The sequence below is a fragment of the Mustela nivalis genome (assembly GCF_964662115.1).
Source record: "Mustela nivalis genome assembly, chromosome: 1".
Taxonomy (NCBI): domain Eukaryota; kingdom Metazoa; phylum Chordata; class Mammalia; order Carnivora; family Mustelidae; genus Mustela; species Mustela nivalis.
In genome coordinates, this window is record NC_139020.1 from 73,672,543 (window position 1) to 73,735,040 (window position 62,498).

The following is a 62,498-nucleotide window of genomic DNA, read 5'->3' on the forward strand; positions in this document are numbered from 1 at the left end:
CATCTACACTCTTTCCCACTGACTTTGCAGTGCCTCCCACTGTGGGCAAAGTATACATATCTCAACCTACTGCAGCTGCACTTGGCATGTGAGTTGCATGAGACAATGGAATTTTAGTAGACGTAAGTCAAGCAGAAGTTTTAAATATGTTTGTGTGGTTTAGCCTGCCTACTTACACTTCAGTTGTCTGTAATAAGAAGACCATGCCCCAGACAGCCAATGGCACTGGAGAAGCAGACAGGAACTCAACCCATAGCCTAGAGGCAAGGCCAGGTAATCTTGGAGCCCAGGTGAGCCACAGACCTATGAGGGAGAAAATGAATGTTTATTATTGTAAACCCCCAAGATTTTGGCATTGTTTATTATGCAACAAGAATTATTGCAAGGATTAAATATACATCTAAAATAGTGTTTGGTACATATTAACCATAACATTTCAGGAATCTTGAAATTATGGGCATGATGTAAGCAATATATGTAAGCAAAGTATTCAGAGTTTTTGCTTAAAGATAATAGCAGGTATGAATAGCAAGGCTTCAAAATGTAAAAAATGTAAATAATTTTCTATATCAAATTATATCTAGTTTGAGCACTAGACATCAGGGTTGGCAACAAGTCTAACAGCCCTTTTTTACACCCCTCAGCCCTTTCTTTTTTTTTTTTTTCTTTTTTTAAAGATTTTATTTATTTATTTGACAGAGAGATCACAAGTAGGCAGAGAGGCAGGCAGAGAGAGAGAGAGAGGAGGAAGCAGGCTCCCCGCTGAGCAGAGAGTCCGACGCGGGACTTGATCCCAGGACCCTGAGATCACTACCCAAGGCAGCGGCTTAACCCACTGAACCACCCAGGTGCCCCCCTCAGTCCTTTCTTGCATGACACAAAACTCCCAGGACTTAGATGGTTCCAAACAGAAGGGGAAGGCCAGACTTTCAGACAACTTGTGGAAGTAAATGGAGTTCAAAAAACATTTTGTACCTTTACACCTAAGACCTCAAACTATATAAGTAATACATGCTCTCTACATTGCTAGAATCTAAGGGAGTAAATGTCACCCATTGTCTTAATTTATATTTATATTCCTAATTACTTAAATTAGAATTAGAATTAGAATTAAGAGGACTTTAAAGGGCTATTTGGAAGTAATAGTGGTTTTAAAAAAAAAAAAAGGAGATGGTCTATCACCATTTTAATTTAATGTATCTTTAAAAAATGTAATCAGAGTAGTGTAAAAAGACAGAAGAGGATTTGTCTTAAGTGATATACAACAAGTTTGTGCATATGCAATTAAGTATACATCAGAATAAGTATATAGAAAACCATTCAAAGAATAGTATCATTCTTTGAAGGGCAATTTGGTAATTCTTATCAAGAGCCATAAAGTTTTTATATCCATGGATCCTGTAATCTCATTCTTAAAACAAATCTAAACCAATAAATCAAAAGACAAAAGATGCATTTATAAAGCTGTTATATTCACCTCTAACAGTGGAAAGTAAAAATAACCTAAACCTAAGAGAGCCTTGGTAAACTTTGTTATATCATTTTTAAGAATATTATGCAGTATGTCAAAATAACACCATAGAACCATAAAAATCAACAAGAAAAACAAAAATAAGTACACTCAAAGTAATGTATGGTTAAAGAAAACAACAACAACAAAACCCTGCAGCATAAAAAAAAGTGATTGCACATGTGGCAAAAGTTTAGAAACAACACAAAGAGTTTGAGTATAATATTGTTCATTTTACACTTTTACTTATATTCTAAACACCTTTTGTAAAAATAAAACAATAAGAAAAACCATAGGTTACTTTGTGCTGGGGCAGGGGGAATGATGGTCCCTAAAAATGGTAGCAAAGAGCAGGTGGATCAATTTCTAGATCCTACTAGGTTAGGAAGGTGAAGAGGCAATTGTTCTTAACTCTCAGTCCCAAGACCAACCAAAGATACCAAGAAAGGTATGAGAAATCCCTGAGATGAAAACAAAGGGCTATCTTGAACTGATGTAAGAGGATGAGACTGGCTTCAGGGAGAACAAGAGGCAGCTCAGTAGAGTGTAGAGGATAGAAAATATAATAAAATATAAAAGACACTGTTGGGATAAAGAGTATTTACTCTATACCTACAGCAATTCAAATGTGTTCTGAGTGATCTCAAAAACAAAGGAAAATCAATGGCAGGAGCTACTGTGACACCACGCAAAAAGTAAAGTATCAACTCCGGTTAAGTCGCTATGTTTAAGGAAGATCCCCACCTAAAGCTACTCTTTCCTGAGGGGCAAAGGGCAAAGCCCTACATTACCTTCTTTTTTTAGGATGAGGACAGATGGACTTTTTCACTGCCTGAGCCTCTGGACGCCAGGGCTCATACATATACCTCACTCCTGTTCCTTCAGCTAACTGAGGTGACAAAGGAAGGGTCTGACCTTCCCCTATACGCTCTGCTGAATAACCCCAAGAAAAACAAAGCACATAAATCAAAAGCATAAGATATTTAAGGATTATAACAATCTGGCTTTTCATATTCTATCAAAAGCAAAAATACACACACCACTAACTTTAAATAAGCTTAATGAAATGTTTTTTTATTTCTTCTTAAGATTTTATTTACCCATTTGAGAGAGAGAGAAAGAACATGAGAGGGGAGAAGGTCAGAGAGAGAAGCAGATTCCCCGTGGAGCTGGGAGCCTGATGTAGACCGATCCTGGGACTCCAGGATCATGACCTAAGTAAGCCAAAGGCAGTAGCTTAAACAACTGGGCCACCCAGGCACCTGAAATATTCTTTTTAAAGGAAAGAATTCATCAATAGGATTAAAAATTTATTAAAGAGTGAAGCAAATATTTTAAAGACAAGATTATAATAGTTGAAATAAATAACACAAAAATGATGCATTTCAAAAAGAACACTGCTCAGAAAGGAAGGGCAAAGAAATAAAAAAAAAAAAAATCAATAGACATAAGGAATAGAAAGAGAAGTGCTAAAATGCAAATCACAGAAACAGAAAAAAATTGAAGAGGAGTAAATATTTGAAGAAGCAATGCAGATAAATACTCGATTTTTTAAAAGATAACAGGCCTAAAATGGAAAGAGTCTGTACAGTGGCAAGAAAGAGAAAGAAAGAAAAATCCACACCACATTATATTAAAAATTAAGAATAAGAAAGATAAAGAAAAAATCCTAAAAGTTAACAAAAAGAAAAAAACATATTAGATTAAGGAAGTAAGAATCAAATTATTCAGAAACAACACTGTTGTAAAGACTGTGGAAGTAGGGGCGCCTGGGTGGCTCAGTGGGTTAAGCCACTGCCTTCGGCTCAGGTCATGATCTCAGGGTCCTAGGATCGAGTCCCGCATCAGGCTCTCTGCTCAGCAGGGAGCCTGCTTCCCTCTCTCTCTGCCTGCCTCTCTGCCTACTTGTGATCTCTTTCTGTCAAATAAATAAAATCATTAAAAAAAAAAAAAAAGACTATGGAAGTAGAATTCCCAAAGTACTGAAGAAAAAGAACTTAGTATTTAGAACTGTATATCCAGCCCAAATATAAATCAAATCAAGCCTTAATAAACACATTCATTCTCAGGAATATAAGGCCTCAGAAGGTATGCCATGCAAAGATCCATGATGACAACAGGGTGGGAGATGCTTAAATAAAAGGGCAAACAAGAGATGCTGCAAGTGATATGTGAATAAAAGAGATTAAGTATCTTGGTTGCTATGCTAAAGTTGGTTCCTACCTTAATGAGAGTGAAGGAAAGAAATCTATTATCAACATAAAAGAGGAAATATAATAATCCTATTTAAAAACTTAGATTTTATCGGTATGTTGAGAGTTAGTTTCTCACTAAGGGTGTAAGAACGCAACCTATAGTCCACCAAGCTAGCCGGTTTGTGAACTGTTTGTCAGTTCTTAACAACTTTCTTGCACCAAAGTGTGTATCAATCACATCACTAAAATCACTTAGCTCAGGTAATGTTATTTTTACATATAAAGACTTTCTCAATGAAGGGAGTGGTGCTTATTTAAATTCTAGCAGGAGGCCTTTATCTCATGAATCAGTAACAATTCCCAGACGAGCATTTTGAGTAAACAAAGCTATTAATTTAAAGGAGAGAAGGAGATGAAGTGGGTGAAAAGAAATAGAAATAGAGGGGGGTGAAAGGTCCCCCAATAATGGGTCCATGATTAAAGGAGCGAGACTGATACAAATTGAAGGTCAAGCAAAGCTTTATTTCGTACCAAGCATCAAGAATCAAACCGAAAGCTCGTGGCCATGCCTCTTACAGAGAGGGCGACCCCTCTCTGCTTCACAGACTAGCTTTTAAGGGCAAAGTCCATGAGTCTGTAACACACAGAGAAAGATACACAGTCATGCTAGGTCACACATAAGTGACCAACTGAATTACAATTTACCCTATAGTAGACGTTTGAACTAGCCTATCACCTTGGTCAGAATTGGCGCCCAAAAGGTGGGGGGCCCACACTCCTTGGTAGCTAGGGAGACAGTATATGCGCTCTACTGATTGGATGTCTCCATCTGACCCAACTCATCCCTGCATTCAGGCTGTTATTTCCACCTGACCTGACCTACCCTTGTATTTGGGCTTTGTTACCTGGGACTGGTTTCCCCGACTTGCTTTTAAGTAAGTTCCCCTGGAGCAGGGGGAGCAGGGTCAATTTAAGTTTTACTGCATAACAACAAAATGGCTGTTCAACTGAGGTGGAGCCGCTCTGGCTGAATAGGCCCTTACAGGGGGAAAAAAAGACAAATAAGTTGAGATATTTTGGACTGGTCCAAATATATTAATAATTGGTATAAATATTAACTGGATTTTAAAAAGATAAAGTCACAGTTTAGATTTTATAAAATCTAAAATATGCTGTTTATAAAAGATATTCCTAAAGCATAAGAACATACAAAAACTAAAAGTAAAATGATAGAAAATTAAATACAAAGCAAATACAACCAAAACTAAGTTGCTACAGCTATTACTAACAATATATTAAATAAATATCAAAGTAAAACGTATTATTAAAAAGAGAATTCAATTCCCTACTTAATGCAATTATCCAAGAAGATAAAATAGTTTTAAAGATGTGGTTACTAATAAAATGCCTAAAAAATATATAAAGTAAATTTTATGAGAACTGCAAGTGATGAGGGAAGAGAAATGTGGCTGAAGACAAAGCAGAAGCTGACACCCTGTAAACCCACCCCACACTCAATGGTGGGCCAAGTGTGACATTCCTCCTTGAATTTCCCAACTATCTCACCATTAATGCCTTGCTAGAGGGGAAAACCACCTAACTCGACAAAGGCAAGGCCTCAGGTATCTTGTAGGTCCTCTTTAGCATATGAAAGTTCCTTTGAAACCTCCCGCTTCCTTAACCTCCTCCTTCCAACTTGTAGGTAGAGAATGAGCCACTCCTCCTGACCCCTGGTGAGGCTCTTTCTGCCCACCATTTTGCACCACAGAGGTCTCAAGAATTTTTTCTTGGTCCTCGGCTCTGGACCTCACTTATATTCTAAAACTTCATCACAAGGACAGCATAATAAATCTACCATCATAGTGAGGGATTTCAGCACAGCTTTCTCAATTATTGAGAAGACAAATAGAGGAAAAAAACAACAAAGATATACAAGATCTGGATGACATAACTAAAAAACATAACCTAATGAACATCTGATACTTTGAATACAAATATTCTCAAGTACAGATGACTATAAAAATTTATAATGAATTAGGCCATAAGGCCTCAACAATTTTACCCAAAAAAGTATGCAATTTGACATTGATAATGCAAATAGAAATTTTTAATTCCCACTTATTCAAAATTTATTTTTCAAAGCCCTGATAAATGACTCATGGGTTAAAATAAGATCTTAATGGAAATTTTAAAATATCTGGAACAGATTAATTAATTTTTTTTTACTTTTTCAATTTTATTTTATTGATTTATTATTTTTTTAGCAGAATAATCTCAAACACATTTTTATTGATTGGAGTTCTTTTTTTTATTTTTTTCTTCCAAGTTTTTATTAAATTCTATTTAGGTAACATACATTGTAATATTGGTCTATAGTGCAGGATTTAGTGATTCATCACTTATATACAATACCCAGTGCTCATCACAAGCGATCTCAATCTCCATCACCTATTTAACCCATCTCCCCACCCACCTCCTTCTAATAATCATCAGTTTGTTCTCTAAAAATCTGTTTTCTGTTTTGTCTCTTTTTTCCTATTATGTTCATCACTTTGTTTCTTAAATTCCACAGATGAGTGGAATATGGTATTTGTCTTTCTCTGACTGACTTATTTCACTTAGCATAATACTCTCTAACTCCATAAGTATACTTTTTTTAATCAGCCAACATATAGTATATCATTTAATCATTTAATCAGCCAACATATAGTATATCATTAGTTTTTGATGTAGTGCTCAATGATAGAACTGATTTAAAAAATTTTTAAGTTACATATCAAAATTCATGTGATGTGAGAAAAACAGTGATCAGAGGAAAAGTTATATAGCCTCTTTAGGACTATTGACAGAAAAAAACTGAAAGCCTCAAAATTAATGAATTAATTGTCCATCTTAAGAGATCAGAAAAGGAGCAACAGGATAAAACTAAAGAAAATACAAGATAAGAGATGAATGAAAACATAGAATAGAGAACACCAACAAAGATAAAATGCTAAAATATGGCTCTTTGGAAAAACTGACTAAACTTTGCCAAACTTAATCAAGGAAAGTAGAGAATAAACACAAATAATTTTATAAATTAAAAAAAGCAATTATTACAGGAAAAATAGGAGTTTAAATGATTTTAAAAGACTTCTACTTTCAAGCAAGACAGTCTTAGGGACCAGATTAACTCATCTGCCAGAAACTTAAAAAAAAACCAAAATATTTGAAAAAGTAGTTTTTAGATATTGGTCATTACACAACAATTAGTTAAGTGATGCTAGAGAGAGAAAATTTGAAGGGAGCCCCACAGTCACCCAGAAGCTTACTGCCTGGGAGAGTTTTAAACTTCAGCTCAGTAAACATCTCTTGTATCTGTAAAACACAGCTAGGGGGAATGTAAATTAGTAAAACCACTTTGCTAAAGAATTTAACATTATATTCTATAGTTGGAAGATTTACATAACCTGTAGTCTAGCAATTCATTCCACTCCTAGGTATTTATAAAAAAAAACCTCTAGCTTCTGTAGGATAGGATACTCGTAAAACACCGTTCATACTAGAATTATTCACAATAGTGAAAACATGAAAACATCACAAATATCTATCCACAGTAACTTGGATGAATGAACCATGCTATATATACATAGCAGGCAAAACTAATTAACTACACAGGGACTTGTTGCCATAAGGAGAACTTTTTTCAATATGACATTAATTCAACATGATATTAATACCATTAATATGATATCAATGATATATGATACAACGTGATAAGATAACAGGAAAAAAAGAGACAAAACAGAAAGGTTAAACATGATACTCTTTTTGTAAAGTTAAAGATTAACAAAGGCTACATTAGAATATGTAAAAAGAGGGGTGCCTGGGTGGCTCACTGGTTTAAGCTTCCAACTCTTAGTTTCTTATCTCATGTGAGATGGAGTCCCAGTTGGCTCCTTGCTGAAGGAAATCCACTTGTGCCCCTCCCCCCATGGGTGGGAGCACACAAGAAGGTGTGCACCTCTCTCTAAAACAAATAAATACATCTTAAAAAAAAAAAAAAGTAAAACTACAATTTATCCATACAAAAAAGGAAAGCAGCTCCCACTTCCAGGGGCTTAGATGTATTTTTCCCTACTCCTCCCACTAAGTATAACTAAAAACCCCGTATATATAATATATAAGACAAACATCATGCTGAACATTACATTCTCATGACTTATTTACTCTAACTGTTAGCTTGTAATTTTGACCCCCTTCACCAATTTCACACAACCCGGGTATGCCTGGAGTATTGGTGACCCCAGCCAACAAAGCAGTACTCAGTAGCCTCCCCGTCTGCTGGTTCACAGAAGTTATCAGAATTTTCCCCTCGCAGACTCAATCATGTGTACTTACAGAACGAGTCAGCAAAAGAAGACGTGTCTTCTATGAGAGACCAAAAGAGAGTTTTGCTCGCACAGTTTCTTCAGCTCATCCAGTCGCTAAATTAACACAGAAGCCACCATTGTAACCCACTGCAGAGACAACACAGAAGTTAAGAATGAAGATCAGAGTTGGGGTCTCCCTCAGGCTTGTCAGCAGGCACGACACGATCTCCTGCTGGCTGTGAAGAGCTTAAAGACTGACAAGACAACTGAAAGGACTGATGCTATCGTTCATCACTACATCGGCAGTCATGGTGCCTCTCTCTCAACTTCTAGGCTATGGAGGTTTTTTGACGTCTGTAGCTCTGTAAACAAAGTGCCATGTCATGGTATTCCTGGCAACTGACCCCTTCAGACTGGAGATATGATCAACAGAGGTCAGGGTCTACTGCAAGAACTGTCCCGGAGACACCTCAGAAACATTTATGGTGGAAGACGTGGACCAATGTGGTAACAACTCAGCAGAGTCAGCCAGGAGGTGTAGAGATAAAGCAACTGCCCCCGTACAGAGCAGGGCTCCTTTCGCTGGAATTGCAAGCACAATCAGCCACAGAACTCATCCAAATAGTTTTTGCAAGTCTTTCCCCGTTTGGGGGCGTTGCAGGGCAGAAAGGCACTTCTTCACCTCCGCAGGATGGATGGGGCCAGGACTTTGCACGCAGTTGCCCCACGAATCCCACGGCAGCGGTGGCCAGGGGTGGCAGGGGCCACTAGAGTCACCACGTCTAAGTCCTGGTCTGGATCCCACCACACTTTTCCCAGCCCAGCCGGGTCTGCCACGACGGACGCAAACAAGCAGCTCTCTAACTTCTTCCACAGGCAGTCGCGCTCCACACACTCTAGGGGCCAGTGCGTGCGCATGTCACGCACGTCACGCACCTCATGCACCTCACTGCTGGATCGGCACTTGGCAAGCTCTTCCGGTGCAGTTTCTATGCTGCGGCTTGTTCCGGTCACGGGACCTGTGTGGCTCGCCCTTGCGGATTAAAACTCAGGGCGTCTGCCGTGGGGCCGGCCGCCTCCGGTGTGGAGAGTGCTTTTCAAGAGCACAAACAGCGTAGCCTTGCATGGTTTCTTCCTCCTGGAGTCGAGAGACGTCAAGATTTCCAGCCACCTCCAGTTCTCTGCCTGTGCGGGAAGGCCTCTACTTTCCCCTCCTGGAAGATGTGGGAGTCCCAGAGCCGCTGACCTCCATCTCAAAAAGGTTCCTATTCCAGCAGGTATGAAGTGATATCTCATTGTGGTTTTCATTTGCATTTCCTGATGATGAGTGACATTGAGCATCCTTTCCTGTGTCAGTTGGTCATTCCTATGTATTCTTTGGAGCAATGTCTGTGTCTTCTGCCCATCTTTTTACTGGATTATGTTTTCTGGGTTTGAGTTGTATAAGTTCTTCATATATTTTATCAGATATGTCATTTGCAAATATCTTCTCCCATTGAGTAGGTTGTCTTTTAGTTTTGCTGGTTGTTTACTTGGCTGTGCAGAAGCTTTTTATTTTCACATAGTCCCAGTAGTTTAATTTTGCTTTTGTTTCCCTTGCCTCGGGAGACATATCTAGAAAGACATTGCTGCAACCAATGTCTGAGAAATTACTGCTCTCTTCTAAGATTTTTAGGGTTTCAGGTCTCATATTTAGATCCTTAATCTGTTTTGAGTTTATTTTTATGTGTGGTGTAAGAAACTGGTATGTTAGCTACCCTGGAATTAAAATTTTAAAAATATATTAGATAAGTAGATAGATAGATAGTTGTTCATAGATTGAAATTAAAAAAAAAAACAAAAAAAAAACCTCTCACCATGGCGGTTCAAGTGCATGTTGCTGAGGTCAGCTTGTATAGCATGGTGTACAACATGGTGACTATAGTTAATACAGTATTGCATATTTTAAAGTTGCCAAGTGAGTAGATCTTAAAAGTCTTCACAAGAAAAAAGTGTTGCAACTATTATGATGACAGATATTAACTAGACAATTGTGATCATTTATACATATATAGAACCATTATGTTGTATGCCTGAAACTGAAAAATGTTATATGTCAACTATGCCTCTATTTAATTAATAAACAAACAAACAACAACAACAACAAAAAGACAATCATTAGAAGATCTGAAAAGTGGAGGGAAAAAAGTAGACAAGCTAGGGATGTGTTGTGACCTACGGAAGTCTGGGGAGTTTTCTGGGTTTTATTTTTGCCTTTATATATACAACACATATAGCTGAAGAATCCAGCAACATAGAAATACCAATGGACGCAGAGAACAAAAGGCCCCAACAAAGCCTATTCTCCCTGGCCAAAGAACGAGGAAAGGGACAGCCTAGCAAGACAAAAAAACCTGTAGGCAAAAACTGCTCTATTCCATCAAAACACCACAGAAAACTGTGGCCCAACCCATGCCAGCAACGACTGAGTAAACTGCCTACACTTCCACCACAATCCCACCACTCACCCACATCCCGTCAAGCAGTAACAAAGAACTCCAAACCACCAACTGCAGTAGTGTCAAAGAGTAGAGTAGGGAATCAGGACTTCCATCTGCACCATGCAAGAATAACGTCCCTTGTGGGTTTAGGGAAGACAAGATGGAGAACCTGGATTTTTTTTACTCGAACCTGAGAGTAACAGGGTGCTAGTCTTTCCTCTCCAGTGTGGTGGTGTGAGAGGAAGGCCTGGGGAAATTCAGTACCTTCGTCACTACCCAGCATAGTGACGCTGACATGGTTACAGTAGAGACCACATGAGGAGCAATAATGTGGTATTCATAACCCTCTCTGCCAGGGAAGTACCACTGAAGGCCTACTAAGGAGGCAGAACTCCCAAACCTGCCCATCAGTAATGAGGAACCACATCCTCAGGTACCAACAAAGACCAGGTAGGGAACCTGAACTTCTATACCTACCTGGTAGTAGTGAGGCAGGGCCCTCCCTTATTCTCCAGAGAGATACCAGAACAGAAGATTTACAAGAAAATCCAGAATCTCATAATGTAATACACGAAATGTCCAGGTTTTATTTGAAAAATCACTTGTCAGACTAAAAACACTAAAGATCTAAAACTGAGTTAAGATAGTTGAAAAGACAGAGATGAAAGTAATGTTAATATTATCTAATAAACATTTTAAAGTAGCCATAATATAAAATGCATGTGCACAATTATGAGCACAAAAAAAAAAAAAAAGAAACAGTGTCAATGAAAAAATAAATAGTATCAACAAAGAAGGTAAAAAGAAGAACAAATGGAAATTTTAGAACTCAAAAAAAAATTTTTAACAAAATAAAAACCTCAGTGGATGGAAGCAAAATGGATGACAAATAAAAAGTAGAATAAAATAAGCAGAAATTAACCAACCTAAACAACAGGGAAAAAGTAGGCCCCCCAAAAACAAAATTAACAGAACTTTAGATACCAGTTCTATGAAATCTCTTCTAATAAGAAGGCATGGAATAGAAAGGAAAAGGATACTTTCCAATTCAGTTATGAAGCCAGAATTAGCCTGATACCAAAACCACAGACAGTATTAAAAGAGAAATCTATAGGTCAACATCCCTGATGAACATAAATGCAAAAATCCCTAATAAAATACTAACAAATAGAATTCAACAGTATATAAAAAGGATTTTATGCCATCACCAAATGGAGCCTTACAAATTCCCAGAAGAAAAATCCCAGGATTATATCAATAGATCCAGAAAAGACATTTGACAATTCAATACTCATTCATTATAAAACCTCTCAGAAAAAAATAGAGACGAAATTCCCTCAAGCTGATAAAGAGCATTTAAAAAAAAAAAAAAAACCTTCCAAAGATAATATTATATTTAGGGTGAAAGGCTGATGCTTTCTCCTTAAATTCAGAATAAGACAAGGGTATCCACTCTCACACTCTTATTCCACATAGTACTAGAAGGTCTATCCAGTGCAATAATGTAAGAAAATGAAATAAAAGCATAAAGATCAGAAAAGAAGATATAAAAGTGTCCCTATTGCAGAGACATGATTTTCTATATAGAATATCCCAAGGAATTTCCAAAAAAAAAAAAAAAAAACCAAAAACCTCCTAGGACTAATAAGTGAATTCAAGAAGGTTGTGGGATACAAGATAAACAGAAGTATCAATTAAATTTCTATACACTAGCAATAAATACATGTGGACACTGAAATTAAAAATATGTCATTAAAAATTGTACAAAACAGGTATAAATCTAATAACACAGGTACGGGACTTGTACTATAAACTACAAAGCATAATTTAAATAAAAGATTTAAATAAAAAGAGAGTCACACCATGTTCATGGATTAGTAGATTCAACACAGTAAAGCTGTCAGTTCCCCCCAAATTGATATACAAGTTTTAACACAATTTCTACCAAAATCCTAGCAAGGTGTTTTGTAGATGTAGACAAAGTTATTCTAGAGTTTGTGTGGAAGGACAAGAGGACTATCATAGTTAAAACATGAACTTCACCAATTGCACTCCTGGGCACTTATCCTAGAGAAATGAAGATTTATGTTCCAAAAAAGAAGAAGAAGAAGAAGAAGGAGAAGGAGGAGGAGGAGGAGGAGGAGGAGGAGGAGGAGGAGGAGGAGGAGAAAGAAAAGAAGAAGAAAGAAGAAGAAGAAGAAGCTATACACAAATATTCATAGGAACTTTATTTGTGTACGGAGGAGGAGGAGGAGGAGGAGGAGAAAGAAGGAGAAGGAGAAAGAAGAAGAAAGAAGAAGAAGAAGAAGCTATACACAAATATTCATAGGAACTTTATTTGTGTACCTCAAAACTGAAAACAATTCAGTTGCCGTTAGTTGGGAAATGGCTAAACAACTGCAGTACCTCCGTACCATGGAATATACTGAGCAAATAAAGGGAATGAACTATTAATATCCACAGCAATCTGGATGAGTTTCCAGAGAATTACGCTGAGAGAAGAAAATCCCAAACCCAAAATGAAGTGGTTCTCTTTGTATAACATTCTTGAAATGACAGAATTATAAACATGGGGAACAATCTAGGAAATACCAGGGCTAAGGAGGGATTGAGGACCAGAGGGGAAATGGTGTGACTACCGAAGTGCAACATAACTGATCCTGTCCGTGATGGAAATATTTTATATCTTGAGTGTAGTAGCAATGTTAAGATCCTGGTTATAATGCTGTAGTATAATTTTTTAGGATGTTACCATTGGGGGAATCTGGATAAATGGCACAAAGGATCTCTCTCTGTTATTACTTCCACCTGTGTGTGAATCTCAAATTACCTCAAGAGAATGGTTGATTTTTTTAAAGAAAGAAAAACAACGGAACGATCAATACAGTTTCAGAATGGTGATAATCTTGTGTAGGGAGTCAGGATCAAGGTGGGGAAGAACATTTAGTTAGTTGCAGGATTTTGTCAAGGTCCTTGCTCATATTTAGGGTAGTGAGTTTGCAGGGGCTTATCACCTAATTAATGATAACTAAGTAAATAATTAAAAGTAAAAGTTAAATAAACGAAACATAATGGTTTTAAATTCTGTCACAGGGTCTTCCATCCTCAGTAAAATGTGGTGGCTGGACAATACTATAAATTCACCAAACTCATTTATTTTTCCTCTGAGGCTCAGAAAAAGGCTACAGTCCCTGGACCCCTTGTGGCTAGATAGGACTATGTGATTGAGTTCTGGCTGGTAGTGTTAGCCAACAGTGAAGTAAATCACATTCAGAACTGCCTGCTGACCGTACTTCACAATCTGTGACCATCTTTCTCTCCATCTCTTAAGAAGCCTAGGTCCATGAGTACATTGCTTGGAGAACCAGTCAGAAAAGCCCACTGACCAGGAATATCTGCATTGGATACTGCAGGAGCTAGAATGAAACATGGGCTAGTTTAAGCCACTGTGCTTTGCATTTTTATTTATTATCACAGTATATTCTAGTCTACTCTGACTAATACAGGTGCTTAAAAAGCCCCCCAGTAAGTGCTGAGAACTCACAGCAGTGAAAACTAGACCTGGCTCTTAATTGCCAAAATCTGGAGAAATGGCCTCTATTTGTAAAATCCTTAGAATTGGATCGAGAAATGTAATTGGTGATCCATGAATGTGTTGGCACTGGGTTGCAGAAAACCTGATGGCTGAAAAGAAGGTGCAAAGGTGCTTTGCCACTCCCCACTGTCTGCCCTGGCTCAGAATGAGAAAGGCACTGCCAAACAGACAATGGGGCAACCACTCTTCCAAGACCGTGAGGCTTCCAACAAGTGCTCCTTCTTCCTCTGCCGCTTCTAGCCCATCTTCACCACAATGTGTTTTAAGTAAAAGGACACTAGAGCCTTATTTAAAAACCCCTCGCATTCTCCCCAGATTCTTCATCTTTCCTTATTCGTGGGCTCCGAATATGGTCTCTGTTGTTTCTGTCCATTTTTTTATACTTGTCCTATGGGTGTATTTGTTCCAAAGTAATATATGAGTGTGGGATGTTTTAAAAGATTTACTTCAATATTACTCTAGCCTATGAATCCTTCTACAACTTGTTTTTTCATTTAGTACCATGTTTTCTGTATTTATTCAAATTGACACAGCAGTTTGTTCATGTTAACTGCTATTATATATTCAATATATCATAATTTTTATCCATTCCTCTACTAATATGTTGTATATACATTTTGACTATTAGAAGTAATACTCCAAAAAACATTTTTACGTGTCTCATTATGCATATTGTAAGCATTCTCTAGGGCATATATATATATACATAAGAGTATAGGAATCTTCAGCTATACTAGATGTAGTCAAGTAGCTGTCACTGTTACTAAATCAGCAGGGTATGGGTTTCTGTTTCCCCTCATCCTCGATAATACTTAATATTTTTAGATGTTTTTTATTAAGTTCAATTAGTCAACATATAGTACATCATTAGTTTTTGATGTAGTGTTCATTGATTGATTAGTTGCATATAACACCCAGTGCTTATCACCACACATGCCCTCCTTAATGCCCATCACCCAGTTACCCCACCCCATCCTCCTCCCTTCTATAGCCCTCATTTTGTTTCCCAGAGTCCAGAGTGTCTCATGGTTTGTCTCCCTCTCTGATTTCTTCCCATCCAGGTTTCCCTCCCTTCCACTATGGTCATCTGCACTATTCCTTATGTTTCACATATTAGTTAAACCATAGGATAACTGTCTTTCTCTGCTTGACTTATTTCACTTAGCACAATACCCTCCAGTTCCGTCCATGTCGGTAGAAATCATCCTTTCTGACAGAATATTTTCAGACTTTTAATGAGGATGAAATGTTCGTTCTGAGTAACCTCGTTTTTAAATTTTCAGTTTCCTGATTATGTGAGTTTGAGCATTTTTTCATATGCTTATTAGCTGCTGAGCTTCTAATTCTGTTAATCTCTTGCTTACATCTCCTGTCCATTTTCCAACTAAGCTTTCTTTTTTTCTTACTGATTTACAGAAATTTTCTGCATATTCTAAGTATTAATTCTTCAGTTACATGCTTTGAAAATAATTTCTCTTGGTCAGTTGTTTTTCTTTTCACCTTGCTTATGAAATCTTTTGCAATTTATCAGGCAAAAATATTTTCCTTTATGATTTGAGCTTTGTGGGTCTACCCCTCTGCTTTATAATGCTGCTTTATAATGTGAGCTCTTTCATTTACCATACATCTATATATATACATGACAATATTTCTGGCTCTCCATTCTGTTACATTGTCTGTTGGTTTATTCCTATGTCAATTACCATACCACATTAATTACTGCAGCTTTGTAAAAAGATCTTGATATATGCTAAAGATACTCCCAAGTCCATATTCTTAAATTGTTTCAGCTACTCCTCTCCTATTACTCTTTAAAGTTTAGGATTGACTTGCAAATTTCCTTTAAGAAAGAATTTTTAATATTTAGAGAACAAACAAAATACTCTTTTATATAATTATCTTTTCAGAATTAGTATTACAGAGGATACTGAAAATTAATGCATGTCAAAAAATCTTTAAATAATTATGTTATTAAATGCCTGAAGTTATCAGAAAAACATGTATTTTTTCTATATGAAGTTCTTGGTAGAGGGCGTGGGGGACTGCTGGGTAGGAAGAGTAGATGTGACTTCACTTTTGTGAATCCCGGAGATTAGCAACCTATGAAGATCTCATAATAATTAAAGTTGTCAATCCAGTGTGTTTCATTTAAGAAATTTTTAATGGAGGAAAGAGGTAAGATATTTACATTGCTGTAGACAACAGTTTGATATTGTACTCTATTGATCAGAACTGATATTTTTTCTGAGCCAAGTACATTTTATATTGCAAAAAATAAATAAATAAATTTCTTCAATTCTCTGCCATTCACAGAATTTGGATATTGTATTAGCCAGGGTTCTCCAGAGGAACAGAACAAGTAGAATGTGTGCCTATATGGAGAGATTTATTTTAAGGAATTGGTTCATGTAAGGCTGGCAAGTCTAAAATCTCTAGAGTAGACAGGCAGGCTGAATACCCAGGGGAGAATTAATGTTGTAGTTTGGGTTCAAAGGCTGTCTGCTAGCAAAATTACATCTTCTTCATAGAGGTCAGTCTTTTTTCCTAAGACCTTCCAACTCATTGGATAAGCCTACCAACATCATGGAGAGCCATCCGCTTTACTCAAAGTCTACTAATTTAAACATTTATCTTGTCTAAAAAATACCTTTATAGCAACATCCATAGATGTTTGGCCAAATACCTGAGTACCATGATCTAGCCAAACTGACACACAGAAAGTTAACTATCACAGGTATTCCAAGTAAATTTCATAAAATTAATGAAGCAATAGTTAAGATATTTCAGGAAACACTTTAAGCAAGAAAAAAATACTTACACTGAATGTAATGGTAAATTTGGTAGTATAGGCAAGTAAAGAAAAATAGCTTTTATGAATGAACATGTTTTGTCAGCATTCTAGATTACATACAAAAAGGGAGAAACTGATGAAATTTCATATTTCATATTGTTCTAGAGTCTCAACGTCAAGTTGGGTTTTTGTCTCCTGTTTTCAGGGATATGAGAATTGACTTTTCACTATTTCTAATTTTGCTAAGAGGTGAACAAGGTCATTCATACCAATATTTTTCCCAACAAATTTTTTCAATTTGAACTAAATTCATTTTTATTTGAATCTCAACTGAAAAATGTTGGTTAAGTAAAAATACTATAAAGATTTTTTATTAAATTGGATATAGAATTGCTTTCTTGCTCTGGTATTTTAAGAACTGAAAGACTGTTGAACACAAAGCTAAAATCCGCCATCTCATGTAAACTCAAATGGGATCATAGTTTTATTGCTATTTATTGATTACAGCTATTTTATTGCTGTTATATTCTCCATATAATTCTTCTTTAAAAGAAATTGTTTGAAAAAAGGAATCCAGTGACTCCCTGCCTTTCCTGCCAATTGTCTAATTGACTATAACTAGACTCTATGGGCTGTATGCATAATATGCCAAAATTTCAGACAATAAAGAATTGGACAAGTACCTATTTTGTGTGTGCTGGTGGAGGAAAAGGAGTAACACTTTTCAAGTTTCCCAAAGATGAGAAGGCTAGGTTTTTCCCCCCACTGTTTTGCTCTGTGTCAGTAATTAGCAGACATCCTTACGTATTTAAAGGTAACTGCTCAAGCTAAGAGCTTTCTGCTTTCTTGGCTCTTTGCCCCATGGAAGAAATCCCATCAATAATTTTTTGGCTTTTTCTTCCTGGCAAACCTTTAAGATTTTTGGTTTTATTGTTTTTTATTTCTTTATTAATTTTCATTTCTTTTCTTAATCTTTTCTCTTCGCTACTTTTATATTCTAAACTTTTATACCATAGGTTTTATTCTTTATGTTCATCTTTTCTCTCTTTTATTATTTTTTTTTTAATTAGAGAAAGCAATCATGAGCCTGAGGGGGGAAGGAACAAAGGAAGAAGGAGAGAGAGAATCTCAAGCAAACTCCCCCCTGAGCCCAGATCCCAACATGGGGCTCAATCTCATGACCCTGAGATCTTGACCTAAGCAGAAATCAAGAGTTGGAAACTTAGCCAACTGAGCCACCCCTTTTTCTTAGAGGGAGTTACTGATATATTTTTAATCGTTGATTGTTTATATCCTTATTTTTAAACCACCTATAATTTTAGCTCCTAACCTTTTGCCTTTATTGCAATTTAATTGTCATATTTACATTACATTGTTTTTTCATTTCTGATACATCTCATTTTTCTTGTAATCTCTTCATAGTACTTTAAAGTAACAGGTAAAAATCTTTCTATTGCTTGGGACAGAAGCCCTCTCTCCCAAGAGCTGGAGTAAAATAAAGGTTTAGGTGGAGAGAGTGGAATATATTAACCCACATTCCTGAAAATAACAACTTACAGGCTTGATTTCAGGCATAACTAAATTAGAAATTTCAAAAACTTTCCTTAGGACCTTGCCTCCGTGTCTACTCTATATTGCTACTACATCCTGGACAGGTTTCACCACCACTGTCCACAGAGTGGCAAGAAGTCTACAAGAGTTTCAAACTACTGACATCCTTCTTCATTCAAGTCCTTCTGAAGAGAGAGAGCACCTCTCCTTCCCAATCAGCTTCCTGACATCTCACACCATCCAGGCTTTAAATAAATAAAAACGTTTTCCATTTTAAAATTCAATGGCGGCAGAGTGTTTTTGAGCCAAGAGGGGCTGGAATAAGAGTCCTTCTTTGAGGAGAAGAGCCAGTGGCTTCAGTGAATAACAAGCATCAAACTAAAGCCAATAACTGTATTTTGTAAGCTCCAGTAGACTCCTTGGAGTATGCTCCTCAACAGAAAAGACTCCTAAAATAAGGCAGAAACCCACAGCTTTTGCCATTTATATTACCATTTTATAGTTTCATCTCCTTTTGACTTGTCATAACAGGGGAAGAATTATGACAGGCATTAGTGTGGTTGAGTTACATTTATTGCATCAGTCGAATACCCAGTTTTGCACCTGATTTCATCAGAGCTCCTTCCTTCCCAGCCAAGGTCAATTCCAGGAAGATGATAGGGTTATCATCCTACTCTCGAGCCAATTTTTTAGATGATTTTACAATTTTTATTTACTCAACACACCCAAAAATTAATCACACAATGAATGATACATGCATAAACTTAATACATGTGTCAACTTAACAAGCTCTCTCTCTTTTGTTCCTATTTTGCTGGAATCCCTTTGTGATATTTTGGGGGTGATTGCTATTGCCTCAATGTAAGTGTGAGGAATTAAAACAAATGTCATTCACCAAATCGTGTGCCTTGCCTCATGACTTAATGCCTTTCACAATTATATAAATCCCAAACCCCAAGGTTCAGCCTGGAGCCAAAAACATGCCACATCTACATGACACAAAGGAGCTTAACCTTGAAATGCATCATACCAAATGGAACCCCATTCCTTGCCAAAAGCTTTGCAGGCATCTGTCACAACATTTATCTCCCTTCAAGCCAGCAGCAAAGTTCACATTGGTTTCTAACACTCATGCTCTGGCCCAAGTCTCTTCTGCTCCATCTTCTTCAGACCTTGTTCCAAATGCCTAGAATAGGTCTCTTCCCCTCCGCAACCCCCATCCGGCCCCCGCCACCCAGCACACCTAACCTTCTTTGCATTATGAGCGTCCCTGGTTCACCCTACAACAACTATTGTTCACACCACTAAGAAGCTGCTTTAACATATACAGAATCGGCATGTATCTTTCTACGCTATTTCTGAACTCAGTCTTCTACTCATTAGTACCGAACAATTTTCACTATTTTAGTTTTTAATTTTTTTAAATAATACATGCACATATTTTTTATATAATTTTTTATTTTTTATAAACATATATTTTTATCCCCAGGGGTACATATTTTTATTTTAAAAGTTCAGAAGGGTATTAAACGAAAAAATACATCTTCTTCTCATACTGGCCTTCATCGTGAGCTCCTCTTTCCAAAGTAACTGCTAAAAACAAAAATAGTTTATTGTGTTTTTCAAGATAACCTCCTTTATTTATTTATAACCTTTATTCATTTATATAGTTTGTTGTGTTTTTCAAGATAACCTCCTTTATTTTTCAAGATAACCTCCTTTTTTTATATACAGAGATAGCATTCTGGTTTATTGAGAAATATCAAGTAAGTGGAGTTAAATTGTGATAGCATTATTTTTTCCAAGCATGACACCTTGGACTGAGCTCTGGAGAATTTCCTTTCTTGCCTACATGACTTCTTCAGGAAATCCTCTTGCCACTGTCAGTTAAATTTCATTTTAATTTGTTTAAAATTCCCACCTTATTTCAAGTTTAAATCTTATCTCCTCAATTCTCCCCAGTGAAGACCTAACACTGCCTCAAATGACTTGGAGTTGGGGAGATACTCTTTCATTGTGTTTGGGAAGAATGAGAGGGTCTGGTTCCTTTTCTGGATAAGACATTTTGGATTGGGGCGAGGACTGAAAGCAGAGACTTCCTTACATCACTGGCAGCCTGTGGGTCCTTGGGAGGCTCCCCCTGGTCTTACTCTGGCTTCATCTAGTTCTACCTGCCCTTGTAGCTTCTGAAGATAGGGAGGTCTTTCCATGCATAGGATGATTTTCTTGAAATGATGCCCAGTTTCTCTATGCCTTCCTCTGTCTCCTTTCAGTCTCAAAAAAAAAAAAAAGAAAAAGAAAGAACTTATGCCCCTGTTATGAGCTGAATTGTGTCCCTTCAAATTCATTTATTGAATTAGAACATTCCAGTATCTCAGAATGTGACTGGAGATAGGTCTTTAAAGAAGTGATTAAGTTAAAATGAAGTGTTAGGGTGGATCTTAATTCAATCTGACTGGTGTCCTTTCAAGAAAAAGAAATTTAGACACACAAAAAGAGATAACCATGACTGCACACACACCTAGGAAAGACCACGTGAGAACACAGCAAAAAGGCAGCCATCTGCAAGCCAAGGAGAAAGGCCTCAGAAGAAACCAACGTCGCTGACACCTTGATCTTGGACTTCTAGGCTTCATAACTAAGAAAAAATGAATTTCTGTTGTTTAAGCCTCCCAGTCTGTGGTATTTTGTTATGGCAACCCTAACAAACTGATATAGTCTCCACATTCTGTACCTCCCAGAGGTTTCCGGGACAACCTTGTGGCCTGTATCTCCATTCTCTCTCTGTATCTCCGTTCATGCTCTTTTACAAGAAGATCCAGTACCCTGTAAATTAATCTTCCATTTTTCCAAAGGACATGGAGAGCTGCAGGTGAGGGCTGCCCACTCCCTCTTCCCAAGCAAACTACCCCCATCCTTTCTCACCTCTCTGCAATAGATAACACTTGCAAGCCTCCTTGCCAAAATCTCCAGATAAGTAGTCTCTGGGTTCAGATTACCTCCAAACTACCAGAGCACCTGTTAAGCTCTCTCAGGAAGTAAACTGAGTTCCAGTAGTAACACCACAGTGAGCATTTAATCCAGCCAGGAGAGGAAATGTCAGCCACCCTCAGCACCTTTTTCCAGCAGCCCCCATTCCTGTGAATAAGTCTTCTGAAGCCTCTTTACTGTATCTTGGGAGGAAACACCCTTAACCACTGGACTTATTTCTTAATCTTCTTACATAAGCATATGGGGGAGAGTTGATGGTTGAGGTGACAGTACTCATTCAGCACCTCTTCGTAAGCCCAAATGGAAGTGTCTGATCGTAATTGTGGGCAGCTCTCTTTAGCATGTGGGACCCGAACACCTTTTTGTTCTCTACTTTGAGCCTTATGCACCAATTTGGGAGAAGTAGGAAAAGTACAACTCCACATACATGTACATTTTCCAAGTTTTTACTCAGATGTGTAGTTTGTTTTGACTATAATTAATTTGTCTTCAGCATCAGCCCCTTCAGTTCCATTAACCCTTGTAAAGGTTGGTAGAACACAAACTTAAATCTCTCTGGTTTGACACTTTATCCGATCCCTTCAATAACCACTTTCAGAAGGTGTTCAGTCTCTGGGGAGAACTGCTCAGTCTTTTGCTACAAAAATACTACATTAATTGACTACTAGTGTTTATGTTGCTTTGTGCACAGAACTGTGTCATAGAATAAATTCCTTGAAGAAGAATTGCTGGATCAAATGGCATTCAGTAAACTCAAAAAATTTCAGTAAATATTTGGAAACCACAATAAATAAGGTAGTCATATAGTACATTAGAAGATGGTAACATTTACAGAAATAAGTAAAGAAGATCGCTTCTCAGCCTTTTGGCTAAGATCAAGTGTAGAAATAAGTAAAGAAGAGAAAGAGGGAATGGGATCAGGAGGTTGTAATTTTAAACTGAGGGGTCAGTGAAGGCCTCATTGAGAAGGTTACTATTTCAGTAAAGACCTGTAGGAAGTGAGGGATTTGGCCTTGCATATATGTAGGAAAAACTGTTCCAAGCAGAGGGAACATGCCATGCAAAAGCTCTAGAATGTAAGGATCACTGACATGTTTAAGAAAAAGCAAATAGGTCAGTGTGGCTGGAGCAGAGGAAGCAAGGAGGACAAAATAAGAGAGAAGATCAAAGAGATGCTAGGGCCACATTATGTAGGGCCCTATAGCGCATTATGGGAATGCGGGCTTTTGCTCTTAATAAAATGGCATGCCATGCCAGTGGAGGGATTTGAGCAAGACATGACATGATATGGCTTTTGTTTTAAAATTCTTACTCTGAACATGTGTTGAGAAGAGACTTCAGGGACTGAGTGGAAGCAAGAGGTCATTACAATACTCCAGGTGAGAGACATGATGGCTCAGACCTAGATGGCAGGAGTGAAGGTGCTAAAATGTGGTCAGAGTTTAGCTATGTTTTTTGATTGTGTGTGACTAAGGTTGCCAAATTGCCCCTCTAACTGTTTGCAGCAATTTCTCTAATCCACCAACAAAGATGAGTTCCAGTGTCCCTGCATGCTGGCCAATGCAACACAGTAACAAACTCTGAGGTTTCACCATATTGGTAAGTCAAAAAAGCAGCAGCTCAGTTTTGCTTTTGTTTTTGTTTTTGAGTTTGTGTTTTTCCATCTGTGAGAGATATTTTTCTCTTTCTACCTGTTCATTCATTCAAAAATGTGCCCATTTTTCTAGGGGTTTGTAACCATTTAAATTGATTTATCCTAAACTTTTATATATTAAGGAGATTAACTTTTGTTTTGTCTGTCATCTTTTCTCAGTCATTTTTCCCTTGTCATTCCCTTGTCATTTTCCCTTGACTTTTCTATAATATTTTTCTCATGTGGGTATTTTTAATTTTTATATACTTAATATTATTGATCATTTCTTTTATTTTTTTAAAAATTTTATTTATTTATTTGACAGAGAGAGATCACAAGTAGGCAGAGAGGCAGGTAGAGTGAGAGGTAGGAAGCAGGCTCCCCACTGAGCAGTGAGCCCGACTTAGGACTCGATCCCAGGACCCTGGGATCATGACCTGAGCTGAAGGCAGAGGCTTTAACCCACTGAGCCATCCAGACGCCCCTGATCATTTCTTTTAAAATAACTCCTTTAGAAAAGCATTTCTTATCCACCAACACTCCCTTTCCCAAAGTCTGTTCAGAGTCCAGTGGGTCTCTAAGTGTCCAAAAGAATGACTCCTGTGCTCAAAAAAAGTCTAGAATACCTCTAACAATACTCCCTTCCTAGAGACTTAACCATACACTCTAGCATAGTGAGAAAAGTCAGTTAAGGGCTCCTGGGTGGCTCAGTTGGTTAAGCGACTGCCTTCAGCTCAGGTCATGATCCTGAAGTCCCAGGATCGAGTCCTATATCAGGCTTCTGTTTCGCGGGGAGTTTGCTTCTCCCTCTGACCCTAGGCCCTCTTGTGCTCTCTCTCTGTCTCTTTTGTTTTCTCTCTCTCAAGTAAATAAATAAAATCTTTAAGAAAAAAAAAGAAAAGAGAAGAAAAATCAGTAAAGAAATGTATTTGGTTTGCTAACCCTGTGTTTCCCAAACTTACTGATTCACAAACCACAGCTATCAGCCTGCTTTCCTTTTATTAAATTCCATGGAAGTAGTTTTACTTAGAACATGGTTTTGGGTTTTTTTTTTTTTTTTTTTTCAATAAACATATAATGTATTATTAGCCCCCGGGGTACAGGTCTGTGAATCACCAGGTTTACACACTTCACACTTCACAGCACTCACCATAGCACATACCCTCCCCAATGTCCATAACCCCACCAACACCCCCCTCCCCCACCAGCAACCCTCAGTTTGTTTTGTGAGATTAAGAGTCTGTTATGGTTTGTCTCCCTCCCGATCCCATCTTGTGTCATTTATTCCTTTATTCTCCCTGTTGTATGAAGTGCTGTTATATGAAGTGCTGAGAATATAAAGATAATTAGAAAGGAGGAGCCTGCGGCATTGAGTCTGAAGGTTGGAGGAAAGTAAAAGTAAGGATTCCTGACGTCAGCAGCCTATCAAGGCTCAAGAATTGCATGGTCCTCAATAGCAAATGCCCTCTCCTGTCCTCATCTGTCACAAGGTGGGCAGGGGGTGGGATGGTCCACCAGAAGACAAGCTGAGACCTCAGCTGTGGGTCAGCAGAAAATGGGGGGAAATTGAAATTAGAGGGGACCAGAGCTTTGGGAATTGGGCCAAATTCGGGCTGGTCCTCAAGGAGGTCTAGCAAGGCCCCATGACAGTGCCTGGCAGAGATCTAATTGAGTGCCCCTGAAAGGCGGTGGGATATCAACTGTCTGGTGGCGCATGGTCTGAGCAGTTTAAATAGGACTATGGAGGCACAGGTTTCCAGGAAAAGAGACCCAACTCAGGAGATACAAGAGTGGAGTGGTTAAGAGAAGGACCTTTGGTGCCACGTTGCCTGGGTTCAAATCCCAGTTCAGCCATTGACTGGTTGTATGGCTACAAGAAAATTAATTTAATTAATTAATTAAAATTAATTATCTTCTCTGAGCCTTAGTTGCCTCATCCTTTAAAAAAAAGGAGGGAGGGGGTGGTTAACAGCATAAGACTCAATGAGTTAGCATCCATCAGGATGCCAGAAAAGCATCTGGCATAAAGTAAGGACTAAGGGGAAGAACCCAGCAAGAAGCCCTTTAGGCTCAGGAGAGAACAAATGGAAGCCAGGGGGAACTGAAGAATGCAGATACCCCATGCTTTGTTTTTTGTTTGCTTATTTTGGAATGATCAGCAAGTTGGGAGGAAGGTCCTAAGTTGAAGCACAGCAGGGTACAACCAATCTAGACTAATCATTTCAATTCAGTTACAGGCCTAAGACCAAAGGAGCAAAAATAAACCGTTCAGTCCATGTCAGGATCACTGCTTTCCCAGATGGCACCTTTGTGCAAAGTGGAGGGAGGGGAGCAGGGGAGGGGTCACTTGCCCAAGACATTTCCATGCGATTTGCTAGGAAATTCGTGTCATAAACCTATGATGACTCTGATGTGAATGGAGTCCCCAGCACAGTGCATTCTCCACAACTACACACGCAGCCTTCTGGCTCCCACTGAAAGTGTGTTTTATTGTCTTTATGCAGTCTGTTGTACATTCTTTCATCATAGGAAGTTTTAAACAACAGGAAAAAGAGTGGTATGTACCATGTTAATCTTTCCTCCTGTGTGGTAGACAGGAATATTTTAATCCTTCTGAAATGTTTCACTTGAGACGTGACTACTTCCAAATGCAATTTTTTACAACAGAACTTAGTTCAAAATGTTCAAGTTGTTTAAAAGTTAAAAAATGTTGAATATGATCTAATGTTGGAAAGACTGTGTTAGTACCTCCTTCGTTTTGAAATAAAGTTCTGGAGAGGTTTAACAAAAGCTGAAAAGCTTTAAAAACCCATTCCTGCAACAATTAAGGTCCACGGAAGTGTATGACAGGGCTTGAAGCACTTTGGCTGAAACAAACACAGATTCAATTTCTGGTTTGGGTAGAGTTTCCCCCACCCCAAATAATTTTCCTTTCATCACAAACTAGAAAACCTCTTTGTTTCATGTATCCAGCTGCGCACCCATGGGCATTCATTCTGGTTTGGTCTCGGCTAAATGCAGAGAAACACAGTGGACCTGTTTCAAGTCTACGCTGCCAAGTCGTCATGAATTCATCACTATCCTGTCACAAATGTCCTCCCACAGTGTTTTTCATTGCCTGTGGTACCAAAAGAAAGGAGCCAGTATTGTTTATGAAATGGCTGTGAAACAGATATTTGATTCTTTTTTCCCCTTAGAATCAGTTATAAGCCACGGAAGCAAAAGAAGGGGGAAGAAAAAAAGAAGGGCAGTCATTTCAGTCATGTCAAACAGAGAAGAAGGAAAAGGGGAAAAAGAAATAGAAGGAAAGAGCTGAAAGAAAAAAGAAGAAAGCTAGAGGAAAAGAAGGGAAGGAATAAAGGAAAAAATTCTCAGCTCTCCAGGCCATGTACCTGGAATATAGACAGAACCTAATTTGGAGGAAGATTTTTTTTTTCCTTTTTGTACCTTAAATGATAAATGTCTACATCTTGTTAAGCTGTGAATGATCTCTATCTTTACTACAATGTAAGCTTCATAATCACCTGAGAATTTCCTTTCCAAAGGTGTGATGTTTAGATTTTATATGAACCTCTGGGTAACCAAAATAGGAGTTAAGTTTGAAACTCTATCAGAGGAAACAGAATGTCCCTCCATCCTACTATGCTGCCTGAGCCAGGACTGGGATGAGCAAGCCACGCCCCCACCCACAGTAAAAGTTTAAGGCAGTGGTCACTCTCAGGCTCTGGTCCCACACCCACAAGAACCTGACTGTGGGTACCTCCTTAAAACGTAGTGCCCCACCCTACTCCTGACCTGCCCCCAGCTCCCACAGCAATGCACCTAGGCTCTGGCAACTATTTCAGGGCTCTTTCTCTTAGTTCTACCTAAAAGCAAGTTGCTGTGGCTCCTCTCCCATCTGAATCTCACCCTGTGCTCCCACTACCTTCCCCCACCTCCCCAAGCCCTGCTCCCACCTAACTCAACCAAGCTGCTCTGGCCTTAGGAATGTATGGCTGAGTTTTGAACAAGCCTCAGAATTTTAGAGGTTAACAAGTAATTCTGGACCTTGCTTCAAGAAGAAAAAAGTGAGCCAAAGAAATTTCCTTTGTTATGCTGTGAAACTATGAAATCCCATTTAGTGACATCATGCCTTAGAAACCATCCAAAATTCTATCCAAAACAGATTTTTATCTAAAGAAAAGACAATGTCTAACAAGATGGGCCTTTCTGGTTAATTATTGATTAGATTACTTTATTATTAATTTAAACCCCTGGCGCACCTGGTTGGCTCAATTGGTTAAGCTTCTTGACTCTTGGTCTTGGCTCAGGTCACGATCTCACAGTGCTGATATTGAGCCCCAGGTCCGGCTCCTTACTCAGCCAGAGCCTGCTTGTTCATTCTTTCCCTTTTCCTCTCTCCCTGTTCTTCGCTGCCCTCCCACCCCCACCTCCCACTCCTGTGTGTGTGCTCTCTCTCTTTCTCTCTAAAACACATACATACATACATAAAATCTTTTAAAAAATAAATTCCTGACTGAGATTTTTCTAGAGGAAATTATAATATCCCAATTTCCCGCAGAGGGCTTGCGTCAGGCTCCCAGAGATACTCCTTCTCCCCACCCATTCTGCTTTCTTTCTTCTCTACAAAACAATTGCACTTTGCCAAGCCTTTCTCAAAGAGAAGAGTGCAGCATATCCCTCAGGTATGCTGAAAAGCATGGCTTTTGCTGGAGAGAGTCCAGTGACTCGGGAGAACAAGACCCATGTCAAAGCAACAAGGTTCTAGTGAGGACTTCACTGTAGTGCAGGCCTCACTGGCAGGTGAGCAGAGCTCTGTCGGGGTCCGTGGCTCTTCTTCGGGACCCACCCCCTATCCCCACTGTGGGGCAGTCAGCACCTTCCCCACTTCCTCTAAAAACAGCCTCTGGATTCTGAACACAATTCTTCCTTCGGTTCTTTTGATGACAGAGCAACCACAAAATGCTGTGGCAATCAAAACTGCCTGAAAACAGCATATTAACCATTCAGAGTTTTAATTGAGTTAATCGAGGAACGTCAGCACATATGCTCCGTGCAGTTCTTCTCATGGAGATGAACTCTGGTTGCTGCGTCCTTGAGACTTTGCTCCTGCTCACATAAAGATGGGGTGCTGGTGTTCACAGGAATGACTTCCACATGGGACGAGGGCTGAAATGAAGATATGCCAGTCATTTACAGACACACTCTCATTTCCGTTCCAAAAGAACCCTGCCAGACACATCCCAGTGTCATCACTTTGCAAATGAAATTGATACTAAGAGAAGTTCAGTGCCTTTCCTATGGTCACTCGGTTAGGAAAAGGTAGAATTAGAACTGGAACCTGTGTCAAATCTTGTTAAACTTTACACACTCTGTCCCTCTTAGGCCCTCTCCACCACTATGTCCTCCCATAATACAATGCTACCAGCACTCCTCTCCAGAGCACAGTACTTGGTTGACAATGTGATTTATTTATAAGAGCTGGGTCTTGGCCTTTCTTAAGTGAGCTCCAGTCATCAGAAACTAATGCTGAACAACCCCTCTGAAACTGTCTCGTGCAATCTCTTTAAATTATGATAAGAAAACTAATGTGCCATCATTAAGTTACTCTGCCCCTAGTGAGCCATTAAGTCAATGTTTGGAACAGGACCAGCACTACTGACTCCACCAGTGTCTTGGACCCTCACTGTGCTGCCTAGATCTTCCAAGGAAAAGAAACCCATGTCCTAGATGGAACTGAGTTCTCTCAAGCCTGCAACCTTTCTGGAGACACACTTGTAAGTGTTGAGGTCTGGTGTGGTGGTGAAGGGCAACATCCATACATGTCCATCATGTTTGGCCCCAGAGTTGGCTCTTTCCTTTTGGCAGAGCAGTGCTAGTCATCTAATCCCATAGGGAAAACGTGTATCAATCAGAGTGAACAGGAAATACAGTTGCCAGTACTTTACCAGTGGATTCCTGTATCTTCTAGGACTTCCTGATTCTCTGATTCTCAAGCATTTGCAGGGCTTCCTACAGCAGTACCAGACCCAAACTACTCTTTGAATCACCACCACAACCACCACCCCCAACTCCTTGTAACCTATTTTCCAATATGGTCCCTCAGTCTGAGTCAACTCGGTCTATATATACCAACCCCAGGGTACACACTCTCAACTTCCTGTTCCCAATTCTGGTCCCATATTCATGCCCCAACTCCTGGATGTCTGCCTCGTCCCTCCTGTGTCCCACTCCCCAGTTCCTCTAAGATGGGGTTGCAACAACAAATGTCTTTGAGGGCCAGGAAGATTAGGGACATAAATACATGAAGTGCTAGGTGCACAATGAAGGGAATGGTGGGAAGTAGAGCGAACTAAGAAGTGCATGGCCCACCTAAATAAAATTCAGATTTTCAGAAATTTAAAGTATTAAGTTGTTCAAAGTACCTCCCACAGCCTGGATTTGGTAGGCACCCGTTTTCAACCCGTTTGCACTCTAATCTGTAGGCATTACTTTCTTCAAATCCTGACTCAGAGTCAAACACATATCTCTAATATTATTTTACTCATCACCATTCCTTTAAACCCTCTTAACTGTATGGAGTTTCTGCACCATATTCCCTGGCTTTTGTATTCTATATACCTTAAGGGCAAGAACAGTTCACCTTTGTTCATACCTCAACTTTAGATCAGCCCTGCCTCAAATTTAGTTAACCAGAACCTCCAACAATATATAGTGTATAGTGTACAATATATAGTGTATAGTATATAGTCTATAGTGTGCAAGTCTTAAAGAAAAAAGAAACTTTATTTGGTGCAAATCCTTTTCCTAAGTATGTAGATTTGTTTCTTGGCATCTTTGGAAATACCTAACAATGGAGCAGAAGTTAGTTTTCTGCATCTCCATAGTTCAGAGGAGAGGGAAACATTCTGTTGTTAATTTGCACCAGTACAAATAAACTATACGGCTTTCTGAATGACAGAGTCACTGTGACACTCAGCCAGCTACGCCTGGACCATTTCTCACTTGTCTCCCAGAGATCTGTCAACACAGAAGTTAACCTTAATAGCCCATGAGTCTTGTCATCTGCTGACCTCTAGTGGACAGAAGGGATATAGTGGCGAGTACGGTCTGGAATCCAGAACTCCTCCCTGAGGCCTGACTCCAGAAGATGGTTGACAGTCACATAGCAAAATCATCCCTTCCTCTGCAGTATAGAGTCGGAGTGACTATAACAAAAAAAAAAAAAAAAAAAAAAAAAATTTACAGAGGCATTGAGCTGTGGTCTTCTATTGTGGAACACAAAGTTAAAATAACTAGGAATCGGGGCACCTGGGTGGCTCAGTGGGTTTAAGCCTCTGCCTTCCGGTCTGGTCTTGATCCCAGAGCCCTGGGATCGAGCCCCGCGTCAGGCTCTCTGCTCAGCAGGGAGCCTGCCCCTCTCTCTTTCTCTCTCTCTCTCTCTGCCTGCCTCTCTGCCTACTTGTGATCTCTCTCTATCGAATAAATAAATAAAATCTTAAAAAAAATATTAAGTAGGAATCAATAACTCATTAGTGAGTTATAAAAAAAAACCAGTGAGGCTGAGAGGAAACCAAGATGTGATCTTCACACCATGCAACAAACACCACTTCAAAAAAAAAAAAAAAAAATCTTTCAGTGCTGTTTGTTCTCTAATTTGTTTGTTCTTTATTGCACATGTTTTTCTTTGTTACATAAGTATGTGTTTATCTTATAAAGTATGGATATGCAACAAATCTCAAATAAAATCACTCAGAAACCACATTCCTCTAAAATAATACCACTGGCAATATTGTGACAAGATCATTTTAGATGTTATGGACTGCATATGTAGATAGATAGAGGATCACATTTTGCATCCACTTTCACTTACTGCTTCATTACTGCCATGTTCCGAAGTCATCAAAGTTGCATGTTTTCTGAAGTTACTCTTCACCTGTGTTGTGTGTGCCAGCCATTCGGAATCCGGGCTCATGAGTGCTATACCAGGCAAAATTACCTGCATCTCTCACCTAGCACTCCCCTCTCATCCGACTTTGCCAGCTGGCTTAAGCAAGTGACTAATCACAGCATACCATTTTCTTTTCCAGATGGTAGTTAAAATAATAAATCTGGGCATGGGGAAAATAAATTAATATTAGTAGTATCTATTGCAACTATATTTATCATAGATTTAAACTGTGTGGATATGGCATTCTAGTCCTGCTTTAATAAATGTATTTTTTAAATGATATCCACAAAATATTTTCCTTCCAAAATTATGGGAGATATTTAACACACTTGAGAGAAAATTTCAAAATAATCAATCTGTACTTAGAAGCGAGACGTGATCCTTGTTTCTCCAGGCATGTGTAGTTTGCCGCCATGTGATAAACACAACAAGGAAAAGAACAGCATCTACTTAAGAGAAAGCCGTGATTGTGGGAATGAGAGACAGCATGACCAGATTTAATGTTAAAGCAAAACTAAAAACTCTAGGATGGCACTTAAGTGAGCGTGATGGGAAAGTATTGTTTCCTTATAATGATTTTAAATGGAAATTACAATTCAATCACAAATAAAAGTAAATTGTAGACAGTGAGGCGAACAAATCTGTTTCACTCGGATTCACGGTGATTATCAAATTAGCAGCTACTCATTCACCACTAACCGTTTTCAGTCTTCTTGGTCTCTCTAACAACCCTGAATTGAAGCTTCATGGTGATTGCAATAGTGGCAGCTCATCAGGGCTGTATTTTAGCTCTGCTTTTACCTTCCTTGTTTTTCCTTTTCATTGCTTGGCAAGGTAAAAGAAGAAAAGACCATTAGAGGATTGAAAACTTGTGCTTGCACCTGTTTTTAAATTATTTTTTTTTGAAAGATTTTATTTATTTACTTGACAGAGAGAGATCACAGGTAGGAAGAGAGACAGGCAGAGAGAGAGAGGAGGAAGCAGGCTCCCTGCTGAGCAGAGAGCCCGATGTGGGACTCGATCCCAGGACCCTGAGATCATGACCTGAGCCGAAGGCAGTGGCTTAACCCACTGAGCTACCCAGGCACCCCATGCACCTGTTTTTAAGTCATGCAGTACCAGTTGAAGGCCTAGCATCTGGCTACACGCTGTCTCCCAATGCATCTCCTAGCACTCTCCCCTCATTAACTCCACCCTAGCCACACTGGTCACCTTCCTCTTGATCCACATGTCAAGCACACTCCTGCTTCAGGGCCTTTGAACCTGCTATTCCCTCTGCTAGAACATCCTTCTCACCTACATCTGTAAACTTCACTGCCCCACTTCATTCAGACCTGAGTTCAGATGTCCCCACCTCAGAAAATTTGGCCTTCCCCAATGGACTCTTCCTAAATTAATACCCCTGTTACTTTCTACTTCCCCGGTGAGCTTTGTTTTTCTTTCCAAAATATCCTCTTTACCTGATGTAATATTATATGCCTACTTTGTGTTTTGTTAGTGAATGAACCCAATATCGGGGAATTCTGAAAGAATGTCCAGCATGTGTCTGGGAGTACATTGAAATCACCAGGACATTTTGATGTACACCTTGGTTAAGAACATGGTATAAGGTAGGTACTTCATAGCTTTTGGCATCAGTTGGTCTAGATTAAAATTCCAGTTTGACAAGCATAGGACGTCACAACTGTAGGCCCAATCAGATACACAGTAGTAATAATACCTGTTTCCCAAGGTTATGCAGAAACTACCACCAGGTGATGGATTTGAGACAACTTCCTGAACCAGAAAGTGTTATATAAATATTAGTTATTAGTGCATCATTTCTTCTCTGAAGGTGATCTTATATTTTGAAGAATAAAAATTTTTAATAAGAATAAAATATATTTTTAATTAGTACCCCAGACAGTCTTCTCTGAATCAGATCGTTGCTTCTATGTAAACTCTAAATTGTACGTCCATTTCTATCTCTGAAGGCAGTGCAAATGAGAAATGAATCAAATTTGGCCAATACTCATAGCCAATCGAAATAATTCTGTATTCCGAAATTCAGTATTACCACAGCGATTTTGGCAGCACTGCCCCAGTGTGGGCGCGGTGAAGAGCCGAACTCCCGGGGTTGAGAGTCGCTGAACTTCGCTTTGCCCTTCCGGAGTCCAGCTCACCCAGGAAGGTGGAAGCGGCTGGCGGGAGCGCGTGGAGAGGTGGAGGACAGGTGCGGAGGTGAAGGTGCCTCTGGTGGGGAGAGCCGCAGACAGCACTTCTGGGAGCAGCAAGCGGGAAATGTGGCAGTAGCTCTAATCAGAGGAGATTCCAGTGTGGTCCCCGAAGGGGCTGGGTCCTGTGACATAGAACAGTCGGTGAACTGAGTTTCCGACTCTCGCGGCCAGCCTGCACCACGCCAAAGAGGTATTACAACAGAAGTGGCAGTGATAGGAATTAATCCTCCAGAGAGCAGATGTGTGGTTGTCTTTTATGATCTTCAGGGAAGGACTTCAGAACACACAGGTGGGGACATTTTGTTATTCATATTTACGTAACCAAGGAAATAAATGTTTTACAGATACACTCCTATTTAGAAACACCGCCAGCGTGTTTAATTGGGTCAAGAGTGACACCTAGTGGAAAAACTTTGCTAAGCTCTGTTTTCTATCTCCTCCCCACCCTACCCCATCCGGAAGAGTCGAATTAATTTAGTTTATAAAGTTATTCCACAGTATCTCCAAGGGGTCCTAACGCCAATGTCTTTGAAAATTGCACCCCAAATCCTGTAACATCAGGCTCTGTAAGAAATACGGCAAAAGGGGACTAAAAGCCTTGAACTAGTTTTTAAAAGTATGAATGAAGAAACTGGTAAAGGCGACAGTAAAAAAAAAAAAAATCTTTGTCCCAAGGTTTTTTTAGCATGGTATGAAAATTTTCCACTACACAATGAGAACAATTTGAATTTGACTAGGCACCTGTGAGCAGGTAAAAAAAAAAAAAAAAAAAAAAACAAAAAACAAAACAAAACAAAAAACCCGAGCTACTACCTCTGGAAACCCTGCTGAGTGACCTGGCCTCTGGCAATTGGCCCTTGGCTTGGGGTCCAGGAATCCACTCTCGCATGCAATCTATGAGCTTCTGCAATTCATACTTCCCAACTAAAACTGGAGCAGGGCCATCTGGATGTCATCTTGGGCTTCTATCCCTCTTCTCATTTTTTCTCACCCTAAAATCAGAACACATGACCTAACACCAGTTGAACCATAAAACAGAGCCATTGTACTTAAGACTGCTACAAGATATCCAAGATATTCACTTGCTGTAATGACATAGATGTGTATTTGCTCTTTAAGTTTTTGTTTGTTTGTTTGTTTTTAATTTAGAGATCACGTGCATGTAAACAGGAAGATGGGGCAGAGGGAGAAAGAGAATCCCAAACAGACACCCCACTGAGCACAGAGCTGATGTGAGGTTTGATCTCACAACCCTAATCAGAACCTGAGCCAAAATCATTCAAGAGTCAGACACTTAATGCACTGAGCCACCCAGGCGCCCAAGGTGTATTTGCATTTAATGATTTCATATAAGAATTCATTCTACTTCCTAAATGGCCTCTGGGATCATAGTTTGCCTCTCCCCAGAGCTCCACAACTATTTGCAGCTTTTCCGGAGGAGGACTTTACCAGCCCTTCAGTGACATCTCTGTGCCCTTCCAGTGCTCTCTGCTTTCTCTTAGTCCTTCATCCCCTCCTGGCCTGATTGCAGCTCTCCAGTTTTTAACCTTTCTCTTCTGCACTCCTCTCGGTCGCCTTCTCATGGGACACCCACGGGCCCCTGTGCAGGGTTTCCATCCCAGAGTGCTCCCACCCAGCACCTCCATCCCAGGCGCCTCACAATGATTCCTCTGAAACTCACTGAGTAAACATCAATTTGCCATGGAACAGCTCCCACTCCAGGGTCTCCTTTCCACTTAAAGCACACACTTTATGACTCCCATGCCTGGTCTGCACCATGCAGTTGGTTTGCTCTAGAAGCCCCGTTGAGCCTAATGGCATAATTCACTCCTGTTTGTTTAATTGGTTAAATCAGATTAAAATGTGTTTTTGGCAGGGGTATAGTGTGCTCACTTGTGTGTATTTTAATTTTCACATACGCTCTCAACGCTGAGACCCAGAGGCACAGTTTAAAAATTAAAAGTTTACAAAGCCATGCTGATGACAGTCAATACTTAAAATAACTTCAGTTCTCTTGAAGAACTACTGCTCTTCCAGGCCCAAAGAGGTATTGCTCCCTTCTTCAAGGTTCCCTAGTGGCTTCACCCAGCACCATCAGGTAACCTTCAGGAAAACACACAGTCCTGGGCCCCATCCCAGAACTCCTGAACTAAAATCTTCCGGTAGAAGAGTTTTTCCAAAACTCTCAGCCAGCCTCACATATTTTCAGTCCAATGTTAGGATGCACTGCTCTGAATCACTGCCCAAAGCTCACAACATTCAGAAAAATCTAGGAAAGCAACTTTTGTCAGTATTTCCCAGTCTAAAGACGTGCACACTATCTTGATTTTGGCTATATCCATGAACCACCTACTCTACGACTAATCTGTCTGTAGCTATTGGCTTGCATTTTTGCATAAATGATTTTCCTTTTTTTTTTAACTTTTAACATGACCATAAAATCATGACTTTGATGTATAGTGCACAATATAATAAATATGCATCATTAAAAATTATTTTAAAATGTTTTTTCCTGCAGCACTATGCATAGTTTGTGTACCAATGGGGTACACCTACCCTACCTGAGAAAACGCTGATGGAAAGAATCTCTAGTCCCACTTTTTCTTACAAAGAGGGCCCTGAGGACAATTACGAATAGGGGAGTTTGTATGGTCCCATTCTTTATCCATCCTCTCTTCCCTTTAATCCATAACCAACCAAATCACTGGAAGTAGGGGCCAGGGATCAGTCATTCTAATATAAAACCAGGGGTAGAACCCATCATTACATTTCCCCTCTAAAAGCCATTCTCCCCAGTTGGGAACTCCCAATACCCTCTACCACCTCCATAGGGCTACCTTGTATTTGCTGATAAACAGAGGACTAAAAAGCCACTTAAAGTATTCCCACAAGTACAATTCAGAGCCAAAAGGTTGATGCCTTGACTCCAGAATGCCGGGGAATACCAACCTCCAGGGCTGTCTTGTTCTTGTGCTGGACTGATACTCTTGTACCTTCACAGCAGCAGGCCCTTTTCTTCCTTCTTGTTTTACCCTTTCATTAGTTAAATGACGTATTTTTGTTTTTTTACTGTGAAAACAGATGTTCATAGAAGAAAAATTAGAAAGAAAAGGTAAAACAATGAATTTTGGAACACTGAAAAGAAATAAAATAAAATGGAAAAAAAATGAAGGAAAAGGTAATCTACATAAACATTTTTAAACGTCCATAATGCAAAGATGAGACACTTACTTTTGACCATTGAGGATATATATATTCCGAACCTTTCCTAGAATGTGTGCCAGGATTATTCACAGATTGATGTGTGCTGAACTCAGTACTAGAAAAGAACAAGGGGTGCTTCTTTTAGCCTCCTTTATTTCGAACCCAGCACTTGATACATTTCAGTTGCAGAGCTGGAAATGGAAGCTAGCTGGCACTAGAAGGCAAAGGCTTACCCCTTCAGGAAGGAGGCTGGTGCTGAGTGGAGGAGGTCTGAACTGGGACAGGAGGCTCATTAGGGAGGAGGCCAGTGGTAGTGGGTTCTTCAAAAGGGGAAGACCTATGTCCCACTGCACCCCAGACAGCCTTCAAGTAGTGACTTGGCTTCTCAGAAGGGGGACTGAACCCCAGATTTTGGCCTTATCCTACAATGTAAGATCTTTGTACCCAGCTTGGTGGAAGAAATGAAGCTGATATCTTAGAAAAAGGGCAATAAGCACCTCGATGGCTGCCACAGAGACCTGAACAGTTGTAGCCCCTCTCTTTGCTGTATACCATGTAAAACTCAGCTGAGATGGAATTTCCAGCCTGTTCTGGTGAGTGAGTGGGGCCCAGTTTATCTCCTTTAGCATGGTTAAAGCCCTTTGGCTGGAGACCCCAAAAAGGGAATTGAGAGGGTTTTTTAGGGCATTTGGGCTCTTTCTGGATATGTTTAAGGAGACATTAGGGCAACGGGGATCAAATCTGGACTGGGTTCTGTCAAAAAGAAAGGGAATTTGGTGATAACTATCTTAATTTTCACCTTAAAAGGAAAAAACTCAAGTGGGGGAGAGTCGTCATCAGTTTAAAAAGAAAGTAGCAGTCATCAGTGTTAGAAAAGATATTTTAGGTTGTAGAGTGGCTTTTTCTTTATCTTGTTCCAAACATGGTCAGAATGGCCTAGTACAGTATTGTTTATATTCTTAAACATTGTTAACTTCCACTTGGCAACATCATGATCCAGCCACTAGCAGAGCCATTTTTTACTTTACTGAACACAGGACTATGTAATTTCTTTGGCCAAATTAATATCCATTATATATCTACACAGATTTTTTTTACAAATATAGGAGTATACTCTACATACTGTTTGAAAATCTATTTTACCTAATAATATATCAGCAAGAGTACTTTGTGACAGTATTCCTGTGTTATTTTAAATGAGATTAATGGGGTTCCATTGTGCAGATAAGCCATACATAGCTAGCTAGTCCCATACTGCTCCACACTAGAATGATTTCCTCCATGCATTTAAGCCTGTGTGTATGTGTGTGTGTGTGCATGCTTTTGTAATCAGTGCAGTAATGGACATCTCTCTGTATCTAAGATTTTGTGTATATCCACAGTTAGTTCCTTAGGATAAATTTCCACAAGGGTGATCACCAAATTTAAGTGGGACCACAGTTCTAAGGCTTTTGGTAATATTGTCAAATTACCCTTAAAAGTTGTACAATGTATACTCTCACAAAGCAGTGTGGGAGAGTGATTTTAGCCCTGTTCCTTCAATGTGCTTTGTAATTTTGCAATTACCTGCTTTTATTGGTTTCACATTTGGTAGATTTATCTACCTCCACGTGAGTTCAGTTGATCTAAACATGTTAGAGAGACCAAACTATCCACTTAATTGCTTCCTGAGTAAGAGTTTTTTTTATCACTAGTTAAGTAAACAGTCAAAGGAGATGTCCTATTGATAGTAAATCAAGACTGGTTTCCATACACAGAGGACAGTGTATTAAAGTTAAGGTTTTTGCTGACAGAAGTAGTTCTTTGAGTTGTATCTCGAGCAATTATGATTTCATACTCTATGACATTTCAATAAACATTTGTTGACTCTCTTTTAAACACTGTCTGATCCAATTAGATTCTTCTGGTTGCAAGTGACAGAAAAACTCAATTCTTTTTTTTTTTTAGGATTTTATTTACTTATTTGACAGAGATCACAAGTAGGCAGAGAGGCAGGCAGAGAGAGATAGTGGGGGTGGGGGTAGCAGGCTCCCTGCTGAGCAGAGAGTCCGATGCGGGGCTGGATCCCAGGACCCTGGGATCATGACCTGAGCAGAAGGCAGAGGCTTTAACCCACTGAGCCACTCAGGTGCCCCAAAAAACTCAACTCTAAATGGCTTAAACCAAAAGCAGAGTGGAATTTATTGACTCACATAACTGAAAACCCTGGAAGACCGTATAGGCACAGGTGTGGCTTCGTCCTGAAATTAAAGGCTGCCACCAGGATACCCTTCTGTTTAGCTGCCTTTGGACTGGCTTGATGCCTAAGCTTTCTGTGGTGGCCTTTGGCAGCCTCGGGCTTTTTGGTGGATTGAAGATCTTTTGCTTTCTTGGGGCACCTGGGCAGTTCTTTCGGTTCAGTAGCTGCCTTGGGCTCAGGTCATGATCTCAGGGTGCTGGGATGGAGCCTCACATAGGGCTCCCCCTCAGCATAGAGTCTGCTTTTTCCTCTCCCTTGGCCCCTCCACCCTGCTCATGCCTGCTCATGCTCACTCTCTCTCTCTCAAATAAATAAATAAAATCTTCAAAAAATACCTTTTGCTTTCTTCACATAAGATATTATGATAAAACCAAATACATAAAATAGAATAAAACAGAACTGCTCATATTGAAACAGGGATGAGAATCCTAAGCCCCATGTATTTCAACCCCTGTCTTCTTCCTCATCCTCTCTGAACCTCCTATAAGGAGCACTGATCACTTTCGAGTAGGGAAGATGTGGCCCCGAGCACATCCATTGCTGACTCCAGGACACACAGCCCATGAGGGATAGAGCCAATGGAGCTCAAGTGCCCTTCACCCTGTCCCTCTGTCTTGCTTCCCTCACCTCTGTTTATTTCTCACTGCCATTCTGAGTATTGTGTTTCACTTCTATTTTTGACTTAGCACCTCTGCACCCACAAAAAAAAAAAAAGGTAAACAGAACTAAAAGTCTCGGTTGCCCACCATGCATGTATATGCCCAGCCCTTGTGCCTCCAGCCATAGTGGATCAGCGAGACAGGCTGAGGACCAAGCAGGTTCAAAGGTCCATAGAGCTTCTGTATTCCTCCAAGGCCACTTGAGGTTTTTATTTTAAATCCCCAAGATGATGCCAGAAATCAGTGTTTCTCAAGGTATCACCTAAAGACATTGTGGCAACTTCTCTAAGAGCCTCTTAGGGATTCTTGAGTTTAGAAGATATTTTTGGGCAGAGTGCCGGATGAGCGACAGAAGCGAAGGGACCCAAAACAAGAGTCCTAGAGTTCACTTTCCTATGAGAAAGGAAGATCATCAGTTCACCTTTAAGGGATAGAAACATTTTCTTTAGTACACAACTGAAAGTTACAGCCAATATTGAGAAAGAAATGAAAAAGATGACCAAGGTTATGCAAATACAAAAAAGAATCTGAAGTGGTTACAAATAAATATTTTAAATAGCAAAATAAATAGAAATAAAATAACAAATGACTCCATCCATGCCTGGTGAGAAGTATAGCCCAAAATATCACCATTATGTTTCATATCACCGTAATGATTTTCCTGTCACCATTATCATCATATCACTATTACATTTCATTTGCTTTCATAGCCAAGAGATAGATATGGAGGACTAATGTAATTCACCAATATATTCTCTTTCTTTCTACCCATCATCCAACTCTTTCTCCCAGTTTTAATTAAAGCTTTTCTTGTGCAGAAGATTTGGGGCATAGAAAAAACTAAGAAAAGTAAATTAATACATTTTCCAAATAAAACAAAAGAAAAGGGTAAAGGTCATTGGGACCTTGGTAACATTGAGAGCTCCATATATATAAGATCGTGGGTTAGAACCAATAGATAAATGTCACAGAAGATCAGGAAGGGGGCAAGCCTCTCCTCTGTAAAGAATGAATTTTGAAGGGTCTCAGTAAATATAACTCACCGTTTATATGGAGGAAAAGAGTTTCTATCGAAACTATGCTTCCTATAAAAACCCACATGCAACCTTTTTCATTGTACACTGGTATTCTGCAATTAAAAGCAATATGTAATTTGTTGAAGCTAGAGATGTAGAGTCTCTCCAAATGTTCAAGTTATAAAAGGAAAATTTTTTTGTTGAACATAGAAGAAATAGTTAAGAAAAGACTGAGCATGTATGGATATATTCCTTCCAGATCCAGAATCTCTTTGTGAGATTAGTAACATAGAAAATATATTAAGCCTCTCATGATTTGTTTATAGAATTTTGAGGTCTAGTTCACAGAGAAATGTGATTGTCAGGAGAAATAAGTTCATTTTTTTTCATTCATTTTTTTTCACCTTTGGGTTTGAATAATCAAAGAAATTAATTCATATCCCCCTGTGACCACTCACTTTATTCTTCACACCTCAGTTTTTGGCCATCTGGTGGCCAAATTATATTGTAATTTTGTGTTTATTCATCCATCTTTCCCACCACCAAACTCAGCAAAGGCAAGGACGGTATCTTACTCATTTAGGATCCCGAAGGTCCTTGGAGAATGCTTGTCCCTCAGTAAATAAAAGGAACAGAGGCAGAAAAGCAATCAAATGAATTGTATCAACACCTCTTCAATGCTTTGATTTGCTGCCATTTTTACCTTTTTTCCAAATTAATAAAAGGCTAAGTATAAATTCCAAAGAAGAATTGGGTCAGATGATTCATAGACCATGGTCAATTAAGGATTAGGACTGTGGAAGAAAGTTCTAGAAACATTGGTTGAAATTGATTTATCCCCAATAACACCTTTTGCTTTTTTCCTCTGCCAATTTTGTGAAAAAGATAATTAAGCCTAAAACGCAGTATTGTCAGGGAAATGGCAGCTGAAGACAAATAGGGTATACCAGAGGAGGGCGCTCTTACCACAGATATTTACAGTTAACATTTTTTGAACGTTTGCCCCACAGCAGGGCCAACAGAGAAAGTACAGCATTCTTTCCTAAGGAGCTCATAATTCTCCCAGCCAAGCAAGGAAAAGGAAAAACACCAAGGGTAAAAAATTAGAGAAGAATGCCAAAGGTGATGACCACGCTCCCTGGCCACTGCAATCCGGAAGCAGAGCTTTATATGGTTCTCAGAGGACTATTTACCTTCTCCTCACAAAAGCTAAATAAATAAATAAATAAATAAATAAATAAATAAAGGAAGGAAGGAAGGAAGGAAGGAAGGAAGGAAGGAAGGAAAAGATCAAAAAAAAAAGCCAAAGAGAAACTACCGCTATGCCGGCCAACCCACATTCTGGCCTGCCTCAACCCCTCCCTCTGTATTGCCTTTCAACTCTTTTTATTTTCCTTCCTGTATTAAAACAAGTCATTTCATTCTAGGGCTAGGCCAAACCACGTTTGCCGGAAGTCTATAGTGTTAATGATAGTGTTGTACTTTATAGGAGAAAAACAGCCACATACTCCCTGATGCCCCGTGGAGAATGCCTAGGCTTCTGAGCTGTGGAAACAGATGAACCCTATCTCTGTCTTCACGCTTCTTTGGAACAGTTACAGATACAGAACTTTTGGTTCTCCTCCTCCTCTGATACCTATCATTGTACACGATTGATCCAGAGATTGGGAGGAAGATACCCTATCTCATCCTGTCCCAAAAGCCCGGTCTTTCCCGAGGCCAACCCTGTTTGGGGATTTCATTTGTGTGCTGGTCCAAAAGATGCCCTCCTCCTAGACTATGTATGACTCTACAGTTCCAACTCAATTGTCCCACCCTGGTGTAGGTCCTCTTCATTCCTATGGGCTCCTAGGGGTCTCCCTGCTCCAGTGCTCATCCTCTATCTATCCATCACACTGCACTGGAGTTTCCTTCCTAGAAAAAGAGCTGATGCTTGATTCCTACAGCCTTAACCCATTATTCTTCTCATTGCTTACTCCAGCCAGATTGGCCTATATGTTTTTCCAGGAACATAACTGTGCTGCTGCCTAAGGGCCTTTGTACTTACTGTTCTCTCTGTCTAGAATTATATTCTTCAATACCCACATGATTCAAGTCACCTCATTCAGGGTTTTGCCCAAATATCATGCTTTCCCTGACCATGGGCTCCAAAGCAACTACCTCCCATGTTACACTCTACCTCTTACTTCTCCTTACACTGCTTTATTTTTCTTACAGCATTATGACATTATGTTATATATCTCATTGCTTATTTCTGTCAGCTCCCTGAGGGTAGAGACTTAGTTCTGTCTTGTCCACAACTACATTTACAGTACCTGGCACTTTGGATGTTTCCAATAAATATTTTCTGAATTAATTAATTAAACCATGCCTTTCATCCACTCAGTTCCTTCCTCCATTCCCTCAGGTACACCTCATTCATTCCAAAGTTGAACCAAACCCTCTGGCATGGCTTTCAGGGCTCATGATCTCACTCTCCCCTCCTTTTCTGGCCTTATTTCCTACCACACCTCCCCCACCTGCAGTGGACCCTGAGCTGTAGTCAAATCTAGTGATATATCCTCCACTCTCATGGCTGCTCCCCTGTGCTGCTAACTCTGTGCCGTCACCATTTGCTGAAATCCCCCTAATCTCTCAAAAGCCTTCTGACGTGCTGTCTCCCCACAGTGGAGACTTCTCTATTCTCCCCCTCCATCCCAGCCATTGACAATTCTGTCCTTGGTATCAGTTTGTACATCTCTTGGGTTATGTACTGTCTTACACATTATCTCTCCATCTTAACTTTCTCTACCCGTAGACAAAATATCAGAACTGGATATTTTCTCACAGAGAGCGGGGATCTCAACTTCAAATGCCGGCAGAAGCTAGGCACAAAGGGAAATACATGCGAGTATCAGTCTCCTTGGGCTTCTGTAACAGAACACCACAGATGGAGGACTTAATCAACAGAAACTTCCTTTCTTACAGTTCTAGGGGCTGGGAGTCCAAGATGGAGTTCCCAACAGGACTGGTTTCCAGTGCGAGCTCTCTTTGGGTTTACGGATATCTGCCGCCTTCTCCCTGTGTTGGTGTCTTTCCTTTTCTTCTGTAGACACATGGTGAGAGTGAGAGAGAGAGAGAGAGCTCTGGTGTCCCTTCCGCTAAGGACATGGGTCCTAACTGCTTGCTTGCTTGCTTGCTTGCTTTTTTAAAAAAGATTTTATTTATTTGAGAAAGAGGAGAGATGGTGAGGGAGAAGCAGAAGCAGACTCCCTGCTGAGCAGAGAGCCCGACCTGGGGCTTGATTCCAGGACTCTGGGATCATGTATGACCTGAGCTGAAAGCAGACACTTAACCTACTGAGCCACCCAGGTGCCCATCCTAACTGCTTTCTTAACGGCCCTGTCTCTGAATGTAGTCACATTGGGGTTAGAGCTTCAAAATAGGAATTTAGGGAGACACAATTCCATCCATAACAACAGGCCAGATAGGAGGCAGTTCCCCCACTTATCTGGGACCACTGCCACTCAGCTCTAACACACGATCCCAGGCCTGACATAGAAGCCTCATATCCCCCTCACTTCAGAATTTGAAAGAAGCTGAAAATCTAGGTCATATGTAGGTGAGAACTCTTCATTTGAAGTTGCCAGTAACTAGTTAAAATGTATGTCTAGCCTATGAGGACAAAACATTTAACAAGGCAGTGTTCTGGATGCCGGTGGAAGAACTGGGCCAATAGCAAAGAAATGCTTCCCTGATGTCTGTATGTGCCATTGTTTGGAGAACTCTGAAATGAAGACGACATGGCAGGGGAAAGTCTGATTTCTAACTTACGTAAAGACTGCCTACTGCTCCCCCCATTTTCCATGGTGGTTGTCCACTAACAAATTCGGCTGGCCCTGCCCGCCTCCGTTCCCATCTCCCTGGCCACGCGAACCCGGGCAGACCCTTTCTCAGGTCTGCAGTTAATGCAGGAGAGTGAGAAACTGGAGTTGATTCACAGAAAGCCACCGAAGAGGTGAGAGGTCTGAGAAATAAAGATCAGGGAAGGTGAAAGGAACCAAGGTAATTCCGCTCAGAGGCGAGAGGGTTACAGGGTTCGCCAGCAGTGGTTTTCAAGTATATAAAAGGCTCTTGCCCAGGACAGTAATGAGCTGTTCTCCCTACTGAGAACAGAACAAACAGAAAACAGACTCCAAATGCAACATGGGGATTTGGATATCTCTTTCCCCAACGTAAGCATTTGTAAGGACTTTTGTGTTTGAATGGAACTTCATAGTGGAAAAGTTCTTTTTTTCATTCATTATCTCCCTTTTGGCTGTAACATTCTGTGATTCTTTGAAAGTCCTGTTAGAAAAGGTTGTTCATAACGAGAGACGAGAGAATGAGCCATGAGGTGAAAGAAAGACTTCCATCTAGATACAAGGGTGATGTGACGTTGCTCAATGAAAGGTATTCTATTTCTGTATTTACCTATGAGATTCACTATGCACAAAGAAACAAAAATCCAAATGAACTTAGTAATATGTTCTAGGTCGTAGATGACTATCAACAGCCACATTCTCCCCCTCATATACTTTCCAGTTACATACCAAGACAGCCGGGTTTTCTCCAGGAAATGAGGAGTGATAAAGAAGATATATAAATAAATAGATACACATAAGCAAACACACGACCTGTTCCGTGAGAAGTGCAGAGTCATGATCCTCCAGGGCTGAGAGGATCTGCCCTTGAAGGACAGCTGGACCTTTCCTAGGGGCCATGGTAGTGACTTGCATTTCCTTAATTTGCTAAGTGAAAGGAAGAGGAGGAGTGAGCTCTCGTCTCTCGAAATTTGGCAAACCTGGAGCTACAGTGAACTGGCCTCCAAGGCAGCCCTTGGCAGCACAACAACGTTGATAAAGTCCTGGATGTTTCCTCTGTGCTTCCTCTCCCCTCTGTGGCCCAAAGATCCCTGTCCCCGCACACCTCCACTCACAGCCAGCTCTTTTTGCCCAGTGCATCCACAAATCCCAAAAGCAGCCTGCTCTCTTTCCTCACAGGCTCTCTCTGACGAGGAATTCCTGCCGAAGTTATATGGCTTACTCCTCTTTCGAAGAATGCTCATTGTCACATAAGTCACAGGAATGAATCTGGAGGATTTCCCGGATTTCAGATGAGCACATGCCCTCACACAGGTAAAACCTGCCTGCCAAGTTTTTTGGCATTCCTCTTTCCTCCTCTTTTTGCCAATTCCCAAAATTTGTTTCTTTACCCCAGTATTGCCCAACTCGATGTTTCTTCTTGGTGGACTTTTAAAGGCACTCTGTATCCTATTTTAAAGAGGACTAGTTTTTAACTAATAAGAGCAAGAATGCCAAAATTAGATCAAAGAGAAGTGTTTTTGTTGTGTTTTGTGTGATAGGACTCTGTCTGAAGGATACAATAAGGAGAAGGGATCCTATTTAATTAGAGCTTAAAAATTGTAGCTGGACATCTGGAATCAAGGGTGAGTATACCAGGAATTTGAAAGGCTGACAAGCACAAAGAAGGTATTTGAGTCCATGAATTCAGAATAAGCGAAGGGACAGCTTATCTCATTGCTAGTGGTTTCTTCCAAAGCTGTTATGCTCAGTGCTACTGGACTCCGCACTGACTTAGCATAAAAATGGGGGGATGAGGACATTGAATCTATTTGTTTTGAGTAGAGATTACACGTTTGAAATTCCATCACATAAATTTGGAGCCAGACAACCTGGATTCAAATCCCAGATCTGCCATTTGCTGTGACAACCTGGCCAAAAAATGTCATCTCTAAAATAAGGACAAGAATACCAGCCTCCAAGGTTGCTGTAAAAATTAATTTATATAAGATACATTATGCCCATGGCAGTTGTTAGAACGTATCTTTTGAGATGTGGTGACTATTATCATCATTATAGTAATAATTAATGATAATAATAAAACATTTTCACTCCTTGTAGCCTTCTGGAACACACTTCTACAGCTTCCAATCAAGCAAACTTACCTTGAAAGTAGACATTAGCAACCTGGAGTATTGTGGCAAAGGCAGCCCTGGAATTGGCTCAGGCATTGTACTTCCAGTATCTTCCGCTGAGGTACAGAAATGTGTTTGCTGTATCCTAGGCAACCTCCCTCTTTCTGTCACCCTCCCTCCACCTTCCAGCAAACCCAGTCACCTCTGTCCTGCCCGGTGGCTGCTCCTCTTTTCATCCTCTGTTCTTTAATCAAAACTCTTTTCCTTCCGGACTGCGATGTTCTGTGTGTGTGCTCAGACAAAGGTATCATCAGTTTCCTCCTCAGCCAACTGAAACTGCACTAGGTACTCAAGAGGTCTTGATAAATGGGAGTTCTCATCCCTCATCTGTGAAGTGAGAGATCTGGACATGGTTACCTCTAAATTCCTGGGATTCCACAGAAATTCATAGCCAGTTGTGAAGCTGATGTATATTTTCGTGCTGACAAGAGAATTTTTTTAACCACCCACACTCCTCCCAGTTGAGACTAATCTCTGGTTGGGAGGTTAAGTGATATTTAAAGATACCCAGAGAAACTGGATCACCCCCAGCCCACACACAAACGCCAGAACAGTATTAAGCTCCTTACCACCCCACTTCTGAATGGTGGCTGGCCCTCACTCTGGACATGAACATGGCTAGAGAATTAAAATTAGGGTTGCCACCTGTTAAGAATGTTTATGGACAGTCCACGGACACGTAGGTCAGCTTCATCCAAGAGGGACCCTTTGATCAGAAGCTGTGACTTTGGGTTATCAAAAGCGTGACAGGCTTCTTGAGCAGACTCTAAGAACAGTCCAGGCACCCCAGGTTTCTGGTAGCATCTACTGGATTCAGGCTGGGGTGATCTCTGGTGACCTGAAGATGGCACTTGAGATTAAGTCAAGTTTAGAATTCCATGGCTGGTCTGTCAAGCAGAGAGGACCATCTATGGGACTGATGGCTCCATACGGGCCCAGTAATGAAATCATGTGCCTGGGATGCGCAGCTGGCAATCATGCTCTGTATGGATCACTTTCAGCAGCAATAAAGATAAAGTGCTTTATAATGTGTTCATCCATTTCAATAGAGTCAGTAGTAATGTTCGAAAGTGTTTTGTATTAAGAAAAGACTGAACTGCATTTGAAAAGGAGAAGTGTGTTTTCTTCACGGGATTATTTTGGAGAACCAAATGAATGTACATGAGATGCTTCATTAAATCATAAGTCAGTTTGGCAGGTGATCCTAATCTGCTCCTGGCAAAAGTGGGAATTGGAGCAATTGAAACAGTAGAAACAAATGAGCTACAGGTGTGCCTTGTTTTGTTTTGGGTCTCATTTGGATTATTATGGGTTACATCAAATATATTTCAAAAAGTTTGTAGTAGATCATCCCAATAAACAGATTTCGAGTTTCTAGGAAGCATCAGACATTTATTTGATGGGCACACAAGGGACAAAATACGGTTTCTAGGATGTCCTCCTGGAGACTCAACACCTTCTGAGTAAATCCCCCTATTCCAAAGCTGTTCTCTACCCCCTCTCTTCCAGGGGAAGAAGTTAGTCACGTGGAGGGAAACTGGATTCCTACAGTGAGGTGGAAAACACCGAGATAGCTACCCAGACAGAGGCACTCTGCAGGAAAATGTGGCTCTGATCCTTAGAAAGAAAGTAAACCTACAGAGTGCCAAGCTGGGTCCCGAGCCATGAAATCCCACCAATCACCATCTAAAGTGTTTTTCCTACTAAGCTGATCCATGCTTAAAGCTAACACATCATCTTCCTTTTCTTCATCTCCTCAAATAACCCTCTTTTATGAACTAGATTTCTAGTTCATTGATTTAATTAACAAATCTTTATTGAGAACTTAACTACAGGCCAGGCACTGTGTGAAGGGCAGAGGTAAAAATGAGGGATAGTCCTTGTCTATCTGCCCTCACATTTTACTAACAAACAAGCAAACAAATAGAAAATAACCAAATAAATGGCTAAACACATAACATATTATTAGATGAGGAAACATAGTAAGAAAAATTAAATAGAGTAAGGAGAAAGGGAGGAACGGAGTAGTCAGAGAAGGCCTTTCTAACACAGGTACATTTTAGGAATCTCTGTGAACCTACAGGAACTTTGAGGGAGAGTAATATTGTCATGTTTTATGTATTGGCTGAAAATTCCAATTTTCTAAACTACAAAGGTAAAATAAATGTGTGGAGCGGCAAGATAGGGACTGAAAGTGAGGGAGCAAGCAGGTAGATAACCTGGAGGAGAAGGTTCGGGTTGGAGAAACTGGCAATGGAAAGGCCTTATGTGGGATTTTGCTGGCCTTGTTCAGGGAACAGCAAGGACATGTGTGTGGCTGGAGAAAGTGAGCAGGTAGGACAATGGGCAGAAATGGCTCTTTGGGAACTACAGGTGTCTTTTGCTCCTCCCACCCTTTCCTGTATTTGGTTATCTTTTCTAAAGGGTGATTCTCTGAAATCACCCTCCTGCTGCTTCTCTCTGATCTCTCACCCAAATTCAGGCTCCATTCACTTTATGCCTGGATTACTGAAGAGCATGCTAACTGGCCTTCCAAACTCCTGCAGCAGCTTCTATTGCTCTAATCACTTTACTCTAAGCTTCTAGATTAGTCTTCCTAGAGCTTTGCTTTCATCCTGTCTCTTCCTCCCTTGCATAAAAATAGCTTAACGTTACCTATAGGATAAAGCAGCAGCTCCTTAACACACCCCACCTCCATTCCTGCCTCAGTCTGCCCTGAGCTTCATCTTCCTGTATCTCTCTGTTCCCATCTTCTCAACTCTAGTGACCACCACTCATCATGCCATATACCCTTGGTCTTCACTCTCAAGCCTTGAAGCCCAGCCTATGACCACTTTAGCCTATTCTGAGTAACCCATCCCAAAAAAGATCTCCTCCTCTCTTGAACAGCTGGCACACTAAGTCATAAATATATCTCCAACTTACCACTTACTATTCAGCAATATATAAGGCCCATAACTTTATTCTCTAGTCCTAGCCCCCCTCCACATTAGTCTAAGTTCATTGAGGGTGTGAACCATGTCTTCTACATTCTTTACATCATTTGAATGCCATATATATATATATATATATATATGCCATATTTTATATATGGACAATAAATACTAGCAAAGAAAAAGTTATGGGTTTGGGGGCCCTGAAATGGGTAAGAAAAACAAAATGATCAAATTGTATCAATGAAGCCATCCTTTTTCTGCTGCCAAAAGGGGCCATTCAAGGCAAGGTCATCTTCCTCATAATATGAAGGAAGGGGAGCTTCGCAGCATGATCACAAAAATTTTATTTTTTTCATCCCCTATATTCAGCAACTAGGTAAGTAATCAGATAGCTCCCATATTTATGTTAAGCACTGAGTATATGTAACTATAAATTCTCTAGGGAAATGCTATCAATGTGACTGAACCAAATCTAAAAACTGTACACACCTATCTGGACTTCTAGTAGATAATGCTAACAGGGCTGAAGAGCTTTATAACAGTGAGAAGATAATTCCTTCAGTCCTCAATACCAATGTGAAAGGCTGGACAACGGCAATATTTTTTCCCACACAGAAAGTTAACGTGGCAAATAAAAACTTAGGCAAAGTTTAGGGGTGCCTGGATGGTTCTGTCGGTTAAGCGACTGCCTTTGGCTCAGATCATGATCCCACAGTGGTGCAATCGAGTCCTGCATCAGGCTCCCTGCTCAGTGGAAAGTCTCCTTCTCCCTCTCCCTAGGTGATCTCTCTCACCTTCGCTCTCTCTCAAATTCATAAATAAAATCTTACCCTGAGATCATGAGCTGAGCCAGAGGCAGAGGCTTAACCCACAGAGCCACCCAGGTGCCTCTAAAATCTCATTGTTAAGTAGCAAGGTTTCCAACAAGAAACTCAAGTAGAAATCATTTCACCTTTGAGTGCCTGATGGCCTTGCCGAGCATTGCCCAACGGAACTGAACTGCCTGGACAATATTTTATGTGTGGTCTTTGAAGTTAGCCAGGGTCTTTGAAGTCCTATCTTGCAAACTCATAATAATCATAATTAAGTTAAAAATAAGAGATGCAAGAATTCTGTACTCAAATCATATTTCACCTGATTTCAGCAAGATGAGGCACTGGAAGGGAAGGGTGGGTGTGTAGGTAGATGGGAGGGGTTGGGTGGCAAATCATTAACTTTGCCTTTCCTCTTCCCTTTATTCCTGGAGAGCCTGCCTTTGTGGTTACACCATCCATGGGAAGGTTGGGGAGGAGACTGGCTCATAGTGACAGTAGGTAGAGGCCTTACCTGACATGGGAGGCAGAGGCTCCAGGACCCTCCCAGTCTTCCCACCAGCTAAAGCCTGGAATCCCTTTATTATTGGCTAATTTGCACAGCTTTCTTCCTTCTCTGTGAACCTGTAGGACTTTTGAGGAAAGCTAATACTTGAAGCTGTCACGTATCTCTGAGGGCAAAGGTTGAAATTTCCTGGTTTACCGGGCCTGGCAGGGCTAAGAGGGGACTGAAGCAAACACCTGCAGTGAACCCCAGCTGCGCAGAGCTGTGCAGTGTGGGCCGCTGCTACCAAGCCTCCCAACCTTTCCAAAGAAGCCAAGAAGCCACATCTTTATGTGAAGTCCCCTCCCCCAACTTTTTGACATTGACCACTAACTCTGGCTCGATACAACACTGTACAGACCAGACCAAACACACCCACAGGCCAGCAGTGAAACACGTCAGGACACGTGTCTCAGTTCAGCGCATGGGAGAAGTGAGGGTAGAGCCCGCAGCCACCTGGTCACAAAGGCAGGAGTGAAGGGCAGTGCTTCAAGAGAATCTGAAGGTCTGAGCGTGAATAGAGCAACTCTGCTAAAGGTAGGCTCTGCAACAACTTACCTGGGCACCAGCCTGCACAGGAGAGGAAGGGCCCACACAAGGAGCCTCCAGAGGGTTTCTGAGCAGCAGCTTTGGCCACAGCGCATCTACCTCAACTCTACCCCTTGTCCAGGCCCCACCGTAGGATATTCCCAGGCACATTGAAAAATACATCAGCTATGGCTATGCCAGTATAAAGACAAATAGGAACCAGGCTAGATTAGTATTCTTTTTTTTTCTTCTGATTTGGAAAGAAATTTAAAACTTTTCTTGGGCCCCTTAAAGTATTGTGGGCCTTAGGCCCTGGCCTCGGGTGCCTAAGGGATAAATGTGGCCCTGCCTGCCTCCGGCCCACCAGTGCTTGGACTAAATGCTGAATGAAAACTCTTGGTTACTAGCTTCTGGTGCCCATCACTGTGAATACAACAAATCAATAGTCCAGTTAGGAGATGGCTAGATTATTGTGGACACAAAGCATAAGCCACAAAAGTGGACTATATCAGTTTGAATCCCAGCCCTGTCACTTACCCTCTCTGTGCCTTGATCTCCTCATCCATGAAGCAAGAATAGTAACAGTACTTACCTGAGAATTGCTGTGAAGATTAAATGGGTTAATACATGTAAAAAGCTTAGGAAAGTACCTGGCAAAAGTCAGAAATACGTGTTAGATGTTATTTTGTTCTGTTGTGTTCCCATATCTCACTGACTTTATGGTTCTGGATATTGATGATGAAAGCATCAAGGGAACATGTTAAAAACTTGTGAAGGACCAAGCATTCCCTGGTCTTGAAGACAGCAGATTTACCATAATTTCCTAAAGGTAACTTAACTGCATAAAATTCAAGAGATGGATAAATATCTGTGCAGGCTTGCCTTGGCTAATTTTTAATCATGTGTTGTTTTCCTTCTATCTGCTTCTTGATTTCCCCCATTTGTCTCTAAAAGAAGTTCAAAGTGGAAACTTGAACTTAGAAGCTTAACCATGGATTGTGTTTGACATTCTGAAGAGATACAGTCTTTTAATAAATAAATAGTTGCCTAGCAACTTTCAAAGCACTCAAATATTATACAGTGATAAATGCTATACATTCAAAGCAGCTAAAAGCAAGAGAGAATTTTAGAAAAGTTCATGCCCCTGGGAGGACCCAGAGCACCAGCCTCCCCTGTTGTTCTGGGATAACTATGGACAGTGATTTCTGTTGTCATTCATTGAGTCGTGGAGTGAGAAGGAGGCTCTCAAGTTATCAGCCCATCCTTCATTTGCTGAGGACACTAAACAGAGAGTTGTTTCCTCAAGGTCACGTTGGATGGTCTCAGGCTCTTTATGTCTAGTCTTGCCACCTCGGTCATCATTTTGCATGCCTTGCTTACTCTGAGTGCTTTTGTAGGAATCCATACCTCTAACACTAGAGGTGTTGCAGCTAAAGATGGCTATAGACTTTTGTGCAGATTTTAAAAACTTTTGGTAGAAAAGGAAAAACTCCTTGCTAAATGAATGAATGAAAGTTCTTTAAGCTTTCATTTCATGTTTCTTGTGATCCCATTGAATTCCTCACCATTTTACAAAGTAGGAGGAAGAAATAGAGACCTTCATGTATTATATTCTCAGCCTACATGTAGTCCATATGGTTCATAACCACATGTGGAATGAAGTATTTCTATTTCCAAATGTTTATAGATACATTAACATGAGTGTTGTTTGATTTCAAAAGAACTAACAACAGTGTATCCAAAGCCACGTGATTTGGTGATTTCCTGAAGACAGGAGTCAGGAAAGTCATGTAGAAATGTGAGCTAATCTGAGCCTGTATCTCTCTCTACATAATTACCTTTAACTGCTCAAACTACAAAAAATATTTATTCTCATCTAATCCAAAGAAATGGCACAACTTCGAATCTCTTAACAACAGCCAAAAACAATATGTTTTTCCAGATTATCACGTCAAAAAATGGGCAGAAGACAGGAACAGACACTTCTTCAAAGAAGACATACAAATGGCTATCAGACATATGGGTGTCTGGGTGGCTCAGTGGGTTAGGCTGCTGCCTTTGGCTTGGGTTGGGATCTCAGGGTCCTGGGATCGAGTCCCGTATCAGGCTCTCTGCTCGGTGGGGAACCTGCTTCCCTTCCTCTCTCTGCCTGCGTCTCTGCTTACTTGTGATCTCTCTCTGTCAGATAGATAAATAAAATCTTAAAAAAAAAATACAACTTTAACTAATGAGAAGTTGTACTGGTCATGCTTAAAGGTGACCTTGAGAAAAACCTATACTAGCAGCAGGCCTCTGTGGGAGAGGACGATCTATGTCACTGAAGCCCAGCAGCTGGGAACACCCGGCCGCTCAGGATGGAACACTGCCAGCTTCCCCTTTTCGTTGTCTCCCCTGCCTCAGAGAAAGCCTGCTGCTAAGGTAATCTAAATACGCTTGCTGAACAAATTCCATGCTGCTTGACCAGACACAGCTTACTCTTCTTGTTTACCTATAGGACTTGTGATCAAGGTATGACACACATTCCTTCTTATTTACTTACCAGACCTTTGACTAATGTATAGTGTTCTTCTCCTTTGTTGGTTGTTATCTTGTATCTAATAAATACAGGACTGAGGAGTTGTTCGGGGAGATGGTCCTTCCAGCTGTTGTCCCCTGCTCCCTCTCTTTTACAGCTGACTTGTTGGTGCCTCATTCTTCTCCCGTGGGCTGTTAAGTAGTGGCAATCATCATTAGCCATCAGGGAGATTCAAATTAAAATCACATTGAGATACTACCTTACACCAGTCACTAGGTCAAAATCAACAAGAGAGTAAACAACAAGTGTTGGGGAGGATGTGGAGAAAGGGGAACCCTCTCACACTCTTGGTGGGAATGCAAGTTGGTTGGCCACTTTGGAAAAAGTGTGGAGATTCCTTAAGAAATTAAAAATAGAGCTACTCTATGACCCTGCAATTGCACTACTGGGTATTTACCCCAAAGATACAAATGTAGTGAAAAGAAGGGCTGTATGTACCACAGTGTTCATAGCAGCAATGGCCACAATCGCCAAACTGTGGAAAGAGCCAAGATGCCCTTCAACAGACGAATGGTAAAGAAGATATAGTCCAGGGGCATCTGGGTGGCTGAGTGGGTTAAACCTCTGCTTTCGGCTCAGGTCATGATCTCAGGATCCTGGAATCAAGCCCTACATCAGGCTCTCTGCTCAGCAGAAAGCCTTCCTCCTCTCTCTCTGCTTAGTTGTGATCTCGCTCTCTCTGTCAAATAAATAAAATCTTAAAAAAGAAGAAGAAGAAGAAGAAGAAGAAAGGAGGAGGAGGAGGAGATGGAGATATGATCCATGTATACAATGGAGTATTATGCCTCCATCAGAAAGGATGAATACCAAACTTTTGTATCAACATGGATGGGACTGGAGGAGATTATGCTGAGTGAAATAAGTCAAGCAGAGAGAGTCAATTATCATACGGCTTCACGTAGTTGTGGAGCATAAGGAATAACATGGAGGGCATTAGGAGAAGAAAAGGAAAAGAGAATTGGAGGAAATCAGAAGGGGAGACGAACCATGTGAAACGTGGACTCTTGAGAAACAAGCTAAGGGTTTTGGAGGGGAGGGGCGAGAGGGTTAGGTGAGCCTGGTGGTGGGTATTGAGGAGGGCACGCATTGCATGGAGCACTGGGTGGGTGCATAAACAATGAATCTTGGAACACTGAACAAATAAAATTTTTTAAAAAGTGCGTTTCTCAAAATACAGCTTTACTATAGTCTGATAGTTTCCAAAAAAACTAATCAACAAAAATCTCTTGCATGTTTGCAAAATACTGGAAAATCAGTAATTTCTCTGAATAGTATTGCTAGCTCACTTTATAGTGAAGGTGCTAAAGAAAGTTTGAGACATATTATGGAATTTTATATAATTTGCGTTCTAGTCAATTGTAGAATCCAGTGAGCCATGCTGTGTTCCTAATGTTAAATGGATGTCCAAATTTTTCTTTGGGCCAAAATAAACCAATTGGTTTAATCTGAAATAGCTGTTTTGTTAAAAACCAGAGTCATTTATAAACAGAATGGTGATTTCTTTATAGCAAAAGAACAAAACCCGTTACTAACCTATGCTCACATGTGATGTTCAACTCCGTGGGCCCAAATGCAATTCTTGAACATAAGCCATGTCAGCATTAAGTGCTGAATACAGGCTAATATATGGACTCTTTTTAACTGGACTATTAAGTCCATTAACATTTAATGAAACAATTTTAACTTTATCCACAAAAACACTCACAATGCCTTTCCATCAACTCCCTAAAGGCAAAACAACATAAATTTAAAAGAAAAATAACCATGAAGCTTTGCTAAGTGCAGATGGTTTCCATAGGACAGGTTAAGTCCTGAATTTCTGTCTCAATGCAGTCCACATTTGATTTTTAGTACAAAGATAAACTCAAACTGGCAATTACCCTTTGTTAACCCTAGCAAATAATCTCAGCATGAAAACACTGGCATTTTTCTCACTACAATGTATGGAGAATTAACTAAAGTAATTTTACCAAGAGGCTTAGTAATCCATTGCAAATTTATGCAATGAAACATTATCTTTAAAAATATCGATGTTAATGATTTTCCATTTACAGCAGGCTCAAAATAAAACTATATTCACTTTGGCTTGAATGATGAGGATCTGGAAATCAAGGTCCTTTATAGAGATCCACTGTCCCATTGACACAAAGATAAACATGGGACACAGGGAACTCAAATTGTTCAGTCGGTTGTGCTTTTTTCCATTACCTTTGACACATCTATGCTAGTTTAAACTTATAGTTTGTTCTGAACCCAAATCGGGATATTTGTTTTTAACATGGATTTTTTTTTTTTTTTTAGATTTTATTTATTTATTTGACAGAGAGATAGAGAGCACAAGTAAGCAGAGCAGCAGGCAGAAGGAGAGGGAGAAGCAGGCTCTCCGCTGAGCAGGGAGCCCTATGTGGGACTCGATCCTGTAACCCTGGGATCATGACCTGAGCCAAAAGCAGCTGCTTAACTGACTGAGCTGCCCAGGTGGCCCCAAGTCTGGATATTTTTATATGTATGTTACTCCCCCCGCCCACACTGCCAAGGCCTATATTGAAACTTCTAAAGTAGAGAGAAGTGAAATTGGTTCCCTTATTAAGCTTTTCAAAAAACTCATTAACATATTCATCTTCATGTTTCTTAGTGTGAAGCTCCTATCTGGACAGTTCTGTAGATTTAACAATTCTCCATCCATTCTTCCAAATCTGACCCCTTTGAAAACAGCTCTCCCTCAGTTAATAAAATAAGAAAAACTACAAGCATTCATGACTCAGAGTCATGTTTTTGGCAAACTTATTTAATAATCTAATGATTTAAAAGTAAATCATATTTTTTTCAAACACCTGTCTTGAAAGACCTCCCGTAGCCACTTCGGGGATTTGAATACCTTTGAGAAGCCTGAACATCTAAAGGAGTTAGTGGGACTGATGCAGTTGAGGCACTGAACATTTGACATGGCAGTTGTAGGACTTGTAAATGTACCACAGTAGGAAGCAGCTTTCCATGGACTTCAAAGCAAACGGCAGTTAATTATCTAGCTTTCCGGAGCAGTGTGGACTTAGCGTGACAGCTGTTAGGCGAGGACACATGGGCATCTCCACAACTGAACATCAGCTCATGTCATTGTCTGGCTTGGATCTCATTGGAAAGAAATGCTTAAGGTCTCAGCTTGGTTCGATTCAAATTAGTCTACGAGTTTTCCCAGATGGTTTCTCAACACAAGCTTATTTCTCACCCCAGAGCCTGTGCTTCGCCATCACCTCAGATCTGCCGTCGACATGCTGTTTGCATATGCTCAAGCTCCATTTTTAATGCCATGCATGGGACATATCCATTTGAACTTTCTCCTCCCTGTTATTATTGTGAATTCAACCTGGAGGTCTTATACCTTCGGTGAGAAAAGGAATGCTTCTGCCTTTTAATCTCTCTCTTTTTCTCCCTCTCTCTCTATCCCTCCCCATCCCTCTCATCCATTCTCCTCTTTTTTTCACCGACAAAGGTTGACGGTTTCTACCTGGTGCCTAACAGGTGGGATGTCTTGGGGTCTTCTTCCTGGTTGGCCAAATGTAGTGGGTCTAGCCGCTACTTGACCTGCATGACTCCTAGCAGAGCCTGGCTTGTTCAATTTCCTAGAGCATCAGCTTCTCTCTATGACCTGATCAGCCTTCAGATCAGCCTTGACAAATGCCCAGAAAAACCAGGCTCATTCTTGGCCTCTCCTAACACCACCTCTCAGTCGAGGATTGTGGTCACAACTGTGCACTTTGCTACATTGTAGAAGCATTTTTAGATCCGGATCTCATCCTTCTTCAACAATGTCAGGTCGTGCATAAACACAAGGATGTACCTTCAAGGAAAGATAGCAAAAAGAAAGTAAAGAACATATTCCTTTGATTAGACCTGCCAGAGATAGGGAAGAATAAAATGTGAAGGGCGAAAAGTGAGGGACAGAGTTATTGGGATCAGAAGCTAATCAGGAAAGAGTTGAGAAAAGGAAAACTTTTCAAAACCAGGGGGAAAAAAATCAAGTTCTGAACTGACCTAAACTAACTTCATCCCTTTTAGAAAAATGTCTGCCTTTAAGTACTCTAAGTTAGTGAGGTCTTGCTGTTAAACTTGAAAAGTAAAAAAATAACACTTGAAAAAAACCCTCAGCAATTGCTGACCTCTCATTACCATTCACTTCAATCAGCCCCATGCTGTTTTTTGACATGTCCAAAGACCCAAATGAGGCCTTGCTGATTTCGAGCAGTTGGTAACTATGTGCAATATATGCAGAATCATTTTCTGGGGACTCCAAAGACCTAGGACTCTGCTAGTCCCTCCACCTCCAGGAAACAAATACCAAATGCTTTCATCTTTCCAGTATGCAAAATGTTTTCAAGCTGCCTATAAAACGTGTGCTGTGAGTGATTTGACAAAAATATTCTACAAATTTATTAATTATCTTTAAACATGTTTCTTTGCAGTTTTCAGTTCATCTTATATTAACTGCTGAGCAGAACCTGGCTTTATTTCTTACAGTAAAATTACACAAGATGTATAAATCTTTAATATTCTTGGTTTCCTTTAGTGACTTTGATTTCTTCTAAAAAGTGTCTGAATACGTCTGAAATGCATGCTAGATAAATTCCCAAGATGCCAGGCTGCTGGCCAAAGTACTCAAAGGTGATGGGCTACAGCTGCTTCCTTCTTCCTAATGGTGCAAAGATGCAGGTCACTGGAGAGTTGACAATTGTTTGATTGCTGAGCGTTCAGGCCTTGACTTCTAGGAAGATGCTGAGTAGACCATGTGAAAGCAAAGTGCTTAATGAATAGTTAACCAAACCTAGGTTTTCTAGTCTAAATAAGGCAGTATGTGACTAGTGAATCATAAAAGCTGAGAATGGGAATGTACTTTAAAAATCACATGGTCCTTGGATGGTAGGTGGCTCAGTTGGTTAGGCGTTTGACTCTGGATTTCCACTCAGGTCATGATTCCAGGGTCCTGGGATCGAGCTCCACATTGGGCTCCATGCTTAGCAGGGAGTCTGCTTGAGGATTCTTTCTTCCCTCAGTTTCCTCCCCCTGCTTATGCTTGCTCATGTGTGTGCTCCCTCTCTCTTTCTAAAACAAATAGATAAATCTTTTTTTTTTTTTTTAAATCACATGGCCCAGAGATCTAATCCAAGAATACCTGCTGTATAATCCTACCAAGTGACCGTATGTTTGAACACCTCTGGAGCAGATAATCTACTCTGTGTTAAAATAGTTTGGGGCGCCTGGGTGGCTCAGTGGGTTAAGCCGCTGCCTTCGGCTCAGGTCATGATCCCAGGGTCCTGGGATCGAGCCCCGCATTGGGCTCTCTGCTCAGCGGGGAGCCTGCTTCCTCCTCTCTCTCTGCCTGCCTCTCTGCCTGCTTGTCATCTCTCTCTGTCAAATAAATAAATAAATAAATAAAATAGTTTATATATGTACACACAGTTGTAATTCACACAAGACAAATGGATAATCTCCATAATACATTAGGAGATACTACACTTCACTAAGAAAAAGACCAATAGTCCAATTAAAAAAAAAAAAAGGCAAAGGATATAGAAAGAAAAGGAAATGATTATAAATTTTAAAAACGGACAATTGCAGGGTGCCTGGGTGGCTCATTTGGTTAAGCATCTGCCTTTGGCTCAGGTCATGGTCCCAGGGTCCTGGGATCAAGCCCTCTCCTACTCTTCCCCCTGCTTGTGCTCTCTCATTCTTTCTGTCAAATAAATAAATAAAATTGCTTAAAAATTTTAAAAAAATTAAAAATGTTCTAAAAAGAGACAGTTGGTTAAGTTTCTCTTTCAGCTCAAGTTATGATCTTAGGGTCCTGGGATCAAGCCCCACTTGGGGCTCCCTACTTAGCAGGGAGTCTGTTTCTCCCTTTCCCTCTGTCCCTCTCACCCCCCACTCATGCTAATGCTCTCACTCTCTCAAATAAATAAATAAATAATATCTTTTAAAAAAAATTTTTTAATTAAATAATAAAAAATAAAGGGGCACCTGGGTGGCTCCGTGGGTGAAAGCCTCTGCCTTCGGCTCAGGTCATGATCCCAGGGTCCTGGGATCGAGCCCCTCGTCGGGCTCTCTGCTCAGCGGGGAGCCTGCTTCCTCCTCTCTCTCTCTCTGCCTCTCTGCCTACTTGTGATCTCTGTCAAATAAATAAATAAAATCTTTTAAATAAATAAATAAAAATAAAAAGAGAAGATATGCTCAACTTCACTTATAGCAAGAGAAACACATACCAAAACCACACTGAAACACAACTTTTCACATATTTCTATATTCCTGATATGAGTATAAATTTGTACAATCTATATAGAGTAAAACAGTAATTAAAGCCATAGATGCGTATACATGCTTTTACTCACTGTTTCAACTTTTAGGAATTTTTAAACATGCAAAATGGTCTACTTATAAAGGTAGCCACTTCAGCATTATTAGTGCTAACAAAAGATGTGGAAATAACCTGATTCACATCAACAAAGATCCAGTTAAATGTCATATGCATGCAATGGAGTACTATGCAGCTATAGGCAATAATAATGGTAATAAGGCAGCTCTTAATGTTCAAAAGAGAAAGTTCTCCAGACTTTATTATTAAAAAAAAAAAAAAAAAAGCAAGGTACCCTCAGGAAAAGAGAACTTCCTCAACTTGATAATAAACCACTATAAAAACAACAACAACCACCTAACATTATACTTATTGGTGAGAAACTTGAAGCTTTCCCACTAAAATCAGGAAGACAAAGATGTCCCCTCTTACCACTGCTTTTCAACATTGCACTGGAAATCCTAGCTAATGCAATAAGATAATAAAAGGAAATAAGAGGTATACAGATTGGGAAAAAGAAATAAAACTATCTTTGTTCACAGATGATGATATGATGATCTAAATAGAAAATCTGAAACAATTGGAACTAATAAGCAATTATAACAAAGCTGCAGGGTACAAGGTTAATATACAAAAGTTGATCACATTCCTATATACCATCAATTAACAAGCGGAATTTGCTTAAAACACATCGCTATTTACTTCTGTAACCCCCAAAATGAAATAAATCTAAAAAAGATGTGCAAGATTTACATGAGGCTAACTACAAAATTCTGGTGTAAGATTATCAGAGGAGAACTAAATAAATGGAGAGATATTCCATGTTCACGGCTAAGAAGAATCAGTGTTGTCAAGATGTCAATTTTCCCAACCCAATCTATAGATTCAACACGATCCCAGTCAAAATCCCAGAAAGTTATTTTGTGGATGTTGGCAAACTGGTTATAAAATTTATATCGAAAGGTAAAAGATCCAGATAAGAAACTCAAGATTAAAGAAGAACAAAGTTGGGGCGCCTGGGTGGCTCAGTGGGTTAAAACCTCTGCCTTCGGCTCAGGTCATGATCCCAGGGTCCTGGGATCGAGCCCCACATCGGGCTCTCTGCTCAGCCGGGAGCCTGCTTCCTCCTCTCTCTCTGCTTGCCTCTCTCTGCCTGCCTCTCTGCCTGCTTGTGATCTCTATCTGTCAAATACATAAATAAAAAATCTTAAAAAAAAAAAAGAACAAAGTTGAAGAAGTGATACTACCCGACTTCAAGACTTACTATTAAGTTATAATAATCAAGACAGTGTGATATTGCAAAAGAATAGATTAATACATCATGGAATAGAAAATCCAGAAATAGACCCACATAAATATAATCAATTTATCTTTGACAAAGGGATAAAGGCCCTACAATAGAAAAAATTCATCTTTGCTACAAGTGCCAGATCAACTGGACATTCACATGCAAAATAATTATTCTAGACCCAGACTTCACACTTTTCTCAAACATTAACTCCAAATGGATCATGGATCTAAATGTAAAACACCAAACCATGAAAATCCTAGAAGGTAACACAGGAGAAAATACGGATGACCTCGGTTTGGTAACAACTTTTTAAATGGAACAACAAAGCACAGTTTGTGAAAGAAAGAATTGATAAGCTGGATTTCATTAAAATTAAAAATTTCTGATCTGTGAAAGACACTGTCAAGAGAATGAAAAGATAAGCCACAGACTGGAAGAAAGTATTTGGGCAAGCATGTTTGATAAAGGACTGTTATCCAAAGTATACAAAGAACTCCTGAAAGTAAACAATAGGAAAACAAACAATCCAATTAATAAAAAGGACAAAGGCCTTAACAGATCCCTCACCAAAGAAGATAGACAGATGGCAAATAATCATATGGAAAGATGTTCCACCTCATGAGTGACCAGGGAAATGCAAATTAAAACAATAAGAAGATACCATTACACATCTCTTAGAATGGCCAAAATTTAGAACCCTGACACCAGCAAATGCTGTGAGCATGTCAACGACATTTGTAGCAGAGATGCAAGATGGTACATACACTTTGGAAGACAGTTTGGCAATTTCTACAAAACTAAACATATTCTTATCATATGACCCAGCAGTTACACTCTTTGACATTTACCCAACAGAACCAAAAACTATGTCCACACAAAAACTGGCCTATGGATGTTTACAGCAGCTTTTTCATCATTGCCAAAACTTGGGAGCAGCCAAGACGTCCTTCAGGAGATGAATGGACAAATAATCTGTGGTACACAATGGAATTTTATTCAGCACTAAAAGAACATGAGCTATCCAGCCATAAAATGACATGAAGGAAACTTAAAAGCACATTACTAAGTGA

The 62,498-nt window shown here is 40.1% G+C and overlaps 2 long non-coding RNA genes across 2 annotated transcripts; one reads left to right on the top strand and one right to left on the bottom strand.

Annotated features, from left to right (window-relative positions):
• Positions 1-33,060: 33,060 nt before the first annotated feature.
• On the bottom strand, positions 33,061-46,443 carry LOC309840089. The gene is made up of 4 exons (XR_014298562.1): positions 46,370-46,443; positions 36,215-36,334; positions 34,102-34,257; positions 33,061-33,387 (listed from the first exon to the last, which is right to left on the bottom strand). It is a non-coding gene; the product is annotated as an uncharacterized lncRNA (long non-coding RNA).
• LOC309840094 lies at positions 33,384-46,445 on the top strand. The gene is made up of 4 exons (XR_014298563.1): positions 33,384-33,554; positions 45,405-45,539; positions 45,767-45,850; positions 46,326-46,445. It is a non-coding gene; the product is annotated as an uncharacterized lncRNA (long non-coding RNA).
• Positions 46,446-62,498: the final 16,053 nt, after the last annotated feature.